Source organism: Rattus rattus, chromosome 3, assembly GCF_011064425.1.
Source record: "Rattus rattus isolate New Zealand chromosome 3, Rrattus_CSIRO_v1, whole genome shotgun sequence".
NCBI lineage: Eukaryota > Metazoa > Chordata > Mammalia > Rodentia > Muridae > Rattus > Rattus rattus.
The window spans coordinates 71,637,820-71,709,908 of record NC_046156.1 but is presented as its reverse complement, the minus strand read 5'-3'; the positions used below and the strand labels follow the sequence as shown (position 1 = coordinate 71,709,908).

At 39.4% G+C, this 72,089-nt stretch overlaps 1 non-coding gene and 1 pseudogene across 1 annotated transcript; one reads left to right on the top strand and one right to left on the bottom strand.

Annotated features, from left to right (window-relative positions):
* Window positions 1–19,527: 19,527 nt before the first annotated feature.
* LOC116895814 lies at window positions 19,528–60,676 on the bottom strand (annotated as a pseudogene).
* Window positions 28,412–28,543, top strand: LOC116897544. The gene has a single exon (XR_004387558.1). It is a non-coding gene; the product is annotated as a small nucleolar RNA SNORA17 (small nucleolar RNA).
* Window positions 60,677–72,089: the final 11,413 nt, after the last annotated feature.

The window sequence follows — 72,089 nt, the reverse complement described above, 5'->3', positions numbered from 1 at the left end:
CCATCTTTTGCAGACAACAGAAGTGCTTTTAAACTAGGCAGAAACAGTAATTAAGAAAAAAATTTGAATGTACTAAATACCATTCAATTGCAACCTTGAGATGATTAAACACCGTATGCATATTTTGCTTCAATAGAAATTATAAAATTCATAGTGGGAACAAGTTCATTAAATTAACAGGACATTCAGTAACCAATGCGTTTGCGTGCTCAGGCTCGGAGGGGCTGCCTTATAATTATAATCATAATAAATCAAAGCTTTCTTTCGCACTAACTGCTCCAACAAATGTGTTTTCTTCATAAACACTGTTCTCTCGTGCTTGTGGGTTTACACGCACTTCTGTTTTTAAGGTTTCATTTTGCTTGTTTGTGACCGACAATAAGCTTAGCAAAAATTCATATACTTAAGTTCAAGGAGTTCTCACTTTGTTCTACCCTTATGTTAGATCATAATTCACTGAAAAGGTGCAAGGGAACACAAACACTAGCTTACAGTGTTGCAGGTGTCATTTTTGTCTTCTTAGTGATGTATCTTAGGCCAACACAGCTTTATTTCTCTTTTCTAAACATAGCAAAACCATAGTTTCCCTGCCTCCCTTCAGACTTCCAACGAGCATGTTTTTGTAATAATTTTTAAATTACAAAAATAACCAAGAGTGTGTTTTCCCAGTTTGGTAAATCAAAAATGCTCACTAACATACCACAGCCTGTCAAATTATGCAAATTTAACAGGGGGCAATTACTTTTCGACAGATCCAAGGGCCTCTTCCAGCAAGACTAATGGAGATCTGCCCTTGGCAGTTTGATCGCTCTTCACTGAGGGATCTCAAATGCACTCGACCTGCATCAGTTCAACCTTACAAAACCAATTTTGATGATGCTCTGTCAAGGTTAAAGTTGTCCCAGCAGGGAAAGAATTCTTGACATGTTCATGAATTTTCGTCCCATTTAATTGGAAAACAGAGTAGTTGCTTTAGCCAACTGGTTATTTTTTTATTTTTATTTATTTATATTTTTTTTTGGAAAATCAGGCCAAGTTTTGTGGTGGATTAGTAGCCTGAAAACTATGCCTCCCTAAAACTGCTTATTCTTCATCTTCCCAGGGGCCCGCTTAGCAGATCTTTACCTTGAACCATCTTTTCTTGTCTTCTACTCTTTAAATTACAAACTGTGCTGTAAGTCCTTGCTCAGATCTGCACATCATCACATATCCCTTCACTGCCTGTTTACCCATCTCCATTCCAAGTACACATACTGGAGAGAGAGTTGTGGCCTCTGGCATTCCACTACCCGTGAGCATGCCCACATTGTCAAATGGCAATCCTATTTAGTGTCTCTTACATTTTGTATCCTTGAGAACTGACACAGTTACACAGTTACACAGTTACAGTGCACTGCATTTCATCTTTGCTTTCTTACTGTTCCCATTCAGAAATATATTCCTAATTGAAACGCTAAGCAATTAACTGGACAAATTTGGTGCGTGAGGTGATTATTATTATTTGGTTGCTGGAATTGAATCCAGTATCCTGGAGTAAGCAAGCAGTCTACTACTGCTCATCTATATCCTTAGCTACAGAACAGGACATGGAAGTGAACAAATAAAGATATAAAAGTATCTATAATCCTATTACTTGCAGATCACTAGTGGGAATAGTAGCAGACCACCAGGATGTAATATCTTCATGCAGGTGGAAAGTGCTGTTCTCATCTGTTCCCTATTTAGGATGCCTGCATGAGGCAAAGTCCACACGGAGCACAGGATGCTGAGATGAAACATGTTGCTCACCTTCAGGCTACCCAAAGTCCAGCCAGAGAATAGCGTGCGAGGCAAGATGTATGAGTTGCTTCGGCTAATGGCAGTTATGTCTAAATCTATAATCTCTAAGAGCTGGTATATGCAGTTGCATATGAGCTATGAACTCTGTATTTAGCAGTACTAAAATATCACTTCCATCTTGCCTTCTTATCTGCCTTTCTATCTGTCGTCTGTCTATCTATCTATCTATCTATCTATCTATTTATCTATCTATCTATCTATGTATCTATCCATATCTCCCTGGCCTGTAATTTGAAACATGAATGTCCCCAAAGGACCTTGGGTTGAAAAATTTGATGCAGTCGCAGTTCACCAAGCCTACTAAGAATTAGTAGACCTTTTAGGAAGTCACCTGCAAGGCAGATCATCAATATGCTTTAGAGAAGTTATGGAACATAGGCTTTTCTCTCCTTTATTTTCTGGCTGACATGAGGTGAGCCGTTTACTTGACTATATGTTTCAGACCTTCATGTACTGACTTCTGGACTGAAACAGTTAAATCTGAACCAAACTGAATGGTCACACTAAGTTGACAGTTTCTAAGTTGATTACCTGAGGTGCACACTGTGATAAAGGAATGGTTATAAATAGGTTCCATTAAGGACAGTTACAAATCTTAGTTGTAATTATTTTGCTGCCAATGTATAAAAACAAATAAACAAAAAGCCAGATTTTAGGAGAATCTATCATCTCATGGAAAAAAGCACTTTGTAAAGAAAAAAAAAACACAAGTAAAAAGCCAACTGAATTAAGGTGTGCCTTCTTTCTAGGTTGAAATAAAACTGCTAGATTTTATTCACAGCATGACCTATGCCATTGTTCACTCCATTCTCAGTATCCCTTTGGTAAATATTTTTTGTTTGTTTGTTTGTTTAGCATGGTGAACTTATGTTTACATAAGTCTCACAACAGTTTTCTCAAGCCTGCAAGTACAGGACCACAAAAACAGACTCGTTTCATTTAAGAGAAGTTATAGCTATGCTACAAGGAACTTGGGTGGCCTGGTAGACTGTCGCTTTTTATATTTATAAACCAATGGTAGGAGAAGATGTGGCTTCAAGGAACAACAGACTGTGAAAGAAGAGTGACATTGATGGATTTCTGTATATCAAACCATTCCTGCATCCCTGAGATGAAGCCTACTTGATCATGATGGATGATCCTTTTGATGTGTTCTTGGATTTGTTTGGCAAGAATTTTTTTCCTCCATCTTTATTAAATTGGGTATTTCTTATTTAAATTTCAATTGTTATTCCCTTTCCCGGTTTCCAGGCCAACATCCCCCTAATCTCTCCCCCTCTCCTTCTTTATGGGTGCTCTCCTCCCCATCCTCCCCCCATTACCGCCCTCCCCACAACAATCACATTCACTGGGGGTTCGGTCTTGGCAGGACCAAGGTCTCCCCCTTCCACTGGTGCTCTTACTAGGCTATTCAATGCTACCTATGAGGTTGGAGCCCAGGGTCAGTCCAAGTATAGTTTTTGGATAGTGGCTTAGTCCCTGGAAGTTCTGGTTAGTTGTCGTTGTTCATATAGGGTCTCAAGCCCCTTCAAGCTCTTTCAGTCCTTTCTCTGATTCCTTCAACGGGAGTCTCGTTCTCAGTCCAGTGGTTTGCTGCTGGCATTCGCCTATGTATTTGCTGTATTCTGGCTATGTCTCTCAGGAGAGATCTACATCTGGTTCCTGTCAGCCTACACTTCTTTGCTTCATCCATCTTATTTAGTTTGATGTATGGGCCACATGTGGGGCAGGCTCTGAATGGGCGTTCCTTCAGCCTCTGTTCTAAACTTTGCCTCCTTATTCCCTCCCAAGGGTATTCTTGTTCCCATTTTAAAGAAGGAATGAATTGGCAAGAATTTTGATGAGTGCTTTTGTGTCCATATTCATGAGGGAAATTGGTCTGAATTTCTATTTCTTTTGTCTTTTTGTGGTTTAGGTATAAGTGTAATTGTGGCTTCATAGAAGGAATTGGGTAGTGTTCCTTGTTTCTAATTTGTGGAATAGTTTGAAAAGTATTGGTATTAGGTCTTCTCTGAAGGTCTGATACAATTTTCCACTAAAGCTATTTGGTTCTGGGCATTTTTTGGTTGGGAGACTTTTAATGACTGCTTATATTTCTTTAGGGGTTATGAGACTGTTATGGGATCAGGTTTATCTGATCCTGATTTAACTTTGGTACCTGGTATCTGTCCATTTCATCCAGATTTTCCAGTTTTGTTTAGTATAGGATTTTGTAGTAGAATCTGATAATTTTTGAATTTCCTCAGCTTATGTTGTTATGTCTCCCTTTTCATTTCTACTTTTGTTAATTTGGATACTCTCTCTGTGCTCTTTGTTTAGTCTGGCTAAGGATTTATCTATCTTGTTGATTTTCTCAAAGAACCAGCTCCTGTTTTTTTTTTTTATTCTTTATATCGTTCTTTTTATTTCTTCTTGGTTAATTTCAGTCCTGAGGTTGATTATTTCCTGCTGTCTACGCCTCTTGGGTGCATTTGCTTCTTTTTTGTTCTTGAGCTTTCAAGTGTACTGTCAAGTTTCTCTGGTTTGCTCTCTCAAATTTCTTTTTGGAGGCACTCAGAGCTCTGAGTTTTCCTCTTAGAAAATAAAGGACTGAGGTAGCTGAGGAGATTTGCAACCCCATTGGGAAAACAACAATATCAGCCAACCAGACACCCCAGGGCTCCTAGGGACTAGACCACCAATCAAAGAGTACACATGGAGCAACCCAAGGCTCCCAGAGAATGGCCTTGTTGGGCATCAATGGAAGGGGAAGCCCTTGATTCTGTGAAGGCTCCATGCTCCACTGTAGAGTAATGTCAGAACTAGGAAGCTGAGGGGACACCCTCATCTATGCAGTGAATGAGGGTATGGGGTTTCCAGAGGGGAAACTCGAAGGGGGGATTTGAAATGCAGATAAAGAAAATGTCCAATTTTTAAAAAGAAGGAAAAGAAGAATTAGAAGTCACCAGGCATGGTAGCCAACCCCTGGGATATCAAATATCAGAAGCAGAGACAGAAAGATATTGAATTCTAGGCTATCCTGGGATACCCTATGAGAATCAATTTCTTTCTTTCTTTCTTTCTTGTGAATTTCATGTATTTTTTTTACTGTCTCAGATTTTTATATTAGCTTTTGTCTCAACATAATTTTGTATAGCATCAGGCATCTGGAGGCTGCTTCACTGACAAACACTGACTCTTCCTGTGGTGGTTTGAATAGACTTGGCCTATGGGAAGTGGCACTATTAGGAGGTGTGGCCTTATTAGAGGAGTTGTAGCCCTGTGAGAGGAAGTGGGTTACTGTGGAAGTGTGGTTTTGAAGTCTCATATATATGCTCAAATCTGGCTACTGTAATCTAGACCCTCTTCCTGGCTGTCTGCAGAAGACAGTCTCGTTCTGTCTGACTTTCGATCAAGATGTAGAATTCTCAGATAATTCTCCAGCCCAGCCCCATGTCTGCCTGTACTTTGTCATGCTTCGCACCAAGATGACAATGAACTAAAGATCTGAAACTATAAGCCAGAGCCAATTAAATGTTCACCTGTAAAAGTTGCCTCAGTCAAAGTATCTCTTCACAACAATAAAACCCTAATTAAGGGCCCTTTTTTGGGTCAAGGTATTGAAAAGCGGGAGAAATTGCTTTTATCTCTGCTTTTATCTGTGTGCCCTTCCTTGACTGAAACCTCACATTTATATAACTATCTTAAACCTATAGTCAGCTTGTATTCCTGGTATAACAAAGACATGAAGGACACACACACCAACCCCCAGGTGCAGGTAGTTATCCATGAAGGTGAGGGTGCATTCAATCCTGAAAAGGACCTTGTCTCTTTAAGCAATATGGACTTCATAGGGTTGCCTTGCAGAACCATACCTGAGACACAGAACAACGAGGCCATACCTAACAAGCATTGCTTAATTACACATACCTCTAGCACCTGTTCTCTCTCTATTTAATCAATCCTGAATATTGTGGCAGTAATTAAGGGTGGATGTGGTTTAATGAGTCTTTTTATTACTAAAATCTTGATTTTTCTGTAATTTGGTGATTTTGCTTCTTTAGAAGACAAAGACTTCATATGTACAGTGAAAGCACTGCGATTCTGAACATATAATGGTCTTATACCTGACCTGCGATGTTTCACACAGGCTGCCATTGCTCTGACATGATGACATGAAGATCATGTGATACAATATGGGCAAGTGCTTCCAGAAATATACTGAACCCATTATGCATTTTACCTTGAATTAGTTTGTGTCATAGTGCTACCAAAATTTGATGAGTCCCTTAGTGATCACCAGATGATAATGAGAAAATCTGAGTCCTATATTGGGGTTCTTAGTACCATTACAATGATAATTTAAGAAAGGATCAAAGAGAAGCATGAGGATAGTTATATTGTGTAAAATAAAAACGTCCAGAGCAGGTAAGTGGCAAATCTCAGCAGGTGCCTGAAAGAGACAAGGGGTTGGGGTAAAAGTCATGTCCTTTGAGTTACCAGCATAGTTGTGGTCAGCCACTTGGCAGAGAAGAGAGATTAGAGAAAGAGTTAAGGAAGCCCAAAGTACTGGAAAAAGTATACTTAGATTCTGGCAAGCCTCTAGGGGAAAAAGTAATAAACATAAGGGAAAAGTTGGGCACTCTCAACCCAACTCCAGTATGTCTCCTAAGGAGTGCGCTGGGAGAACAGGAGTTCTGGAAAGGAAAAGTAAAATATCTCATCAATGGAAGGTTTATTTCCCTAACTCTTTAGCATTACCTAAGATGAACCTGACTTCTTAGACATGGTCACTAGGACAGACAATTGGCCAGGCCTATGTAGTAAGTTACCTTTCCACCCAGGAGAGTGATGCTTTTATCTTGAGCAGTAGGATATTTCCCTTGATAACCCTTTACTATTTTGCTAGCAAACATTCAGAAAGTCTCAGTGTTGACTTATTGTCAAAGACTAGCCAAGCTCATAGTCAGTCTGTCCTGAAGTATAATCAAGGTAGACTGGGATAGGCATTTGGTTGGGTCACATAGCGCTTTTACCAGGGAAGATTTTCACAGTAGAGAACTGAAAATGCTACTCTTAGAGGATGCTAACATCACATTCTGAAAGTACCTTCTACCAAGGTATGAAAGGCTGGTAGACAGCTAGTCTGGCACCAGTCAATGGCCAAATCTGCCATATAGTATTCCCTTCTTTATCTTCTTGTGATGAGACAAACAACCCATTTACCTCATCTAATAAAAGATGAAGAATGTTGATCATTCCAGGATCTTGAAAAACATTGCCAATTATAAAAGTTCATGGTGTACACCATCTCTTGAAACTGCCAACAAGTGACTGACATATGACTTTCCTCATGCGATTGCTGTGAATAAGGGCAACTTAAAAGGAAAATGGTTTCACCAAGAAATGTCTGTCTGCTTTTATTGAATAGAGTCAGGTTTTCATGGGGGAGGGGAAGTCATTGAAATGGATTATAGGCAATGAAGGAGTTTATTAGATGACTTATTCGTGTAGATAAAATTTGTAAGTGATTTCTCACACAGAACATCAAAAGGCATTACAAATAGCTTCATAGGCACTAAAATGTGTTGGTATCACATTAGGGAAATAATATTCAATACTTTCTCTTGGAATAATATTACCAAGAGTCAGTCTAAGTTTGAGTTTTCTAGTTCTTCCCTTTCTGTATAGTTTGTGGTTTCAGGCTTGTTCACAGTCTGTCTCTTGTATCTATGCATCCTGTCTCTATTCCCTGTGTGTCTGTTCCTATGCTTGCCTGACATCTAAGTCCTTATTCCTGTTCTGAGTTACCCTATAATCATTTTGCTCTGTGTTTACAGAATAACACTAAAAGCATCATATGGGGAAAGAATTAGAATATTCTGTGGAAATATTCAACAGAGTTTTCCAAGGGAATACAGTTTTTATTTCAACTAACCTCAACTGACTTCAAAATACTCAATATTGCAAACAGATCATATGTATATAATAGTTTGCAACATTTATGATAGATACTTGTATAAGGTTGATTTTGACCTATTCACAATAAAAGTTATTACTGTAGCATATATGTACATGTATTGCTCTCTACATAGGGGGTATGAAATAATACATAGTCTATGATTAAAATATGCCTTATTTTAACAAAAGCTGATTACATGTAAAATCCAAGGCAAGTTTAGCTGTTATATTCTCTTAAAAGCAGTTAAAACAAATGATCCAAGCACACAGCAGAACATCAGGCTAAGTCTCAATATACACCAAGGTGTATTATTAATCAGTGAGGTCCAGGAAAAGTCCAGTCTCTTAGATGTAGGAGGTAACTTTATAAAGTGTATCACCACAGTCCTTAATGCCATGGATAACAGAGAGGCAAACACATGACGAGTTGAGGCTTCAGCCCCAGAAACTAACAGCATAGTGGGGATTCTGAAGGAAAGAACTGGAACCTAGTGAAAGTAGGAGCTTTTGAAGGTGTGAGATGCTTCATGGCGATATCTTGCAGCCATGACTCCCAGATATTACTCCTTTAACATTCCTCACTTCCCAGGTGAGAAACCATGGTCCCTGGGGGCTCTGTTAGCTAGGGACACAGATCTTAGCAGGGTACCAGTCATCATCTCTGAAAGAAGGTTGCCATGGATACTGTGGCCAGGAGAGTTGCTGGATTGAAATTGATTTGTACAAAAGGTAAGCATGTATGAGGAAAAGAGCTATAACTTTTCATATAACTTAGTATTATAAAGTAAAAACTGGCCAAACAGTTCCCATTAAATCCTACTCATTCATCAGCATGTCTGCGCATAATGTAGTTACCCCAACCTTCCCACAACATTGTGACATGGCCTGCTTTGCTTCTGAGAACACACAGTTCCATTTTTAAAAGATAAAACAATGCTCATCAAAAATTCTTTCATCCATGATACCAAAATCTTGAGCACAAAGAACACTGACCTTTGCAGTTCATTCTTTGCGACAGAGTCGTGATGCCTGTCTGGGCATGCACAGACCACCTGTGGCTCCACCCATCTTTACTTATACTTCAGACCACCTTTCCTTCTGTCTCATCAATATCCTTAGAGCCAAACTTCGCTTGGGGGCACCAATATCCTAAGGCTTATCTGCTTTGTGAGTTATACTGTGTATGCAAAAACTCTCTAGGGCCAGGGATTGGCTTTCTGTGTAGGAAGTGGAGGTAGTGGCACTATATTTGAAGGACATACTTAAAACTGATCACCAACTGGGAAGGACTCAATCATAAGGCTTAGGAGGATTAATGTTACTGTTAGGCCACACCTCCTAAGGTGTGGCTTCACAGATCAATTTATACTAAACTGAAATCTTCCCCCAAGGCCTGCTAAGGGAGTTGTCAGGGTATCGCCTGTAATATTTCCTTTGCTCTTGATGTGCAGGAATCAGAAGCAACATAACTACAGCAACAGCAAACGGCTTTGGACCACTTATTAACTATGTAAGTTGCCTTGTACCCACCCATTCCCTCAGAAACCTAGCTATAACTAATTGGACTGGGGGGTGTCACTTGAAGGAAAATTGACCTCTATGCCTCCCTGTTGAACCACTTCTCTTCTTCCTCCTGGTTTTATCATAAATCACAGTTCTAGTTCCGCTGACATGTATTTGCTATAATAAACTTATCTAAAACAAGAATACTTGCAAATTAACATTATTTAAAATTACTCTAGTCTTTATATTTTCTTGTTAATGGCTATTCTGACACCTGGATTTATGTCATCACTCACACATTTCTCTTCCCTTGTGTGCCCCGTCTTTGCCCAAATCTTATCCAAGTTCCTTTAGTGTAACTCATCTCTACTCTAACATCTTGGTGCAGTATTCCCAATAGGCAAATGCACTGTATAAATTAATCGAACCCTGACCCCACAAGCAATTGTTGCCTTACACTCTGCGAAGCTAAAACTGCCTTGTATCTCATGTACCTTTCTGAGGAGGATAAATGAAGGCCACACATCCACGTCCCTTTGTATGTGGTCCTGTGAAACCAATAGATACAACGATCTGTCTGACCTCTAGTTTTCATATGATCCCATCGGTCTGCACAGTGACATCCCTCCAGTGTAGTGAGAGTGGACAACTCCCAAGGAACAACTGGAAAGAATGAAAGAAGCAAGGCCCGAGTTCCTGGAAAATCTCATCTAACTCCAGCAAAATTGTGAGCATTCCTCCCCTTTCTTAGACCATCCCTTCTCCAAGATGCTTTGAGCATCTTGCTGTAACATTCATAGGATAAAGGGTTGAAAAACTGATGAGAAAGTTATCCTCCCACAATTCCTACTCTGGTTCAAGAATAAAAGCCTCCTTCACCTCTCAACCTCTCAACTGATGACATGTCTTGTCATTTGTACAAAAATTCTATGATGTAAAAAGGACCTTCTTTTGGGTGAACCACTACTATTTTATCCTAATAATATAGATTTGTAGGGGAGTTAAAGTTATTTTGCCCTTTCTTTTCAAACCTCTTCACTTAGAAGGTATAATCACAGAACAAGAGAAAAACAAACAGTAATGTCTCAATACCTTGTATGAGTCAAGGTTCTCTAAAGATGTGGAACTGATAGAATATACGTACACACATATGTATTCTAATAAATTGTGTGTGTGTGTGTGTGTGTGCGTGCGTGTGCATATGTTAGATTTATTAGAATAGTTAGAGTAAGGCTTTTAGGTTGTGGTCTAAGTAGGCAAATGGCTGTCAATGGACTGAAAGTCGGAGGATCTGATAATCCTGCAGCCCCTGAGAATGGAGGTGTCAGCACTCCTCATCTGGGCCCAGAGCACCAGGGGATTCCTAGAGAGTTGTTGGTCTTCAATAAACTTTGGAATCCAAAGGAAATTGACTCTTAAACCCAGCAACAAAATACATAAACCTCCAGCAAGAATGAAGGCAAGCAGACAAAAGCAGTTACTTCTGTCTGCCAGGTCTTTTGCATGTGTGCAGCCTTCAGAAGTTATGGCACAGGTATAGTGGGTCTTCTCACCTCGAATGTCCCAGATTTGAAGTGGGTTCTCTTAACTCAAGTGATCTGTTCAAGCAAACTCCCCACAGCTTCAATTTTAATTGATAACAGATGCGGTCAAGTTGTCAACCAAGATTAGCCATCACACAACTATTCTTCGTGTGTATGTGAGTGAGCAAAATGAGTGACTCTCAGAAAGAGTAAGAATTTAAGCTCAAACATGATTTTGAGTTAAAGGAAAATGCATGGCTATATAGGAGATCAATTAGTGGAAAATCAAGAAAAGTACAGGAAACGGAATGAAGTTTGCCAAGCAGGTCTAAGCTTGTCATTAAGCTAATGGTCATTGATAAGCACGTCAGAGAGTTAGCATTCTTCTGGAACAAAGCAGCACAACCTCACAGAGAGTATAGCTGTAGACGTCACCTAGAAAGATAGAAGTTTTTCTCTTTATTCTGTGCCTTGTTGCTTCTCAAAATAACCAGTTCAAAATTAACCTTATGCTAAGAAGAGCATATCTTGGGGTGATATAGTCTGGTCTCTTAAAGGACCTCTTGTAGTTTACTACTAGACAACCATCCTCAGGAAGAATGACTGAACAGATTTCTCAGTTACTCCAAAGAATATACAGCAAAGGGTGTAGGGAGTGAGTCCATACTAAATGTGTATCCTATGATGGTTTAATAAACAAAGCCATCTCTGCTTTGTTGGTATTTTCATATTTACAAGGTTTGCTTTGAATGCTGGCTTTTATTCACAAACAAAAGCATGATGACATGCTTTGCTTTTTAATATTCTACTCTTTATTCAAAATGGATGTTACGCTAGTGATTACCTCAAAGAATTACAATAGACTTAATGTCAGACTTCACACAATACTGACCTTTTCTTATGGGTTTGATCTCCACCATGGCACACGAAACTTTCTGTTAATAGAATAGATGTGTCTTGCCACACTTTCTTTAAGCATGTGTGTGTCTTTAAGACAGCCTCGGCACTAGAATAGCTCCTTGTAGAACTGTTAAAGATTCTCTCCTTTTCTTTCTCTCATTCTCTCAGCTTTTCTGTGAGACGAAGGTAGTGTTTCCCTGTTTACCCCAGGATTCTTACAAGAACAACACACAAAGTTGCAGAAAGTAGATCATAGGGAATTTTGTCTCAAGTTTAAGGGCACATCCTAGTCCTCATAAAATGAAGTGATTTTCACAGTGGAAAGAGCATTTGTCTTCTTTCTAAGGCTCTGTCTGCAACCTAATGTGGGGCTTTAGCAAAGCAGTCAATTATGTTATAATTTCACTTCAAGGACTCCTAACATGTAGCAAGGCAGCAAGGTCTATGGAATCCTAAAGAAGCTATTCTTTGAGCCTAGTGTTCTCTCGTCTCTTTTATGAGTTCACTTTGTACTAAAGAGGAGAAAATTCAAGGGAAATGCCAACATTCAAAGCAGGAAGCTTGAAACCCGAGCTTCCATACACTGAAAGGGAGCTAGTGACCACCACTCAAGGCTAATTTCTAACAGGCCACCACAACTCCTTGGGCACAATATTTGAAGTAACACAAGAACAGATTTGGTAAAATTTATTGATTTGCATGGTCAAAGCAATTAAATATTTACCCAACTACTTTATGTGAGTTTCAAATCAAAATGCCTTAAGTGTGATTTCTAACAGCATTAAACATCCATGTTCAATATATTTTATTTCACAATATTATTTTATCCTTTTCACATTGTGCAACAGACTAGTGAGAAAAAGATGTACAATTAATAAAATCGTGTCAGACTTCATATTTATCCACAGTGATTAATTGAACACCTATAGAAAAACTCTGATCGAGATCAATTCTTTTGAAACTACACTTCAATGAATTAATTTAGCCAATTACTTTTGAAGAACTTTCTCCTAATAAGTCATATAATTTATTGACGTTTACTATGGGAATAATCTCTACTTTCTATGACCATACCCATGGGCATTGGTATGAAAGTGATGTGATTCTGTTGGGGGTTATTCAATTTATCTTCCTAATTATCAAAGTGTCTTTCTGAAGATTAAATTACTCTGGACAATAAGTTTCTGGAGATTGATTTCAATTCTAGAAATCCCATGATTACTGTAATATTCTAATTAAGCGGTTCAATTTGTTGGCAATAACAATCTTATGAGGTTTTGAATGACCAAAGCTCAATTACTTATCCCATAGTCTGTACATCTATGGAGAACAAAAGCTCATGAGTATTCAGAATAGAAGTTTTTTGCCATCTATCTAGATACCAGTTTGAGAAAATTTCAGTTAAGCTACTAAGAATAAGCCTTGAGAAGGGCAAGCACGTAATTTGTTTTCATAAACCAGCCACTTTGAAACCGAAGGGGGTATTGTTAATAACTCTTTGAGGATAATGGGCAAAGGTGATTCCAGACATCCCAGGATTAACCAAAACTATGAAGTTTTTGAGCTAAAATCCATGTTAAAGAAAATAAATGATGTAAGAATTTTCTATGGCCAAGATAAATGACAAGGGATGAAACTTATTAATAAATCAATAAGAACAGCAAACTTAACTGTGACCCTCAGAATATTAAAAAACAGGAACTGAAGAATTGGCCCAACAACAGTCATTCATTGATCTTGCTGAAGACCAGGAATTACTTTCCAGAGTCTACATTGAGGTAATCACAACCACCCACAATTCCAGATCCAGGAAATCCAAGAATTCACATCTCCTGGGTCACACATCTGATTCATGAGTGCAGAGCACAGTGTTTGTATGAGTTTCCATAAACTCTTAGAAAACTTCTTGTTATTAATAATTTGTGAGAAAGAACAGACAATGTTTTTATGATGGAATGTGAAGTGCTGAGTTAAGATTGAAGGCCCACTGGATTTAATACTCTCTCAGGACATGGAGAAAGGCATGGCAGAAGAAGAAGTACATGAAAAACAACAGGAAACCCAGTGCTTTCATTGTAGGAAATATTTTAAAAGAACATATCAAGAACATTCTGCATATGTAAGCTTAGAAGGCAGTAAATTTGGGAGACTAGTAACTTTAGGTACTAGCTTGGTCTTTCTCTGGAGATTGTAAGCCTTCATTAGAAAGTGACAAGGTTTATTGTCACATAATTTACACAAAAGGTGATCAGGCAAATGCAATAAATTATGTTGTTTTAGACCCTAGTATGCATATATATTATATACTATATATTATATAGTATATATATTATATACTACATATATTATATATATATAAATTAGTCCTGTTACTTTTCCTTTCCTTTCCTCTCCTTTCCTCTCCTCCCCTCCCTTTCCCTTCTCTTCTCTTTTCTTCTTTGATTTTCCCTTGATCATTATTTTTGTTTGTTTTTTGCTTTTGTATTTCTGAGCATCAAGCCCAGGCCATGAAAAATCAAGTGCAAACTTTTTTGAACAACGCTCTTATCTTCTTACTCATTTTTACGCTGTAAACCAAAGCATTTGCCTTGGAAAGTCAACACAGAAACAAATCTGTGTGTGACATTGCCGTGCCTGCAATGTAAAAGGCGATTTTCAGAATAATGACTTGAGATTCCAGTCACATATTGTGGCTCCTCAATATGTGATGAAATTTTCTACTGCTAAATTGCAACTGAAATTTAATATATACTGAGAGACTCTATATAATGAATTTTGAATGTCAATTTTATGAGTCTTTCTGTAGTATATCACATGAATTTTTAAAGTGTCCTTTAGGTGGATCAAAAAATACCCACCCAAAAGATGCATCTTTCAAGATTAAAATTATATATCATGGACTCCACAGGTCATTCATCGTATTTTAAATGAGCTTTGATTTTTTAAGTCACAGGTATCACAAATTCCTAAATATTTAACAAAGGAATGGACACTGACCACAGGAAAACTGTGTTCCAATCAGTGACAAAGCTGTCATTTTAAAATATGGCTGAGCTGTTTTTACTATTTAATTAAAAATGACATTGCAGCTCAAGGGAAAATTCACATTACTTGTAAAATTGTACCTTGATAAATGCTTAGTTAAAGGAGGAGAGTTAAAATCATTATAATTTTATATAAATGTTTCAAAGTAATAAAAAAGCTTACATGAGATGATATGATATTAAGTTGGTTTTTTCAAATCATGACTGCTCAGTTTTTTTAAATCTAATTGCTCAGTTTGACTGACTGACTGACTGTCTGACTGACTGACTGACTGACTCACTCACTCACTCACTTATTTATTTATTTATTTATTTATTTATTTATTTATGTAAATAGATGAAGAAAGAAAGGCACTATGTGGCTGGCATAGCTGTGAATCTCTTTTAGTCCAAGTTCCATGTCCTATCAAAGGAGCAGCCTATGGTGCATGGTGTTCTGAGCTGAAAAGTAAGAAAACTTCAATTACTAAAATGCGAGGCTCCTATTCTGTTCTTGGAGCAAGTTCCTCTGGATAAGTCTTGTTTTTCTTTGCTTCCCCGCCCCCCACTTGCCTCCTCCCCCTGCCCAATCTCCCTTTTCATCTTCCCATCTCCTTTTATTTTATTTTATCCTTTTCTATTATTGGACTTACTTTCCCCTACCCCCCTGCCCCAATCTCCTCTTTCCTCTTCCTGTCCCTCCTTTTTATTCTTTTCTACTGATGGACAGGGATAATTTGGATCCACGTCAAGGAATCAGTCCTATGCTCAGAGTAAGAAGACACGGTTGTTCAATGTGAGGTCTTTCTGGTAGAGGAAGATGGCTTGTGTTGTTTTGACATTTTCTTTTGTGCCTCTGTAGTTCTTCCTTTTCACATTCCTCCCATGTCACCACATCACTACAACAGTGCTTTCTTTTTTCATCTATTTGATTTCCCAGAAAATAATAAATAAGTAAAATTCCTTTCAAACAACCGCTTCACAATTTTCAAGTCACCTGGACACTCCAGATGTTTTCCCTTCCAGTTAAAGCTATGATCTAATGATCTCAGACCAACCTTGAAGATTTTCATAATTTATAAAGAATATTTTCTCTCTTTACTTCTCTGTGTACTTTCTTGACTGTGTCTGTTATTCTCATCCCTCTCTTTTGCATATAATGAGGTCCAGAGTCAGCTACAGTGGATTCGGTGTTAATTTCCATATTTGTCAGAGTTCACTGCTGAATCTAGACTTACTTTTTTATTCCTATATTATCATATGAAAGCACATTCTTCTTTTCCTTTTATTTCTCACAAATAGTATTTATTTTGTTTGTTCAATTAGTAATATAAGATTACAAGTGAACTTGATTTATATATTTGAATTAAAGAAATATCACAAATTGATATTGTTATTTTCTTAATTTCACAGAGTTTAAACTACCTTGATAAATTCTAATTTCTTCCATGCTAAATGCCTTTTTGGAAAATAAATATATAACTTGAATATATATATATATATATATATATGTATATATATATATATATATATATATATACTTTCTTTTTCTGAATGCATGCCTAAAACAGGTTAATGAGAACAGTCCTTAAAATACATTTAAAATGGACCAAATCAAGATTCTCATAATATTGATTTTCCCTTGATGTAATTTAAAATGTGTAAACTGCCACTCAAACTAGGAGTGCAATACCTGACATTTACCCATTGGCAATATTTTAGACAATGGCTGAATTAATGCATCGCTGTTTGAATTGAAGCATCTCATTGCAGTAAATGTGAAACATGCTTTGTATGACACAACACTTCACAGCAAGCTAGTTGAATAATGCTTAGTTAAAAATTGTCAAAGTGACATGGAAACATGCTTACTGTACAAATAAAAGCACTTACACATTAAGAGTGTTCATTGCTCAGTGACTTGCAGCATCATGATGTGACTTCTGTTTTATATAATAGCTTCAGACTCTGCACGTTCGATGGTTCTGTTAATATTCCTTCAGGCTACTAAATATGTGGGCATGAATAAATAGGCAAAGGACAGTGTGTATAGATTATTCGTTGACCTATTCTTATAAAATTGACAGAGTGGGTTTGATAGCATGTTACATATTAATCAATGTCAGAGTGATTAGACATCATTTCCTTTCCAGGATCTTTGGAAGTAAAAACCGATTTTAAGTTTTCTGTATTTACAAAAGAGGTTGCACTTTTGTGGAGTTTTCTTTAAAAAATATTTTTAAAAATCATGGCGTTCTTTTTTAAATATTTAATTTGGTCTCCAGCTGAACTAATATTATATTTATTTGCATCAGAATTCAACTAGAATATATTCAATTAAAATATATGAAAATTCAGAAACTAAATTAACTTTGACATCTTAGACCAGGCAACTTAATGCAAAGAACCTGGTCACTACTTGAAATCTTTACAGAAAATTTCACCAGAAATGATGCTAATGGAGCAAGGAGGAAGAGGAGGAGGAGTGTAGGTTGGTGTCATTATGCAAGTGAAGGGAGACACAAGATAACACGAGGCCTGTCATTGGACGAGACGGAAGCGAGGCGGGAACAGAGGTTTTAGAAGGAGAGGAAGAAGCAGAAGAAGAGGAGATAACACGGAGGCAGACGTAAACGATCCATCGCCATGCAGCTCTACATAGATACAGGTTGTTATGAGTATTTCTTAAGGGTTGGATTTCTATAGGTCAATTTATCTTACCTAGGTGGCCAGTTTATATCTTTACCAATTGGTTGAGAGTTTATTGTGAGGATGTATTGTGGATTGAGAATTTAACGCATAAATCTGATTGTTAAATTACAGTTTATGGCGTCCTGATTTCACTGGGTTGTTGGTAATGTGAGCAGAGTCCGTGGCAGGGAGCCTCTATAGGCCAGCCCCATGCTGGGCTTCTAGAGCCCTGATTTTACCAGGTAGCTAGAACCGGAGAGTTCACGGCTAGAAGAGAGCCACCAAGAGAGATATTACCCAGAGATAAATTATGGTTAGCTCCATATAGCCTTCTGGTGCTGGAACTAACTCTAGGGACCAGCATGGTGCCATGTTGGAATGGCTCAAGGACCGCCTGGGTCTGAGATTACTTGGGGGTAGCATGGAGCCATTGGGATAAAGATACCCCACAGTGTGGGGCAGCAGACTGTGAAAAGTACCCTGATTCCTGCTCTAATCCCCAGAAACCCTAAAAGGGACAGCAGGTACATTCCTAGTCTTCGAGAAGATCAAGGCTCCATGTAGCTGCAGCCCCACACAGACCCCTGTAGAGAGATTTGAGACAGACCAGTCACACAGGATAATGCCCCAAGCCCCTCCTCCAGGGTTGTGGACCGTGACCACAGGTTATATAGGCTGAAGACAGATCAGTCATAGAGACAGGATCACGCCCCCAAATATGTAGATGAGATCTCCCCAAGCTCTCAGGCCAAACCAATGGGAAGAACCTGCTGTCAGACACTGACCCATCCAAAACCTGTACTTAAGAATCGTGTTCAGGATTAAAAGTGTGCAGGAATTATTCCATCATCTGAGAACGTCTGTTTTAAGAGCTGTAACACCACCGTGGGGAGCCCCAGGTGCCACAGCCCACACCGCAGTGCCATGTGGCCCTACAGGTGCTAGCATGGGATAAAAAGATTACCCATTTTTTAATTTTTATCGCAATGAAGGAAGAGGAGAAAAATATAAAAGAAAAAGGAAAAAATCAAAACACTTCTTAGTATACACACACACACATACACACACAGGAACACATAAGAACACAGGTTAGTCCATGCTACCTATCCAGCATAGAATTTCTGAACAGTTAAACAGTAACAGATTACTTGGCTTTCTTTAAACTGTTGCCATCAACTAAGAGTAGCTTTAACAGAACAAACAGGAGTGAATGGTGGCCCAAGTGAATGAATGCTGGCCTGTCACTAAAGTGTACCACTCCTAAAAACTGCTTGACTCAGAGACAGTGGACGTTTCAGGTTATCTGTGCATTCACAGATGAAAGGGAAAGGCATCATCCTTTGAAATTTTTAGTATGGACAAGGGTGTGCTAGTCTTGAATTTCTTCAAACAATGGCCACAAGGTAGGAGGTCCCCTGGTTTCTGTTCCACTGGGTTACATAGAAAGGTAAAACACAGCTAAACAAAAACAGAGAAGTTTAAAACAAACAAACAAACAAAAAAGAAAACCAACAGCGGGAGACAATAAAGCATATTGTAGAAAAATAAGAAATGCATTAAAATGGCGAAACCATACCTCCTAGTATAGGCTGACCGGCCCAAAGAAGGATAAAGGAAATCCCTCATTCCCGGGCCAAGAATATGTGCTATGTTCTCTGATGGTATAATCAAAACCCAAAGACAGCACAAAGTGCAGATGTCCCCTCTGACTGACTTCCAGAAACACCCACAGACAGGAACAAAATCAAAAGGATAACTTGTAGCTTTTAGATAATACAGAAGTTTAGTCTAGACTTTTGTTATTTGGCTTCATAGACAAGGTCACGTGACAACCTTCTGATATGCTTTATTGCTAAAGAACCAAAGCTCAGGTATGCTGGTATCAGCAACATTTAAAGAGAGCACGCATATATCTGCAGTGTCATAACTTTTCCAAAATTAATATATCCCAAATAAAAAGGTAATTGCATTGAACCAGGCTTTAAGGTTAAATAACAGAAAGGGGGAGCTTTCACAGGAAGGTATACAAAAAAGTTCCAAGAGCTTTTAATTTTAGGTAGTCCAGTCCTCTTTCAATGAAGCAGAAGCCTATCTCTGCCTTTGGAATGCTAGGCTTTCAAATTGTCATTGTGTCTTGCAAAACAAAAACAGAAACGAAAACAAAGAAAGAAAAGGCCCTCATACATGAAGTTCACAATCCCTTGTTGCAAGTGGTCTCTTCGCTAAAGAAATCTGTCAGGGCATGAAGCTTCACACAGCAGACAACATAGTCATCAAAGAAAATCCTGTCATTCTTGCTGTAGCGTCTAACAATTGCAGCTAATGCCTGCAGACTCAACCTGTAACCCATGAGAGCGATGGCCTGACGCATCTCATGACAGTCTACCGTGCCACTTCGATCTTGGTCAATGGTCATGAAGTTCTGCTTCCAGGCAATAAGAGCTGCCCAAAGCGCCTCAAATTCATTGAATCCCATTTTTCCTGTGTAGTCTCTATCCAACATGGCGATCATAATTTGACAGGTTTTCAAACTGAAAGGATCGTAAGTTCCACTAATTCCAGACTGTATCAAGCATCTGCAGTTCTTCAGCATCCACCTCACCATCCTGCCCAGCGACCACCGGGAAATAAGTCCACATGGAGTCATTGGAAGGGGAGGAGCTGTCAGAGTAGGCCACGTATCCAGGATAACCACCAGAGAACATATTGGGACCTGCCTCTGGCATTGGCTGGCCCATTTTCGTTTGCAACCCTGGAATCTGACCACTGAGGTTTTCAAATGCCCCTCCTTATACCAGGTAGGCTAGGACCAGACGACTGAATGTCACATGTCACCAATAAGTCAACTTCAACGCTGCTGCCTACGTTGGTTTTCTTATTGCACCAGGAATGCTTTCTCTATGTGATGTCCTGTGAAAGAGATTTTATCAAAATGAGATTTTTTTTCTGTTAGCTGATTTCTTTAACAAAATACACTATCTTTTTAGACCACAGAACCGCACCAAAACATAGAAACATAGAAATTCACACTTTTGTCATTGAACTATGGCCCCCAATTCCTAGATTTATCTTTCTGAATGACTTGAGAAAACTGCTGGATTTTATTTGAACATTTAACAGCACTCTATGTCCTGGTAAGTTTATTTATTCCTATTAACTTGTGATTTTAAAAGAATATGCCATGTGGCATACATTCTTTGAATTACAGAAATGATCTCTGAAAATTTCATCCCTCTCTATATATTACATTCTGCTGCAATGTACATTTGTAGTATTATGCTTCATGCTTTTATGCTTTGTAATGTTGTTTTATTCTTTTTAAAAATTTTATTTATTTAGTTTATATATGTGAGTACATTGTCACTGTCCTCAGACACGCCAAAAGAGGGCATCAGATCCCATTGCAGATGGCTGTGAGTCACCATGTGGTTGCTAGGAATTGAACTCAGGACCTCTGGAAGAGCAGTCAGTGCTCTTAACCACTGAGCCATCTCTCCAGCCACCATTGTTTTATTAAGACAGTTTTTGGTTCTCTCTCTTTGCCTCTTTAAATTTCTCAGTTTTGGAGCAAGGGGAGAAATCTCTCTATCTTGATATACTTTTCAAAAATAACATGTCACACTTTTATTGTACAGATAACTATGTCTTTCAGGTTAATTTTCAATCGGTTTCTCTTATAAACAGGTTAAAAAAAGGTTCTGCAGGGCAAGAGTGAATTTTAATTTTTCATTTCTGGTTTTTATTTAATTATATATTTATTGACCTATTTTAAGTTTCAAAATTTTTTTAGTCTGAATCACAAATGACTAACTACTTTTAAAAATTACTTAAAATATCTTATACTTCATTTTAAAGTATACTGGGCAACAATCATAGTTGGTTCAAGAGAAAAAATTTCTGAGTTAATTAAAATGTCAGAATTTATGTATGTAATTAAATTCATATATAAATGAATTATAAGAAATTTTAAGGAAACATCTTTTCTCATAACTAAAACTTAACCTATAAGACAAGCTTATAAAAGGATTACATAGAGTTTTCTCTGTCGTCTTTTCATGGCATTTTTCTTTTGTTCCTGATATTTGAGCATCTCAAACAGGAAACACAAAGAGGAGTTACAATCTAGACTAGCTCTGGAGGATAACTGAAAAAGAGACTCATAAACTAGACAAGTGGCAGCTATAAAACAAAATCACTGCTTCCCACATTCAAGACACTCAAAATCAACTTGTTTTGTTTCTCTTTTATACAGAGGCTCTGAAATGAAAGGCATAAACACACAAATAATATAATATACATAGATAGATAGATGTTGTGGAGGAAATAAAAAATAGGCATGACCAGTTCCCACCTGTCACTGCTCCACGCTGGGCCCCTGATACTCTGGACCCAGGGGTCATTCCCTGGTGTTAGTTCTGGCACTGTAAGGTCACATAGAACTAACATTAATTTATCTCAGCTGTGGCTGGTTTCAGTGTGGCACCATGCCATGTTAGCCTAGCTATCTTCTAGCCCCAGTAATCTATCCTGCTAGTCACCCTGGCCAGCCTGGCCAGATGGGAACTCTCTGGTTCCAGCCACCCACCTGGTAAAATCAAGACTCAACAAATTGTAACAGAACAATCAGATTTACATGTTAAATACTCAGTCCACAATACATGCCCAGAATAAATTTACTGCCAATTAATAAAGAAAGAAACCACCCACCTAGACAAGATAAAATTGATCTAGACCACCTGGAGCGGAATCATCTTCCTCTGTCATCTCCATTCTTCATTTTGATTCCTCTCTTTCCTAGACACCCCCTTCCTTCTCATCCAATGATAGGCTACACCTTATCAGAGACTCAACTTGCTGCATAATAACATCATCTTACAGATAGACAGATAGATAGATAGATAGATAGATAGATAGATAGATAGATAGATAGATAGATAGATAGATAGAAAGAAAGATAGAGGATGGATGGATAGGTAGGTAGGCAGGCAGACAGACAGACAGACAGGCAAGTAAGGGAGGCAGAGGGACAGGGAGAAAGATTTTTTTATTCATTAAGTTTATTAAATCTTCATTTCACATGGCCAAAACTTTCCATCGCTTATGCATCAGACACTAAGATTGATGAGTGAATTCCATCTCTGCCAATGTAAAAGACATTGTAAACATAAAAGACTATTTAAAAACCTTTCAATATATGAGAAGATAAATCTGATCACCCCCAGAAACAATTATTCTAAGGGTGTAAATGTTTCCGAACCATAGGCACTAACTACTTCCATGATTTTTAACCAGGATGCTAGTATGTTGATATGAAATTTTCTGACTGATAAGGAAAGCTCCCTACAGAGTGTGAAGATTGAGTTCAACATTAGGGAGAAGCAAACAGAAATAGTGCCTCTTACTTCAACATGATCATCGATGGCTTCTAGAGCACCATTAACAAAACCCACATTGCTACTCTGAATTTCACTGATCAATCTTATATGACCAGAACTCTCTGCTCTTTCCTCATTTAGCAAGGGAGGTCTGAGTAGGCACGACAATAGTCATTACCATGACATATTTCACCGTGTACCTTACCAAGAGAGAAAGTTTCAGACATCAGTTTGTAGAAGTATTGGGATGATTGTTTCCTCTTCTTTTTTTAAAAATAATTTTTCTTGGATATTTTATGTATTTACATTTCAAATGTTATCTTCCCTTATCCCCTCTCCCCTCCCCCTGTCAAGTCTTGTCTAGAGCATTAGAAGTCATGAAGGCTCAGTGTTACCTCCTGAACATACATCCCCCAAAAGGCACACCTAGAGGTGTTTTCCTTCCTATAGTCAGATTATGCTGCAGTTTCCTGAGGAAAGATGTATAGGTCAAAGGGAAGATTAACTTGCATTGGTTGCCCTTGAACTTAGGTTTGCCCTTGATAAAGCTTTACAAAACTTTTATGTAGCAACAGTACATCATTTTAAAAATAATTTATTGAAGGGGTTTGCAACACCACAGGAAGAACAAAAAAATCAAGCAACCAAACCCCACCAGAGCTCCCAGGGACTACTCTACCAACCAATGAGTACATATGGTGGGACCCATGACTCCAGCTGCATATGTGGCAGAGAATGACGTTGTCCAGAATCAATGGGAGGAAAAGCCCTTGGTCTTGTGAAGGCTCGGTTTCCCAATGTAGGGTAATGCCAAGGTGTTGAGATTGGAGAGGGTTGGTGGGAGTGGGAGCATCCTCATAGAAGCAGGGGGAGAGGAGAGACGGTATGGGGGAAGCGGATAACATTTGAAATGTAAATACATAAAATATCCAATAAAAATAGAATTATTTAAAAAAGAGGGAACAAAATACTCAAAGGAGTAAATACAGAGACAAAGTGTGGAGCTGAGACTGAAGGAAAGGCCATCCAGAGGCTGCCCCACCTGGGGATCCATCCCATATATAGACACCAAATCCACACACTACTGTGGATGCCAAGAAACATTTGTTGACAGGAGCCTGATATAGCTGTCTCCTGAGAGGCTCTGCAAGAGTATGACAAATACAGAGGCAGATGCTCATAGCCAACCATTGGGTTGAGAACGGAATCCACAATGGAGGAGTTAGAGAAGGGACTGCAGGAGCTGAAAGGGTTTGCAACCCATATGAAGAACAATATCAACCAACCAGACCCTTCAATGTCCCCAGGGACTAAACCACCAATCAAAGAGTACACATGAAGGGACCCATGGCTCCAGTCGCAAATGTAGCAGAGGATGACCTTGTCAGCTATCAATGGAAGGAGTGGCCCTTAGTCCTGAGAAGGCTGGATGTTTTAGTGTAGGGAAATGCCAGGGCAAGAGGTGGAAGTGGGTGGGTGAGCACCTTCATAGAAGCAGGGAGAGGAAGGATGGGATAGGGGTTTTCCAAAGGGGCAACCAGGAAAGAAGAGAACTTTGAAATGTAAATAAATAAAATATCCACTAAAAAAAGAATGTCATTCAGAGTCAAAAATAATCTATCATTTTCATCAAAAAAGTAAATAAACACTTGTAGCAAAATTTGATAATATATATCATAGTAGTCCTAGATCCTGAAGAAACCTGTTAAATAATTTAAGCACTTAAAAGTTAATAGTCTATTTTTTTTATATTTTAAAGTTCAATTTTAATGAATGATTCATTCTTATAAATAACATCACCAAAATTCTGCTTTCTATAGTCACAGTGTTATAATTTAACTTTCTGTAATGTTTTTTTTTTTTTTAACTTGAGTATTTCTTATTTACATTTCGAGTTTTATTCCCTTTCCCAGTTTCCGGGCAAACATCCCCCCCCCCCCCCCCCCTTCCTTTATGGGTGTTCCCCTCCCCCCCCCCCCCCCCTTGCCGCCCCCCCCCAACAGTCTAGTTCACTGGGGGGTTCAGTCTTAGCAGGACCCAGGGCTTCCCCTTCCACTGGTGCTCTTACTAGGATATTCATTGCTACCTATGAGGTCAGAGTCCAGGGTCAGTCCATGTATAGTCTTTAGGTAGTGGCTTAGTTCCTGGAAGCTCTGGTTGCTTGGCATTGTTGTACATATGGGGTCTCGAGCCCCTTCAAGCTCTTCCAGTTCTTTTCTCTGATTCCTTCAACGGGGGTCCTATTCTCAATTCAGTGGTTTGCTGCTGGCATATGCCTCTGTGTTTGCTGTATTCTGGCTGTGTCTCTCGGGAGAGATCTACATCCGGCTCCTGTCGGCCTGCACTTCTTTGCTTCATCCATCTTGTCTAATTGGATGGCTGTATATGCATGGGCCACATGTGGGGCAGGCTCTGAATGGGTGTTCCTTCTGTGTCTGTTTTAATCTTTGCCTATTTTTATTTTTGTTCTTTACAGGTCTATGAAGAAATTTATACACCCAAAGAGCTTTGAATCTCTACAGGATATTTAAATATAGTTTTAGTATTAAAACCATGGCTTTAATGGCTGAATGTTGTTTGTGGGGCTAATCTGAGCTCTGTGGGCTTACAACCATGATTATAAAGGATAACAACTCAAAACTATATAATTTATCCACAGCAGAAGTCTTCTGTTTAGATTACTTGGTAGTGTTGCTGTAATGTAGAGAAAATTTAAAATCCATATTATTAACAATATTTTGTGACACACACCTATAAATTCAACACTTGGGACTTAGGAGGCTGAGGTAAAATGAAATTGATTTCTAGGTCAACTTGGTCAAAATACTGAGAGCCTTTCTCAATAAAATGGATGTTAAAAATAAGTAATTGTCTAATGAGTGCTACAGGGAATGACCCTGTGATGGTTTGTTTATGCTTGGCCCTGGTAGTGGCTCTTATGGGAGACATAGCCTTGGTGGAGTAGATGTGTCACTGTGGGTGTGGGATTTAAGACACCCATCCTAGCTGCCTGGAAGGCAGTATTCTGCTAGCAGCCTTCAGGTGAACATGTAAAACTCTGAGCTCCTCTTATACTATGCCTACTTGGATGCTGCCATGTTCCCACCTTAATAATAATGAACAAAACTTCTGAACCGGTAAGCCAGCCCCAACTAAATGTTGTCCTTTATAAGACTTGCCTTAGTCACGGTGTCTGTTCACAACAGTAAAACTCTAAGACAGAAGTTGGTACTGGGAGTGGGGTATTACTGTGATAAGACTGACCATGCTTTTGTCTGGAAGAATACGAATTTGGGGACTTTGGATTGGGAAAGCAGTAGAATGCTTTAAATGGGGCTTAAGGGCTTATCCAAGTAAGAATATGAAAGATTTGTTGTTGAGATTTATTTGAACTGTGCAGACCTGGCCCTGGAGGATTAAGTGGAGAATTTCAGTATGTGGCCTAGAGACTGTTTTTGTGGTATTTTGGTGAAGAATGAGGCTGCTTTTTGCTGTTGTCTGTAGAGTCTACTTGAGTCTAAGGTAAAGAAATCTATATGAATTGCATTGACCAAGGAAGTCTCAGAAAAGCCCAGCAGAGACTTTGTTCTCTGATTAAGTCTCATGAAGAGTGTTTTGAACAAGCATAGCAAGCCAGTAAGCAGCACCCCTCTGTGGCCTCTGCATCAGCTCCTGCTTACAAATTCCTGCCCTGTGTGGGTTCCTGTCCTGACCTCCTTTGGTGATGAACAGAAATGTGAAAGTGTAAGCTGAGCAAACCCTCCCTTCCCCAACTTACTTCTTGATCATGATGTTTTGTGCAAGAATTCAAACCCTAAGACAAATTGATACCAGAAATGAGGTACTCCTGTGACAATCTGACCATGTTTTGGTGAGGAATATGGAAGGATTTGGAACTTTGAATATTAAGACATCTCTTGGCTGTTCTATAGAAGCTTGGAAGATAAGTGCAAACAATGGAGGTTTGGCTTGTGAAATTTCAGAGGGAAGATTAAAGACTTATCAGGTCCCTTGCTGTTTTGATGGTGAAGATTCTGTAGTTTTGGTTAGCTGCAGCTGAAGAATCAGCTGTGATTAACAAGATACCAGAACGACCAAAGCAAATCCTTTGCTTTACTGGGACTATTAATTGCTGGTGAGCTGGAGCTAAGAAATTAGTAGTGATTAAGAAGAAGTCAGCATCATTGAGGTGAAACATTCTGGGAAGTATTTTCTGAGCGTACAACAAAGCTGTGTTCCAGAGATTGCCAAGGTTCTACTTCATGCAGAAGTTGTACTTGATAATGTATAAGAATCACCCAGTGGTACTGGTTTGAAGGCATGAAGGGGTCATGAAAAGCAGCTGAGGATTGGCACTGTGAGAGGCCATGGAAGGCCATAGGTGAAGGTGCAGCCTCAGTTGGACTTGATGGCTAAGGACTGAAGGGGTCATATAAAGGAGTTGAGACTTGGCAACATGAAGAGAGCCTATGAGAGACTATTGGTAAGGCCTAGTTACAGCAGAAGACCCCATTATATTGGAGATGCCAGTACTATGGGGATGATCACCAAAAACAGCAGCCGCGGTGAATCAGCCTGACTTAGAGTGCTATGGAGGGCAGAGCTAGAGAAGTGATGTCAGCCCTTTAGAGGAGCCCAGAAGATCATGTGTAGATCCTAGACACTTGAACAAGAAGCTGTGAAGTTGAAGATGCTAAAGATGCTAGAGCTGTGGCACACCAGCAGAGGAAAGCTGCTAACAGGGAGTGAATCCAGTCCACGAGGAAGAAGTTTGTTGTAGTCAACAAAGATGAAAAGGGAGTAGGAGATCTCAAGACCACTTTAGCATCAGAAATGGAGATGCAAAAGGTGTTTACCCAGCTGGTTTCCTGTCTTGCTTTGGAGATCACAGTTAAGTGATTGGATGAATCTCAGAAGAAACCTTGAACTTTGAACATTTAACATCGTTGAGACTGCTATAGACCATGGGGTCTTGGGAAGTTGGACTAAATGTATTTTGCATTATGTTATGCTTAGGAGTGGCCCCCATAGACTCATATGTTTGAACAAGCCTATGGGGCCAGGGAGTAGAATGTGATGGTTTGTATATACTTGGCCATGGGAATGGCAGCATTGGGAGGTATTCTGCTAGCAGCCTTCAGATGAAGATGTAGAACTCTCAGCTCCTCCTGTACTTGCATACCTGTATACTTGGATGCTACCTTGACAAAACTTGACTGAACCTCTGAACCTATAACTAACACCAATTAGATGTTGTGCTTTATAAGACTTGGTCATGCTGTCTGTTCACAGCAGTAAAACCCTAAGTAAGACAGACACCCTGTGTACTCAGGTGAAACCACTGAACTACACCATTCCTTATGTAGAAAAATAGTTTATTGGGGGACAATCGTTCAGGCTGCCTCAAAATGTAGACAACAACAGCTCTAAAACAAGTCAATTTTGTTTAAGAGTAAGCAGAATTGAGTCTTTGGACAGATGCAGGTTGTTTGGGTTAATTACAACCCGGATGCCTATTGGGGTGGAGAAAAGAAGTGGTGGAGTTCCTTACAAACAGAAACTTCACAGAGAGCAGGTTTCTGAGGAATGCTGAGGTAGTTTCTTTTGACCCATTCAGACTGCCTCTAGAGGCATTGCAGATGTGACTGCTGTGTCACATGTACATCAGTAGGTGGCAGAAAGGAGAGAGGCCATGTCTATGCTCAGTGTTCTGACCTGTTAACATCTGAATGCTTAGTAGCCTGAGATGACCACCAGTCTGTCTTCAGGGGTCCCTTCTCTCCTCCCCCACCTTACCCTCACAGGGAGATAGCCTGAGTAAACCAGGCACCTCTCAGATCTGAATGAGCTCCCACAGCTGTCAGGAAAGACCATGCTGAGATGACCTCTGCTGGGAGCCATAATGCATGAGCAGGGCATAGTACTCCTGAGAGCATTCTTGAAACAACCCAGACACTCAGAGACCCAAGGTATCACTAAGAGCAGCAAGTATGAGGTTTAGAAATGGAAGAGAAGGAGAAACAGAAGGATGTGGGTACAGTGAAGAGAGACAGAACTGGATACTTGAGGGTAGTGAGGAACAGCCTGATGTGAGTAGCCAGAGATGCCATATAGGACCATCTTTGGGTCCTGGCCTTTGCTGCCTCTGGGGGAAGGGGCACATTTAGGTCCATGCCCCTATAGCAGCAGTGTTCTATTGTGGCAAAGGTCAGGTGGATGTCCCTGGTCTGGACTGCCACCCAGGGACATGTTGATGTCTGAGGGCTGAGCAGAATTGGCCCCACTCCTTGACTGGACACGATGAGGGAGCTGGCCCTGGGGATGTAAGAGCAGGAGATCTGTGCTCACCCCTAGACAGCTCTAGTACTCTGGAGAGTGGAACCTGAACCTTGCCTGAGCATCATAGTAGAGCTGGTCCTAGTTCTGGGTGTCACCAGTAAGCGATCCTGGAGACCATGAGAGTGGGAGAGATAGTTCTGCCCCTTGCTGGTGGTGGCCTTGGATGGGCCAGCTTGGACAAGGCAGGAGAGGTGGCAAGTGGTAGGAGTATAGGATAGCTGGCAGGCTGACCAGCTCAGATACCACTCAGACCCAAATCCAGGGCTTTGAATTGGTCCACTCCAACATCTACCTCATTGATGAACTGCTGGAGTTCACGAAGGGTCCTATCCTACAGATTCAAAACTATAGGATCTCTGTGACATAGGGCAATGATGAGATACCTGAGAGGAGTCTGGGTGAGGTGGCAGTATTGCTGGTGTAGCAGGAGCCAGAGGCCTTTTACAAGACCAATGACAGATTGCAATGAACATTTGCAAGTATAGAAGAGTGGACAAAACGGTATAATGTGGGATACACTGTGACACTACAGCTTCCAACAAGAGATTTTTAAAAGTTCTGTTGGGTGGGGTTGCAAGTGTGGAGGGCAGGTATGAGGGGAGATGAGTTGAGTAGGATTGGAATGCATGATGTGAAATTCACACATACAAAAACAATAAAAAGTTTTTAAAAGATTATTTATAGTAGAAGAAAAAGGAGAAGAGAAAAAGAAGAAAATGAGGAAGAGGAAGAGGAGGAGAAAGAAAAGGAGGAGGAGGAGAAGGAGAAGGAGAAGAGGAAGAAGAAGAGGAAGAGAAGGAAGGGGAAGGGGAGGGGAAGAAGGAAGGAAGGAAGGAAGGAAGGAGGGAGGAAGGAAGGAAGGAAGGAAGGAAGGAAGGAAGGGAGGAAGGGAGAAATTACTGTTTGTCTAATAAGGATCTGACCAGGGCCAGGGTAGGCTCAGGTCATTGTCTTGCGACATTATCAGAAGCACTGCCATTTGGCCTAGTTTGTGACCTAACACTAACAGGTAAAGTTAAAAATAACATATTTCACCCTTATTTTCCTACTTTTGTAGTACTAAGAATTCTCTCAGTCAGTCTTTTTGCATGATAAACAAGTATTCAACCTATGAATTGTCTATGGTGATGGAGTTCATCACTAGGCTCATGGCCTTGTGTGTGCTTACCATATGCTCTGTCTCTGAGCTATACTCCCAGGCCACAAGTAAAGTGAAAACTTCCAGACACTGTAAACTTTTCCCTAATACATGTCTATCATTTAGAAATATATTAAATTATCATATTGTATCAGTTTCTAAATCCCCTTTATTTTGTGATCCCAAGTCATAATAGTTTGTTTTGTGTCAACTTGGCAAAAGCTAAAGTTATCTGAGAAGAGAGAACCACCGTTGAAGATATGCTTTCCTATTATTCAACATTAGGAACATTTGTAGCTTTTTGTCTTTGTTAATGATTGATGTGAGAGGTTCCATATCTCACAGAGGAAGGTCCTGAGGTCTATAAGGAAACAGGCTCGGCCAGTCCTGGGGAGCAAGCCAGTAAACAGTACTTCTCCCTGACATCTGTTCCAGTTCCTGCCACCAGGTTCCTGCTTGCAGCTCCTACCTCAACTCGCTTTGACATTAGATTATAATATGAAAGTGTAACTTCCTTCCCCAAGTTGCTTGGGATCACGGTTTTAATCATAGCAATAGACAGTAATTGAAATCTCATGATGTTGCTACTGCAATGTATTTATTCGGACAGTAAGAATAATGGGAGCCCAACATGTAAAAACAGTGAATAGCAATTATTCATATTTACACTCACATTGTCATTCTTTTTAGAAAAAAAAATGAGTTAAAATACTGTTGTTTTTAGCATCATTTCTTATTAACAAAAAGTAAATTAAATACATTTTCTTACTGTTTATATGTCAACATGAAATGGCTTTGAATGCACAGAAGTTCCATCTGCCTTGTATCCCAGTCATGAGTATGTATTTTAGTAGATAATATCTGACCACCCTAGAGTAATGCTTATTCTATAGGGATGATCATCTGAAGAAACAAAACAAAAGTCTCTATATATTTAAAGATGTTGAAATACAGAATATTACATTCCAAGATCTACAAAGTCCTCAAAGATCAAGGTAAATAGAAATCTGTATGTCTTTCTCACCGTCAGAAAGCTAATAACTGGACGATGAAACACTTGCGGTAAGTACACAATAGCATACAATAGAAGTTTCTTCTAAAGCATTATGGCTACATTTGTGTGAAAAGCTCTTTTTAGCAAACCTTCCAGAAAATTCGCCCAGTACTTTTCAGCCTTCGGAAAAAACTTGTTCTTCCTACAGCTCACCCCGGAGACTCATCAATTCAGCAGTCAGGCTGAATCATTTATTAGATTAGTGGCCTAGAGAGAAATGCCCAGTGTGAGTCAGAGAGAACTGTAAGTTGCCTGCAGGTTCTTTGAAGCTGAGCTCTGGCCAAGTAGGAGGGCCAGGACAAAGGGGACAGAAGCAGAGGGCAAAGTTAAATTCCTCAATTCATTACACTTTTAATGTTAAGGACCGGAGAACCACTCTCTTGCTTTTTTCATTAGTGTTAGGGCTCATCTGAAGTGATATTTCTGTCTGCCACTTAGGCTATGGGTCCCAAGTAAAGGAATTAACTCAGTAGATGACTGGAACAACTTCTCAACTCCTCCAGGTGGATCTACCCTAGGACAAGAGTAAGGTTCTCTCTGGTTTCACCTGTTTTCTCATAACTCCAGGGTAAAATTTATACTATGTTTAATGAATGCTTACCTGGATCTATATTTTCAATTTTTTTAATCTGAGAATTAGAATCTCTTCCTGAAAGTGACCTCAGAATTAATTAGTTTTTTATTGAGCCAATACAAAGTACAATGGAAAAAACACGTGATAGACAATAGAGAATCCAGAATTGAAATGACTCAGAAATTATGTATTTGAAAGCACTTAAAAGATGTCCATTTCCCAGATTGAAAGAGAAAAGCAAAGGATGGTACAATTTTGACAAAATGTCCTTTTATTTAATAGATGGGAAATATATGTGGAAATCACATTCTACAGGCAATTTTTAAAAATTAATAAAGTGGCCTCTCTTTTAGGCTTTATATGGACATGGATTCTATCTGTCAAGAAAAGAAGGTAAAATTTCGTTTTCTAGATTCAGCCTTCTACCCTACTACCATGTATTACTAACTGGTGAGTTTATCTGTTTCATTTTTTGTTTTTTATTTGCTTGTTTGTTTTTGTTTTGTTTAAAGCACATTTTATAGTGGAATTTCCTTTTGAAGAAACACAGAGATTAAATTTGAATAAATTTAATCAGGACTTACAGATCCATTCCCAAATGCAGAGAGGTTTTTGTGGTATTTTGAAATTATTTGCTAGTGATTTTAATTATGTATTTTAGTTATTTGTGTGAATGAAAAGCTCATCATTCAACTCCCAGATGCTTTCTGCATCCTTTAAAAGAGAGCATGAGAGCATCATCTCTAAATAGGAGTTATCTTTAGCTACCTGAGATTGATAGCTCTCACCCCACCAAACCACATGCCCGGATGGTGCTTCCTTGTTGGTTCCCCACCCACACACACACACATACACATGAGATGGTGCATCCTCAGTACCATTCCCCTTAGTTTCCTCTAAGGTCCATGTATGGTCAGTCCAGCCTAAAGCTTGGATCCACTTTTCCAAGGTGTTTATCTTTGTTCTGTAGACTTGTTTAGCATTCACACTACATTGACTACACCACTAGTTGTCAAAAACCGGCACTGTGCCCCAACACCTTTGACTGTATTAAAATCAGCAGAGACAGAATAGATGTAAAAAGGTTTAGCAATCCGCTGCCCCCGTAACCTCACCCAGTTCAATAAGACTAGAGGTTTTACTGTAGAACAGTAATACCTTTACATGAAATGAGGACTGAGTTCCCTCTTATCAGTCAGATTCGTTTATTCGACATCTGGAGAACATTATTCATGTAAACTCCAAGCCAGTTTATGGGAGTGACTACTGGGAACAGTGGTTCACTTTTCCTGAGGGATTTTGGTTGCTAACATGGTCTTTGGAATGTGTCAGATAGGAAAGTTGAATTTTCAGAACCATGGATGCTATACTTGAGGAATGAGATCATTCCTCTGCTACCACAAATTTCAAAATGCTTATGATATCTGATAGTGTACATAGTTTAAAATCTCAGTATGATATTGGAAGCGATGGAGCCATCTGCAATGACTGTGCAAATGCAGGAGGAGAGTCAAGGAAATTATGAGTGTGACCTTGATCCCAGAGTTGTGGGCCTGGATAAATATTCGGTTGTACCTAATCACCAATGGGCTGGTGATTCTCCTTCCACCACACTGTCTAGAGCATTGAGATATTGCTTTTATTCATACCATACGTTGGCTCTTTCTAAAACTGAGCTTTGCGAAGGCTAAAAATGCTATGTAAAGATACTTCATTTAGACTAAGCCAGTAAAGAATGTCTTTCTAGGTCAAGACTGACAATAAAGACTATTTTCCGTGTTGTGGATGACTATTTTGTTATACAATTTACTTTTCTCCAAACTCAACAGCAGAAATGCATACCCGAGGGAATGCAAAATGAGTTGTACAAGTGGCAGCAGCTACCCCCTCCTTTCTTGACTGAATAACTTCTCTTGGTTCTGTGATCTTGAAATTATGTAGAGATGGAACTACATTAAAATGATTTCTTTATCTTTTCTTAAGACACATGTGCTATGTGTGTGTGTGTGTTTGTGTTTGTGTTTGTATATGTGTATGTGTGTGTGTTTGTGTTTGTGTATGTGTGTGTGTTTGTGTTTGTGTGTGTGTTTGCGTGTGTGCGTGTGAGCACGTGCACACATGTGTTCACTGAGGATTTATAGCACAAGTCTCATTGCAACAGGAAATACAGACAAATATAACTAGAAGCCATAATCAAGTATTTCCTCAAGCAAAAGTTCATCACTTAGTCAGTTAAGATATTTTTCTTTAATTAAAAGAAAACTGATCTTTTCCTAAAGAGATCTCAGATAAGATATGTGGTAGACATTCTGTTTGATGGGAGGCTGTTGACAGCCATTCATATCTGAGGACCCCAGTGTTCTGCTCTGTCATGACATTTTATAGAAAGCTCTAGAGTTACTGAAAGTAAGTACAGATGTTCTCAGTTTTCTTGCTTTACCCTTAAAAGGTTCCCCGTGGCCACAACATCAGACACATTTTTGTATAATAGCCTAATGAAATAAGAAAACTTTTACAGCAGGGTTAGTGATGAGAAGACAAAGGTTTTAGTCACTAGTGTTGCTTTGGCTTAAATCATGAACCATTTAAGAACATGATGGAATCTGTCTTAGAGTTTAAACATTTATGTTCTTTTTTAAATACAACAAATACCTAGAGAAAAATACCTATGCTACTACATCATAAAAAGTATTACTGGCTTTCTTGTCATTGTTAAATATAAATGACAGGAGAAAGAGAGCAAAAACAATCATCTAATTATGATGTGCCGTTAACCAATGGATGTGTGTCACATAAGCAATCTGTGTCATTTGATATCAAATCAAGAGCTCTTCAAAGTGGCCATCACTGCAGATCAGAGTCAGAGATGGCTCTGAACGGCCTGCTTTCTTATAGATAATCTCATTACACACTAGTCTGACCCAGCCTGAGTCTCTACTGCTCATTTGTATGTAGAGTTCTTCACAATGTAATTGGGTGGTTCCTGAGTTAATGAACCAAGATTGCATTGTGACTGTAAACATTCATATTAAGGATTGCAATACTCTTGGCAGCAGAAAAAATAGTTTTATGTTAGTAAAATGTGTGGGATTCTCTGTGAGGCAACAGAAGAAGTCCAGTTAGATGATTTGAGACTACAGAAATTTTCCATTCAGAAAAATAAGGCAACTCCTATAACCTAAAACATTATTATGACTAGTTTTACCATTTCTACGTATGCCAAATATTACCTCTGTGTCAACAGCACAAATAATAAATTCTGACTGAAACAAATGACGACAACAACAACAAAAAAGGCCTGTGCTATAAAACCTATTTACCCTATTAGAAGTTACAATTGATGAACAGTCTTACTAGCCGCTCTCAGTGTAGTAGAGTAACCTCAAGTAAATTTCAAAGTATTATGGTGAAGTGAAGAGGTCAGTCATTAGGTCTTTGTTTTTAGTTTCAATATAAAAAGCATATATAAAGAAATATAGGAAAGAACAGCATGACAATGGCTACGAGGGGTTTGGATAGAAGAAAAAGTCTAAGGGAAAGGAAAGGGAGGGGAAGGGAGAGGAGGGATGAGAAGAAGAAAAGGGAGATGAGGGGAAGGAAGAGAAGGGAAGGGAAGAACAGAGGGAGGGGGAAGGAGAGGAAGGAGAGGGTAGTGGAGGAAAGAGAGAAGGAAAAAGAGAGAATGAGAGAGAGGTGGGAGGAGGAAGTAAGAGAGAGAGGGAGGACAGGGGGTGGTGTAGGTTGACCCTATGACTTCCTTATCTTTAAAAAAATCCAAAATCAAGTATTGTCAGAGTGTATTCAAGGTGTGGCCATTGGAGGCAGGTATCACATTAGAGTTCAGGAGCCAACGGCTAATGTCCATCCGACACGGAGCTCTGGGTAATTTCTGCACTATTGACTGAGAGCTAGTTTCATACACTTGATTATTATTTTTTTATGAATTTCAATTTCCTCGCACATTCAAAGGAGCTACTAAGTAGTCTAATAAGCTTAAGGGGCAATAAAATAATGCACATAAAGTAATTTAAGAATACTGTATTTCAAATAAAGGGTATTTTCACTGCCTGCCTAGCTACAGCTAGAAACAAGCAAAGAGACAGCAAAATGGCAAAAATCCATCTCAGCAGTAAAGCTATTTAAAGCCGTATTTTAGCATTATAGTTTCAATGATATTAGCCACATGGACAGGGAGGTAACCTTTTCCCCCAATACCTCAACATATGGAAACAAACCAAAAACGAGGACTGACCACTAGATTGGATGGAGTTGAGCAATGTGAAACTCCGTGTCGATATTCAGCATGACCTGAGAACCTTTCCCTCTATGGAGGGTTTCATGTTTAAAACATAAGAACAAAATAAGACATATCGCAGCCTCACCGCAGAGATTCGCGCCAGATACGCTTTCCTTCAGATTTCTCTTTTATTGAGCGAGAGGGGAAGAAAGGAGGTCCAAACCGTGAAGAATGGGACCACAATATTATTCCGTCTTGTAACTGAAAAGAAAAACCCAAATATACAATAGAGAAATGGGGTTAAAAGCCTAGAGTTATTTATTCTAACAAGTATATGTTAATGATTACCAGCTGGAAAGGGGAAAAGGAAACATTCTTACTCTGACTGTCAAAAGAGAAGGATAGCATGTGGAATGGCTCAGAAATGATGCCCCTTGTTATGAAGCAACTTTTCCCTGGGAATGGTCCTCCTGACAGCCGAGCTGTGCAGGTGCTGAATGCGAAGCATTTTCTGCCAGCTCGCTGATGATTTGCATCTTCGCAGCGTATCCTTAAACAACAGCAGAATGGCTTACATTGCCAGTATAACAGGTTTGCAGAGATGTAACTCATGGCTTTTTATGCATGTGTGTAGAACTTTCCAGGAATCCCTCATGTCCTGATGACATCATTATCACTCACTGCGTGACTTTGTTTTTCATTAAGTTACTTATTTATCCATTTTACACCAAAATTGCTGCCCCTACCCCCTTCACACAATCGCTCCTCCCGTCCCCAATTCCCTTCTGCCCTGAGAGGGTTGGGAACCCGCTGGGTATCCTCCCAGCCTGGCACATCAAATCTCCACAAGGTTAGATGCATTCTCTCCCACTGAGGTCAGGAGAAGGCAATCCAGTTAGAAGAACTGTTTCCACAGACCTGCAAAAGCTTTAGGGATAGCCCCCTGCTCCAGTTGTTTGGGGGACTTCAATACCCCAAGCTCACCAATGGACAAAAACTAAACAATGAAGCAATGACACTAAAAGATGGTACAAACCAAGTAGACCTAACAGATAGCTACAGAACCTGAGAATAGACTTTCTCAGCACCTCATGCAACCTTCTTCAAAACTGACCATATAATCAGTCACAAAGCAAGCCTCAACGGTTACTAGATTGAGAAAAAAAAAAAAACCCACATGAATCTTACCAGATCACCATGGATGAACTTCAACAACAAAAGAAAAGAAGAGAGCCCACATACTCATGGAAACTGAACAACTCTCCACTCAATGATTACTTGGTCAAGAAAGAAGAAATTATTTTCTGGAATTTAATGAAAATGAAGACACAACATACCCAAACTTGTGGGACACAATGAAAGCAGTGCTGAGAGGAAAATTCACAGCACTGAGTGCCTTCATTAAAAAGTTGGAGAAATCGAATATTAGCAACTTAACAGCAGCCCTAAAATGTCAATTAGAAACAAAGAGAACAACACACACACACACACACACACACACACACACACACACACACAAACACACAAGGTCAACAAAACCAAAAGCTGGTTCTTTGAGAAAATCAACAAAGATAATCAACAAGATAGATAAACCCTTAGCCAAATTAACTAAAAGGCAGAGAAAGAGAAACAGTATCCAAATTAACAAAATCAGGACCTGAGAAAATTTTAAAAATTCATTAGGTCTTACTTCAAAAACCTGTATCCCCTGCCAAACTGGAAAATCTAAATGAAATAGATGATTTTCTGGACAAATAACACTTACCAAAATTAAATCAAGATCAGGCAAACTATCTAAACAGTGCTATAACCTTTAAGAATTAGAACAATCATTAAAATTTTCCCAACCAAAAAAAAAATCCAGGACCAGATTGGTTTTTGACAAAATCCAGTACTTCTTCATTTCAAAAGTCTTGGAGATAGCATATACCTAAACATAATAAAAGCAATATACAACAAGCCAATAGCCAACAAAAAAATTAAATGAAGAGAAAATTGAAGGAATCCCACTAAAATCAGGGACAAAACAAGGCTGCCATTCTCTCCTATCTATTCAAAATAATACTTGACATTCTAGGCAGAGCAGTAAGACAACAAAAGGAGATCAAGGAGATATAAATAGGAAAGGAAGAAATGATAGTTTACATCAGTGACCCCCCCAAAAAAAAGTCTACAGCTAGTAACTTCAGCAAAGTGTCTGGATACAAAATTAACTCAAAGAAATCAGTACCCCCCCCTTTCATACAAAGAAATTATGGAAACAACACCCTTCACAATAGCCACAAATAATAAAAATATCTCGGTGTATCATTAATCAAGTGAAAGATTTGTATGACAAGAACTTCAAGTCCCTGAAGAAAGAATGACAAAGATATCAGAACATAGAAAGATCTCTCATGCTCATGGAATTAATGTAGTGAACATGGCCACCTTACCAAAGCAATCTAAAGATTCAATGCAGTTCCCATCAACACTCCAACACAATTTTTACAGACCTTAAAAGAGCAAATCCTGAACTTCATATGGAACAAAAATTCAGGATAGCTAAAACAATAGAAGAACTTCTGTAGGAATCACCATTCCTGTCTCAAGCTGTATTACAGAGCAATCGTGATAAAAAACTGTCTGGCATTGGTATAAAAGGCATTTTAAATGCTGAAAGTTAAACTGGAAGGCTTAGATATGGTGTTTATTAATATTTTGAATTTCACATTTAAAATGGAGATAAATGTCAAAATTCTGACAATATTTAATTGTTCTGAAACAACTTTGAGCAACTTTCAGCAAATGTAATTTTCTTAGGAAATGTCTAATCGCTCTGTACAAAGCTGCAAAAATTTCTGCTCAGTTTTCTTCCAGAAAGCTATCCTTTGATTCTGGGAATAGCCAATTTTTTTCTATATTTAACATTCTGGTCATTATTTGTTAATATGAAATATTTTCTATTTTTTGTTCATGTCTTTCTTCAGTTTTTCTTCATTTTAAGAAAATTATACATGCAACTATGTTCTTGTGTCTGATAAAACAAAGACAGGTTATAGCTTAATGTGGAAGGAACATTATAAATTAGCTCTTAGGTATTAAAAAGTTATTTATTATAAGATCCAGACTAGCATCTATCCATTGTATTACTTGATGGAGAAACCAGCAGTTGTTTTATGAAATATACATTTTCATACACTTCCTGCAGAACCATGATGTATTTAATAAACATCATTTAGATTTGCCCAATTTTCATTCTTATTGTCATGAAATTATTTCAGCACCTGTAGTGCTTTCTACATATGGGATCAGACCACAGCTTCAATTTCCTTTGCCAGTGTTACTGAAAACTCACTATTCACGATGCGAAATTTCCTTTCTGAAGACAAAATTCAGGGGATTCTTGTCCTGTCCCCTGAAGGCAAACAAGCCCATGTGGTGTAAATTTATAACACGGTATCTGTTTCTGTTGTGTTGCGAGTGTCCTACAATGGAAGGTTGATCTAATAAAGACACAATACAGACTGTGCAATTTTATTTTTCCTAGTAGGAAATAACGTCAGGAAATAGTTGTGCTGTGTGTGTGAAGGATGCAGAGTCAGAGCCAGAAGGATCTGTGGCCAGAAGTGTTATATATTGAAAAAATCGAAAGATGCAAACACAGCAATTTAGTAACATTGTAGTTTCACAATAGAAATATGAGGAGCAGGAAGCATGGCGTGATCCTTAGCTGTGCAGGGTGTTTAGAAGTCTACAGAATACTTGACATCACGCTATAACTCACTGTTTGCAGAGTGCCTCCAGATATGTGACAAAATTATCTGTCTTCTCCATATCCACACACTCCTGAATACCCCCAAAGGACTACTGCCATATTCCCATCCACACACATAGCCAAACTTTCCCATGGTACCATTGTAACTCCATCTTGTGCTTTATTAATGCCTTTAAAGTAGCCATCTTGTGCTTTATTAATGCCTTTAAAATATGCTTTAAAGCTAACTCAAGTTTGAACTTCAGCTGTGCTGTGTTTATTTCTTTAGATTTCTTTCAATATATAAATCTGTAAACATTCTTGATACAATTTTCATTTACATAGATGAAATGAAAGTTTTTAAGAATATAACAAGGTTTATTGTAAATACATGTACTGTGTAACTATTCCATTATTAAGGCAAGTCTCTGATATCAATAACCTGAAATATTGATGACAGTAGTTGTGTGTATCATCATGTGGGCTTTGAGTCATTCTTCTGTTAACTGACAAGACAGAGCCTGACGTTACAGCACTGAAGAAGCAAGAAGGGTGTCAATTCCTGTTGCAAGCTGCAATCCAAGGAGGTCAGTAAATGAAAACATTAGATGTCCTTCCTGGAAAAGTACAGGTGTGGTGCTAATAACAAAGTAAAATAACCAGAAAAAAGTCAGGAAATTGTAGCTCAAAAAGACTGTCAATTCTGCCAACCTTTATAGATACAAAGTCACAGAACTCCTTTGATGTACACACGGGCTGTAGCACATGACTTCTAGAATTACCTTTATTTGGAGAAGGATCTTCAGCTATTATTGAAGATAATGTTCCAACGCATTTGGTGTATATCTTTAATAGGACCACTTAGACATATAAAAGTGGTGGGAGAGTACATTTCTGGTCCTGGGGCCCTGGAAGGATGCTCAAAGCTAAGCTCTCCATAACACCGAAGGAGCACTTCCTGTGTTGAGGGTTTCAGAATCACGGGATGCTGGATGCAAAATTATAAACTACCATCTGAAATGAGGGCCTTTGATTTTTTTAACATTCCATATCTTGTCTCATATTTAGCTTTTGTTGTTTTTTATTTGTGGAGATTCTTCACTACTGCTAGTCTTTTTCTTTCTTTTCCTTTAGTTTCCTTGGTAGTGTTTTGAGTGATAGGCAAGGCTTGACATATTTTGGGCAAATGCTCTGTTGCTTTGCTTTGTGCTCATCCACTGCCTGACACTGAAATCTTTAGGAGGTAGAACCAGGTGGGAGATACACAGGTATAATGCCCGGAGGCAGATTGTCAGTTTTGGGCATGAAATGATTGGTTTTATCTCCACATGAACTCCCACCCAATTATACAACCTCAGAAACCCGAGCTCAAAGCTGCTGTGTTTGAGAAGTCCTAGACTTTGTGTTTCAAGAGTGCAGCCAACACATTACTTCCTGTATACATGGCATATTTTGTGTGTTTGTTACAGAAACTAAAATCCAGCAGTTAGCTGAGGAGAAAACTTGAGAGTGTCTATCCATGAATCCCTAGGGAAATCCTTGAGAAGAGAGGAACATTCTAGATCTTGACTGTATCACTCTCAATTTCTTGATATTGAGATTGTTATCCTTGGAGAAAAGAAAACCTTTATCTAATATCTGTGTTTGTCCTAGCCTGCCAGGGTTCGGTGGGGACCTAAGGGGGGGGCAAAAAATGGGGGACAGGAGACACGAAGTAGAAGAGCAAGTCGTAGTCTGATCAAGCTCTCAGACTTTATTTCAGGGTAGTGGCTTATAAAGACAAGCAAGCACAAAGGCCACACAGGGTCCAAGACCAATTCATCACCGTCACCACCATCCCATTGTTTTTTTGGTTCCTGAAATTGCAGGTGTACTGATAAGAAGAGATAATTGGCTAGGTTTTCCAGAAACAAAGGCTATATAAGTGGGCTTGGAACATTCCTGAGAACATTCCTGAAACAGAGGGTGTATGGCCAAGTGGGCTTGGCTCCTGGCATGTGTTCTTTATTATATGTACCTATGAATCAACAGTTTTCCAAAGAAAAAGATTAATTCTAAACGAAATACTTAGTTAACTTAGGAAAAATTCTCATACCAAAATGAATATCAAGGAACTAAATACATTCTGTGTAGAGAGCTTATGTAATAGAATAGCTTCATTAATTCAGTCAATTAATTTTCAAATGATCAGGTGCTTATAAGTGTTATATAATGAACATCAATGGTAACTGAGTTTCTTCTGTTTTTGCCGCAATAGACTACAGTAAAGCTTTGTCCTAATTCTAATCACCAGGTAAATTGTTCAAATGGAAGCACATCGAGGCTACTTTTGTAAATGACTTTTTAATGTATGGAAATTTCCTCAACTTGCTATCATTGATTGCTTGTCATTCGGATAATTAGCTCCAGCAGATGACATTGCAAAACCGAGCCTCAACACTGAAACATTTTATCAGAAACCTTCTGTGTTCTCTGCCATGTAGCTGAGGGCACTCATCTAGTGCCATGTCATTCGCCCGCCATGAATAAATTCAGCTTAGCTACCCTCAGACCCCAGGACTCACCAGTGTCTGATTCCCAAAAAGTGAAGAAGAAGAAGAACCAAGGGAGAAAAAGAGTAGAAGAAAAGAAAAAAATCCTGAAGTTGGAATTGGACAATCCAAGATGGCGAGAGGAATTCCCCTCTGAACTGTCTTCTCCTGACAGACAGTAATGAATTGGATGAATGCATAAGCAAGAACAAGCATTAAGAACTTTGGATGCAGAGAGTGGCCTCCCCCAGCACACTGGCAGAGTCTAGCAGATAATCCAATACTAACTCATGTTAGTTTATTTGTTTTGGTTTCGGTTGTCTATGAATACCATCTTGGTTTGTATAAATTATGCAGACATCATATAATTGTTCAGGAATTAAACGGACTGTCAATTCTATAATATTGTATCAGTTCTGTGAACTATTTCTAAGGCTCCAGTTGAGAAGAGAATGCTAATTGTTAGACATGTAAAGAAGAAGCTTCCATGGCCTACAAGGACAGAGCTGACTGACTCTCATTGCCCAGAGAAAGTCCAAAGAATGCCTAGTTACTATGGTGCATAGTAAGCCTGCACCATTATCACAAACACCTGAAATCAATCACCTTATAAGGAAAAAAAAGGTTTATTTCAACCCAGCTTGGAAGAGTTTAGCCTGTGATTGGCTGGCGCTGTTGCTTTAAATCATGGAAAGACACATATCATGACAAAGAGCAGGTAGCAGACCAAAGTCACTCAGCTGCCCTCAGGGATGAAACCACAGAGGATGAAGAAGGGCTAAAAGCTCTCTTTCTCCTGCTGCATTCCAGTACTCCGGCCTCCGTCATTCTTCAGGTCAAGCCTTTACCTGACAGACCTTCAGGGGATTTTTATGATCAAACTTTATGTCACCACAAGCAGAGTACTGACAGTGGCTTAGTGAATATGTCTCCCTGTGTTACACAAAAGACATCAGATCACCCGCATTAAAGGTTGTATGGATGTTGGATAACTACCAGTTTAAGAGACCACCATACTAGATATTTCTTTACTTGCCTACTCTACTCTGAGGAGCCTCTGGAACCGAGCCTTGGAATTCATACTCTCCACTGTATTCCATTGGTGGGGGAATGAGCAGGAACTCAGTAATTTTTCTTGAATGAATGATCTCACTTTATTCAGTCAACATATAACAATATGAATAAGACACTGCTGGACTCACTTCATGAATGACGTAAATTAGATTTACCAAGATTGAATCATTAATCAAAATTTCCAGGTAGAACTAGCCTGTCTCCAAGACCCCAAATGGTTAAAGCAACTTTGAAACTTTTGAGAAGAAAGTAAAGAAAATAATGATTTGTGAATAAATGTTATGTTGTTCTAAGTACACAACTCCTTATCCTTTCTATGTGTCATATGTTGCTATGGTTTCTTTTACCAACTCACCCATCAGTAGGAAATTAGCCATCGACTTAGCAGCTGTATTAATAATGTGTTTGTTATACTCAAGTAAATTATAATTTGATAATAATCTACTTATACCTCCAGTTATATTTTTTATATAAATTTAAATTTTTTTAATTTAGCAGCAGGATCTCACTATGCATTACTGGCTGGCCTGGAACTCTCTATGTAGACCAGGCTGGTCTTGAACTCATAGAGAGTTGCCTGTCTCAGACTCTTATGTGCATGGATTAAAGGGGTATGCCACAACACCTGGAGAGTTCTATTTCTTCACTGCCATCAATTTTGATAGGCAAAAGTGAGAATTAATATATACCTCACATAGTACAGTCACTATATCACAAAACTGGGAGTTGAACATAATGGAATGTTAGACACCAGAAGAAACGTGAATTAATGAACTCCAACTCTGATTGCCATTTGGGAAAGTTGTGATCCAAAGAGCTTTATATTCTAGAGCAAGCCAACGACAGAAAGGAGGATCTGCTATATCTATTAAAATAAATAACAAAACACAAACAAAGAGCTTGGAGCCTCTCAGTTCACCTTGAAGCTCAGTGGTGTGATGGGACATGAACTTCCAATATGCTAGTTAAAAAGCAATATAAATACAAGCATACTTTTTAGCAATGATCGGGTAGTTATGTTTTGATTTATTCCATATATGCAAACTGTCGTTTTTATATTTGACTTAGCTTCTATATTTTAAAAATAGCTTTCTGTTAATGAAAAAAATATTTTTCTCATTTGTGTGATTAAATGGATGAAAACTCTATTTTTCTCGTTTGTGTGATTAAATGGATGAAAACTCTATTTTTCTCATTTGTGTGATTAAGTGGATTTCCTTTCCCCAACCTCCAGTCCCCACAGGCACAAGGACAGGTACAGAGCAGAGTCATTATGAATTCCTCAGTGACAAATGTGAGCACAAGGCTCTTTGATCTTTCCACACCAGCCCCGTGACTGACTATTAGTTAATATAGTTGAAGAAAATAAAGTAAATCAAAGAAAAGCATTTTTAATTAGTGCTTTAACTATGTGATTCATTGTGCCTTCTTAAAGAAAAGTGCTCCCACCAGTAAATGAAAAACTCATTATTTCTAAAAGCTGTTTACTTCTACTTAATGATTTCTTCTAATAGGCAGATAAATTGAACGACAACCTTTGAAACCTATTAGCCTGAACAATTTCACAGGAACCAAAGTTAATGTTGGGCTGTGAGTTGTTGATCAACTAATCTGAAAGTAATGAAATATCAGCCTGCAAAATCTTCCGTTAAAGGGCACACAGCTAGCCTTGAAACAACCGCACAGCCCAGATGAATCTGACTCACATAACAAAGTAACCAATGTATGTTACAAATGAGATCAAGTTAGCCTTCGAGGAAACCTTTCTTAACTCGCATCTATTATTTGTGGTGCTTACAACATTAGTTACATGAGCACAAAGAATATTTGCCAGGAAAATTGGCAGAATTATCATAAACTCTCTGATCATTATTTCTTAATCTGGGAGCCTAACGCGAAGACCTCTTAGCAAAGAGAGGCTGGCTCTTCATTCAAGCACACAATCCCAAGAGCTGGCCACCGACAGAAATACGTTTCTATACACTTAGCAGTGTCAAAGATCCATGTCCTTAATGGCCCTTAAACATGGTAGAGCTTCAGTTGGTTGACACGTAGATTGGAGGTAGTAATTTGACCTGTCTCAAAGGTCTATGGGACATGTACAGTGACACAGGTCAAGCATGGGGATAGTTTATTATGTTTAGTAACCATTGTTGCTATTGTACTTTAGTCCAATAAGATGGAATAAATTTAAAAATCACCAATTGATTTTAATTAAGCATGCCATAATAGGAGATGGACAAGCACAGTGTTCTTGGTATTTAGAGAACCTGGCCCGATTCTTCCTGTGGTTCAGCATGAATAAATTTTGAAAATGAAGTAGAAATATGACTGTCACCTTCAATTTTTCTCCAGCACCCACAAATCATCCAGATATTGAGTCAGATGAGGGCTAATGTATTATGGCTTAAATTTAATTTTCTGAGAGTGCTAGGGTGTTTGTTTATATAAGGCAAAGGGTATTTACTGCATGTGTCTGAATATGCCTTCAATAGCTAGTTTTCCATCACACTTAATTATTCTGAGTCTGCAAAATATGCAAAGCTCTCAAATCCTTTCTCCACATGGACTGGAAGTCTTCTGGTCTTTTAGTACACAAGTGTTCATTTCTTTCATAAGGATTTATGTTGATGCAAAATGAAATGAGGTTGTTCTTTCTGCTCTGGTAAAACAATGAATATATATTGTCCCTCTATACTTGGGACATTCCTCTCCTTCTGCCCCATGATCCAATTTCTTCCTGGGCAGATCCATCATTTGAAATGGTGTCATGTGCATGTCAAACATTTTAGAGTTACAGGGCAATCGCTCACCTCCCCTTGAATCAGTAATTCTGGAGCTCATACCCTTGCTTTCACCATGGTTCTTATCTGAGTCTATCTGGAGGCTCTTTTTCTGGCTTACTCTGAGCCTGCCCTCCATGTTCTAATTCTATTCCATTCTCACTGGCTCCTGTGAGAATCTGTCTCGGAATGTACTCTCAAACCGGCCAAACTATCTTTGTCTCTGTTAGACTGTAACAGTGGCTAGAGAACTATATTTATTTATCTGTGGATATGTGTGTGGATATGTGTACATGCATGTAGATGCACATAGAAACTAGAAGAAGATGTATAATACATCTGGAGTTAAAAGGAACTGGGAGGCTTCTGGCATGGATGTTGGGAACCAAATCGGGACGTTGGCAAGGACAGTGCATGCTCTTAACTGCAGAACCATCCTTCCAGTCACCACTCTCCCAGTCATTGTTGACTCACATGCCCACTAGATCATCCAGTGATCATTTAAAATAGGTCAAAATTTTCAAAACACGATAACTACATGATCAATAGATATACAAAAGTCTATTCAACATAACTAATCATCATGACGACAAAATTTAAAGCTACAAAGATATCAGTCAACTCCAAAAAGAAAACTATGACAAAATGATTAAAGATACAATCAATGACAGGACAGAAGATAGAGGGGAAGATTTCTCCAGTGTCGCTGTTAGTGCGCATTATAGGACTGTCATCATGAACATTAGTATGAATGTTCAGCACAAAAATAAAAGAATAAGACTATCACATGAGGCAATAATCCATTACAAATTCATATTCGAAGAAAATGTAATCAGCATGTTCAAGATCATGCAAATCTAGTTACCCATAGTTACTAATTAATGGAAATAACCCAAATGTCTATAAGACAATGAATTATAACACACAGCATATGTACACAGTGGAATATTATACAGGAATGAAAAGGAATGGAGTCAGCCTTTGGAGCATGAGAGCTTTATAAAATAAGTCAGACCCAGATAAACACCCTGATTTCAGTGAAGCTGAATCTCACAAAATGTAAACTGACTTCATAGAATTTGTAAGTGAAATGGGTGCTTTACAAAATGATGTGAAGTTAGGCACTAATTTCCTGTTAGACAAGAGCAACAAGTTCCTATGAACTTCTGGTATAGGATGATTAGAGTTGACACTAATTTGTTGTATATTTCAAAAAGCTAGAAATAGGATTGTGAAAGATTTACCATAAAGAAGAGTTGAATATTTGAGGACATAGTTATATTTAACCTAATTTATATATTGCACAATAAAGAAGTGTATAGAATCATGACAGTACTCAATTATTTTTAACAATTTTTATGAATCACTTAAAATAAATTTTGCCTTAAAAAAATGAAGGAATGTGGTGGCAGCGTCCTGTACTTCAGAAGAGTTTCTGATCTCCACATAAACACATAGAGAAAAGCACAAGGTTGTTAAGAAAAAGAAAATCTCATGGGGTTGGGGATTTAACTCAGTGGTAGAGCGCTTGCCTAGCAAGTGCAAGTCCCTGGGTTCGGTCCCCAGTTCCGAAAAAAAAAAAAAGAAAAGAAAAAGAAAAAGAAAATCTCATCACTAGACTGAACCAAGGAGTAAACAAAGGCCAAGTGGAACGATTAGTTTTGACTGTCAACACGACAGTATTTAGAATTATCTAGAGCATAATTCTCTATACACTGTATGTATGTCTCTGAAGATGTTCTAGAAAAGGAAGTGGAACGTGGGTGGCATCATCCTATGCACTGCTATTCCTTTTCTCTTCCTGGCCAGGCATGCAGTATACGCAGCTGCCTCTTGCTCCCGACTCCCCAACAAGTGCAGCTCTCAAAACAGTACCTCCTGCACCGTGGATCGTAGTTTGGAAATGTTAGCCAATCGATACAACCCTTCTGTCTTGCACTGGTCATTGTTAGATATCTCATCACCACAAACAGGAAGGCAACTAATCCACAAAACTTATATAAGAAATGGAGTTGTTGCTGTGAACAGCTCTACTATGTGATTTGCCCAAGGCCCATTAATGGAGAGAAATACGTTCTCTTATAGGAAAGAGCTGCAGGTATTTGAGAAGAGGGACAGAGTCGCAAAATGTCAACAAGCTCTTTTGAAATCTGACACCTTAAGTCTAGACATTAAATATTTTGCCACCTTTTGTCTACACTCAATAGATTCACAAATAATTTCCATTTTAATTGCGCTTCTCTTTCTTTGGAAAATTAATCAATGGTTTGAAAGCCCTTCTGGAAGCTGTTTGTATTAAGAAGGATTCTTTGAGGGAATATAATCAATAGACTGCATATATTAGCATTAATAGATTGGCTTATAGGCTAGGGGCTAGGAAGTCTAGCAGATTGTGCTCTTGCTGGAGAAGTTGAGAAGCTCATAAGTGCTCAGTCGGAGGACTGAAGGCCTCAGTAGTTTCAATCTTGTGTCAGAGGCCTGGGCTGTACATAGAGAGCTGTTTGTCTTCAGTTGCATTGTTAGGCTGAAGAGGCAGGAGTCTGCCTGGAAGGATGATTACAGCAATATCAGGAAGGTGTCTGTAAAGGTGGATAGCACGGTTTCTTCCTCAAACCTCTTGACATTCCGGCCACCTGTTGGAAGTCACCACAGGGGCTGGTCTCCCCTCTCCTTTAACTATATGGAAAATTGCCTCACAGACACACACAGAGGTGCTTCTTTTCGTTGATTCCATTGACAACCTATAGAAATCACCACTTTCATTTATCTTAAGATTTCCTTCTGTTTTATATGTATCTATTCTAAATGACATCATTTGGCGTGATTATGCTCACCAGTTCCCTTGGCTACTCTCAGGGTAAAGAAAACCAAGCTTTTATTGCTTATACTTTTATGATGTTTTTAGGTTTATTTTATTTGATGTATATGAATGTTTTACCTGCATGTGTGTCTCCCTGCATGTCTGGTGGATACAAAGAACAGAAGAGGATGTTATGTCCCCATGGAAACCCACTTCTTTGCAAAAGTGACAGTTACTTTCAAACACTAAACCTGTTGTCCAAATCACATCCTTACATTTTTATTGTTCAAATTGGTTTAATAAAAATTCAATAATTAAGCTTTCAATTATATCCCTAAAAAGCACAGATATCTAAAAAACGATCTGAATCATCTTCATTTGTAACTTTTGCATATCTTTGTTGTTTTCCCATTGCGTTGAACATATTGAACCTTTATTTATCATTACTAATCTCTCTAATCTCTCTCTTTCTGTCTCTCTGTCTCTGTCTCTGTCTCTGTCCCCCTTTCATTGTCTCATGGCAGATATTCCTCTTAATCATAGCTCCTTTCTGAGTCTTAAGATGTTTCTTTCTTAATACAAGTCATTTATTAGTTTATCGGAACTACATGAGCATTAAGAGTAATCTCTGTGACATTATTTTACTCTCGCTATTGAGCCATACTTTGGGCTGATGATCCTTTTCTCTCAGCATCTTTACGATAAGTTTTTCTACAATACGTTTTTCTAATGCACTTTGCTGTCGATGCATTTTTCTGTGACTAATTGCCTATGATTTGTTATTTAGCACTATTTCTTTTATGACTTCCTATTTATCTTTGTTGTTTCATCTATTATATATCATGATATATTTTGATTTAGATTTACCCTATGGAATTTATGTATTTATAAGAAAATGAGTATGCTTGCTATTCATCCTGATATCGATGGCTTTCTATGTATCGTTGATCTTCCTGTTCAGATATGGTACATCTCTTCAGCCTATCCTTTATTTTTTAGATGTCACATCATATCTATCTGTCTGTCTACCTATCTTCTATCTATCATCTATCTATATCTATCATATCTCAATATCTATCATTAATCTATTTACCCTCTGTCTCTGTCTCTGTCTCTGCCTCTTTCCCTCTCTCTAAGTCTGTCTCTATCTTTTTTGAGACAGAATTTCCCTTTATACTTTGTACAGCACCCAAACTCATAGCATCATCCTCCCCAAGCACCAGGTCTCTGGGATGCAAGAATTCGCTGCCATTTCCAGCACAAACTTCCTATATCTTCCCTTCCTTTTCTTCACTTCCTGCTAACTAACACTGGAAGAACAGATTTTGAAACATCATACAGAACAATTTAATGTATAATATAAGTAAGTATAGTTAAATAAGCCAAACTAGTATATGAAGGACAAACTAATCCATAGCTGTGTAGGTAATAACTATAACTAAAATACATTTTACTGGTTAATATCAATGTTTGGAAATATGTTATATAGAAGCCACTTTTGGTATAAAACAGATAATGCTCCTTTTCTTAATTAAAATTTAAAAGTCCATCCAGATGTGATGGCACATACCTGTAATCCCAGCATTCATAAGGCTGAGGAAGGGGGATCAGGATTTGGAGGCCACTCTGGGATACATAGAAAGATCTCTTAACAAACAACATAAAAATGTGTATTGCATGTGATTATTTTTAGTTTGGCCAACAATATACTATCTGCAATAGTTGAGTTTAATTTGGATGATTATTCTAAAATTAGACAATGGACATTTATAAAATGTGTTAATTTCTTCATTTTTTTGCAACTTCCTGAAGATATAAATCATTAAATCAAAATTAAGACATGGATAGTTTTGAAAGTGTACATTCTCTTTTTTTTTCCATTTTTTTTAATCGGATATTTTCTTTATATACATTTCAAATGTTATCCCTTCCTAGTTTCCCCTCTGGAACCACCCTATCCTATCTCCCCACCCTGCCTCTGTGAGGTACTCCCTCTCCCTCCTGCCTCCCTGCCCTGGCATTCCCCTACATTGGGGCATCTGATGCCCGACAAGGCCCATCCTCTGCTACATATGCAGCTGGAGCCAGGGGTTCCCCCACATGTACTCATTGGTTGGTGATTTCATCCCCGGGAGTTCTGGTGGGCTCTGGTTGGTTGATATTGTTGTTCTTCCTAGGAGGTTGCAAACCACTTACCGTCCTACCTAACACCATGAACCCAAGTGCTGAGATTCCAGCTGAACTTACTCTTGTCCTCTGTTACACTCACAAAGGTCCATCCCTGTTCTATTCAGAGAACTCAGATAGTGCAGTAAGAGCTGCATGAGAGCAAGATTGATTCCTGGGTAATGACCAATGGAGAACGGGAGCCAATTTAAACCTTAGGCTTTAGGGCTGAAAAGCCCCAAAACGTGAGTTTTATTCCTTGATCTAAAGAGATAGGGAACATTAATGGTTAATGCTAAATGTGAGGGGTGGAAACAGTCACCAAAAGGAAGTTTAACTTGAAAAATTCATTTCGGCTAAAAGCGAACAGAGGTCAGGATATTTTATGTGGGTGGATAAGTAACATTGGCAGCTGTAAAGGATTTTCTACTTCATGTGGATAGTCTCTTAGCAATGTCTTAATGCATACTGTAAGAAACACATTAGCAAGCCTTCCACTCATCAATTAATTCCCTTCCTCAATTTTACTGAAAAGTCCAACAAGCAGTTACTGAGAATCCTTTGGGATTAAACTAGAAATATCCTTTAAAAAAGAAAAAAGACAACACCCCCCCCCCACACACACACACCAGATTACAGTTTATATATTTTATGAAAAATGCCATGAACCAAAATTTGCTCACTTATTTAAGATATAAAAAAATAGATATTTTCATGGAAAATGACCTTCAGTGCTAGTAAGTGATCTATTTACTCAAGATTGGACATCAAGATACCCTACTTTCATTTAGATTGTTTTTGTTCTGCAGACTTGGGGCACAGACGCGTCATTGCTTCATGAAAAGACTATAAACATCTCTCACAGTCACAGTGCATGGAAACACTGTTATTCCTTTCCTGACTATTTGCATGCTCAGTCCTTTCTTGCTTAGGCTGATATAGACGTTACTCTCCAATTCCACCTCAATACCTCTGTGGATGAACTGCCAAGTGCCTTCCACGGCAGTTAGGATTGATTCCAGCTAATCACATCCTGGGATCGCAGACAAATCAGAAACAAAGGAAGAGCCGCTGCCTCAGTCTCTCGGTCCTGTCTCGCTAAAGCGAAGTGAGTTTTCCTGCTCTCGGAGCTTCTTCTGTTCCCTATTCATTCTGACAGCCTTGCTGAGAAGAAATTTGGAACGCCATCTCCGCTCTCAAGTCTCTCTAATAAACTGCAAATTTTATGGAAATGAATAAAGCAAGAAGCCCATTCTGTGGTCTCAGCCATCATAAGCCACAGTGTGCAGGCAGGAGCAAAATGAGATCTCAATACTTTAATAGCCCTTCACTTAGGGGGAAAAACTATCCTGGGTTAGCTCTATTCAAAACTGCTCAATTACACTAATACGGGAATTTAAGAGAAACAAAAACATTAGTGCTGATTAGAGCATCACTCGGATATGTAACAAATTGTACACTGAGGTTCTCCTTAAGAATACCATCTCTCTCATGGCTGCCGACAGGACTGTAAAATAGCTTTGGCATTTTAATGCTAGCGCATTATAAAGTTCCAGATGACAGCTGCACAGCCAACACTTTAAAGCCATCAGAAAATTCAGGCTGCACAATGGTCACAGCTGGACCCATCGATCAAACTGTTTTTGCTCGAATGAGATTCAGTGGTTGTTGGATAATTAAGCACGGCGTGTTCTGGACTTTAGAATTTTAATCATGGGAGCTAGATTTGGAGGAAAATGAAACACAAAGCTCTTACCCTTGCCTTAGCCTGGGATGAAGGTATTTTGAGTCATACAAGAATCTAGGGTATTGAGGCCTGCCCATGGCAGAATCAGATGCAATATTTGCTATTAGCCCTTCTGGCCATGAAATTTGAGAACATGTAAATGTCAAGGATTAAAACCAAATAGTCATATACATCCTGGTAACAGCAGAGTGCTCAATGTTTCTCCTTTCTTGCTAGGCAGGCATTATTCAGAATTTTATTAGAAAAGAAACTCACAGCTCCAGGGTTTCCAATATAGTAGATGTTATAGTTACATCATTCTCATGCATCACAAGGTAAGCCAGGAGTGCCTTTTCCAGAGGACATATGAAATTATGAATCTAGTGGCATCATTGAGGTCAGCATTACAAAGCACAAGGTTCCAGGTTCAGACAAGTTCTGATGCCCTGCTTCTGTCTTGGGTCTGCTTTCAGGGTACAGTGTTTGGTTTCCGGCTAACACTAGAATGGAGCCAGTCACAGCTAAATGCTTCAAATGTGCTTTAAAGACATGCATACTTCAAACAAATGTCACAGCATTTCTTGCTACTTCATTCTCACAGATGAGGGACTTTAAAGTAAATACTAACACATCTTATTTCTAATATTTTGCAAAATACACATTATTATCACCCCATTGAAAAATAATGGAAACAAAGGAGAGATTTGAAAATAATCACCTTGGCAAGTGCTGAGTGCACACTTGCAAAACACCACCAAACTACTCACTCCAAAACCCATATTTTTATCCCTTAAGCCACTCAAGATCCTTGTCTCAAGATAGAACTGCATCAATGAGAATTCTCTAAGGACACAATGTGTCTTCTTTGTGTCTAAGGGCAAAGGAATTCAGCCCCTTGTTTTCATCTCACAGAGTAAGATCGTTGCCATTAGACCCTCAAAGGCCCACCAATTCCTCTTGTGGCAGAGTTCTGACACTCAGACCCTGTTAATCCTTAGGTCAATGACTCAGGACCTCTGTGATGTTCCATATGCAGCCAGGCTGCCCTGAAGCATATCAGGGAAGGAAAACAAGGGCTGTTGATTCTCTCTCTCTCTCTCTCTCTCTCTCTCTCTCTCTCTCTCTCTCTCTCTCTTTCTCTCACAAACACACACACACAGACACACAGACACACACACACACACACACACACACATGGTACAGCAGACACAATCCATGATGTCTGTATAGATGGATGAAATACTGGGTGCAGAAAACCAAATATTCCTTAACCTCTGTACCGTCCATTCAGCATTTCAAACCATGAAGATTTATGGCAGACCAGCATCAGAAAAGAACAATGCCCTAAGAAGTCTCATCAACCCCTTGAATATTTATCACACAAGAAATTTATTTTTATTGGTCAGAGTTTTGACTGTAGGATCTCTCACCTGATGTCCTGTTTTTCTGCTGGAGATGGGCTCTACAAGTTCCCTCTCCCCACTGTAGGGCTTTTTATCTAGGGTCCTTCCCTTTGAGTCCTGAGAGTCTCTCACCTCCCAGGTCTCTGGTACATTCTGAAGGGTCCCCCCCAACCTCCTACCTACTGCAGGGATGGGAATGGAGAAGAGCCTGAGGAAAAGAAGGTATTAGGGGTGGGGGGAAGGACTGAAGCCCTGAGGGCCAGCAGGCAACCTAAGGATGAAGGAGATTGGGAGGATGATCTAGAATGTACCAGAGACCTGGAAAAAAGATACGCTCGGGACTCAAGAGTTGGGTGAGAGGCGTAGATGAAATGCTCTTCAGTAGGGAAAGGGAACTTGTTGAGCCCACCTCCAGCAGAAAGACAGGGCATCAAGTGAGGGATGGGGTTGCTATACCACAGTCAAAGCTCTGACCTATTCTTCCTGTCTAAAAGAAATTCGGGGATGGAAATGAAGAAGAGCCTGAGGAAAAGAAGGTCCAGTGACAGACATAAAGTGGGATCCTGCTCAAGGGGAGACCCCAAGACCTGACACCATTACTGAGGCTATGGAGTGCTCACAAAAAGGGACCCATCATGACTGCCCTCCAAAAGACCCAACAAGCAGCTGAAAGAGTCAGGTGCAGGTGTGTGCACTCAACCAATGAACAGAAGCTGCAGACCTCTGTGTTGAATTAGGGGAAATCTGGAAGAAGCTGAGGAGGAGAGAGACCCTGTAGGAGGACCAGCAGTCTCAATTAACCTGGTCTCCTGAGATCTCTCAGACACTGGATCACCAACCAGGCAGCATACACCAGCTGATATGAACCTCCCAACACATATCCAGCAGAAGACTGTTGGGTCTGGATTCAGATACACCTAAAGAGAGTGGAGGCACCAGGGAGTTTAGAGGTCTGGTGGGGGGGTGTTGAGGGGGTATAGGGACATCCTTGTGGAGACCTGGGGGGTGGAGGGGTCAGGGAGGAGGTATGGGATGTGGAACAGTGAGGGGGTGGGCCATGAGGGAAATAAAATCTGGAGTGTAAAAAAAAATTAAAAATAAAAATGAAATTTATTTTCCCTTTTATGTATGTTTCTGGAAACTTTCTGATATATTATAGTACTGGAAACATGGTGGCAAATAAAGATATGTAATTATACTTTAAAAAACTTCACCTCTATTCTAGCATGTGAGCAAACACAGTGATTTTAGAGGGAGCAAGAGAGTAAAGGGACTGGGCAGTCGGAGTCTGATTGGCTTGAAGAGATAAGATTGGATAAAGGCATAAATGATGTGAAAGAAAAAGATGATTGGCAATGTTGGGCAGGCTTCATGGCACTAGCGACCAACTACATCAGTTCAAATTCTAGCCCTGCCATCTACATGTATATTTCATCAGTGTTTTATGTGTTGGGTTCCTTCTATAAAATAAAGACCACCCACAGCTTATAGGAGCATTAATTAAGTTTCACTAGTCACAGGCATGTGTTATCTAATACGCCACAGATCCTGGGAGAATGCTGTCAATAGCAACCACTGGATCCATACGCAAAAACAGCACTCAGGAATGGATGCTACCAAGGTACCTGTTTGGGAAGACAAAAATCACTGGGGCAGGGGCAGGAGAGGGGAGGACAGTGGGCAGGTGCGAGAAGCTAAATGAACACGGAGAACGAGAACGCAGTAGGCAATAACTCCCAGCATGAAGGTGCAGCTCTATAGCTAGGGGACCTTTGGATGACTAAGCCAAAGAGCCCCTGGGGGTGAAGCTTGAGTATCTGACTCTGAAAGGCAGGCATTAGATTCTGACAGTTGACCAAAAAGAAAAAAACACTGATGTAGGCCTGTGGTAAAGGAACAAGTTTGAATTTGATTCTAAGAGAAAAGCCAAACCCTCGGAATGTTGGTGGCATCCTGCCCACTTCCTACCTCCGCCACACTTGTGTATATCGGATTCTTAACTATCTTGAGATGTGTCACATTCTCTTAGAGTGGAAGAGTCCCGTGAGAGACTCTTCTTTCCTGGGCCCTCCCACTCTGTTTCTTACATCTCCAGAGAGCCATGCTTGTTGGATTATGTACCTGGATGTGCCATTCAAGAAAATAAGTCAATTTTGCAAAGAATACATCTTCAAACTGTCTTAGATATTAGGTCACAGGCTTTTCTTAGGAACAAGCAAACCATAAACTGATTTTACAGCAAAGCCCCATTGCTTTAGTAATCCGGCCACTACAATGTACCCCCAAATGCTGGGTGCTAAAGCATGAAGAGAGCAGGGATGATTTAGTTGGGGTACAGAGCTTCATTTGAACTGGAAAGGAAGACACCAAATGTCAAGATGTCCAGTTATATTCCTTTCAGCACTTCAAATGATGTGACCCAAACATAATCAGAGTTCTAAGGTTTATACTCATAATATAAGTAATATCTTATAATGATGGATTTAATTTTGGAACAGTTTTAAAAAGCATCAAAAAGTCATAGACAAAAATTATGCCCTCCCTTGAAACTGATCTAAGGCAGGTCTCGAATGTGCATTCTATTACACAGCTCGAGCTGTACCTAGATTTATGTGCATAATTTATGTTTATGGATAAGTATCTGATTTGGTGGTCATAGTAGACACCTGACATGTTATAAATTTACAAAAGACTGAGTATTAAAATAAAAGGAAGATAAGATTATTGGAGAGGGGGCTCCTGAAATACTTTCCAAGTAACAAATACTGAATAAAAGGTTATTTATCAAATAAGCAATGTTGATTGTCCATAGGATAAAGGCAGTCATTGTATATCTGAGTTTTCCTAGCATCTCAGCCTGCAAACAAAAATAGAAATTAAAAATTGCTTTGTGCATTCAGTCCAGGAGAGGATTTAAATGGCTGGCCAACTCTAGTTCACATGGTGATATATAGTTCTCCTCGGTATGGACTGTCAAAGTGAGTTAGTGACAATGAAAGAAAATGGGAGATGGGCTTTCAGATGTCCTCATCCAGCTAAAGAGAGAAGTACAGTTCAAAGCATTTTTACCCACTGAGCTTTTCAAATAACCATCCAGCACGATGGATGTATTGCTTTGGAGCGAAAGCTCAGAGGAATACTAAAAGAAACTAATAGATTACGTTTTAACAGTGACTCCGGGGAACTGTATCTGTCCTTCCACCTCTAAAGAGCAAACATATGGCAGTCAGCCTGTTCACAGGGCTACTTCACTGGCTATGTGAAGGTGGAATGTGTGTGCTTCCATACAGCCAGCTCTCTTCTGTGACTGACCCATAGTCTCAGAGCAACTAACCAATGACAGCCCTTGTCTCTAGACCACTGACCATCTTTCTTCTTTAGGAAGAAAGTTAGGAAAGATACCAAATGGACCTATGACCCAAATAGCAGCATCAGCCAAGACAATCTGGATGTAATCTTTATACATTTTTTTAAATACACATCAAAGTGTTGTTTACATGTGCTGAAATGTAAATGTAAAACATAAAATGTTTCTTCGGTTCAGCTTTTATACATGTTATCACCATGTCTATTATTCACTGGCAGCCATGACTTTGCCTTCCTTTAGTGAGATTTGGACATTCATACAGCATCTAAAAACTAAATATGTTGAGCTCCTTCTTTGCATGGCCTCTGATCAATAAATTTATCAGAAATATCATCACCTTTGTCAATAAAGCAAGGTCTGTATTGTTGTTTGGGTGTTTTAGCGTTTATGAAGACAATGTGGAAGACAACAAAAAGAGCTAATGCTTGATATAGGAATCCAAACCTCAACAGAATTGGGTAGCATGAAGCTGGCCATTGAACTCCATATATCCACTCACGGACTTGGTCTCCAGTTAGCTAAGCACAAACCCACCTAGGATCCTATGATACACTAGAAATATACTTTGAATAATTGTGCCTTAAAATTTCAAGGGAGATTAGATATTCTGTTTTCATTTTCCCCTTTTAAAGGGGTCTCAGGAACAAAATGTGCTTGAACCAAACCTCTCGATTTCTATGACATCATGAATAATAGTCTCTACGGGTCCTTCCTTTTGTCCTATTACTATTTTCTCCTCTGCTAAGAAATAACTTCCAATGTGTGGATAAGAGAGTAGTGCTTGGCCTGTGCTTTCAGCTGTGTAGTGACGCCAATCAAGCTCAAGTTATTTTATAGTTTCTGTCTGTTTGCTTGATTGTGATCTTATAAAAAGGACTCAGTTGATAGCCTAAGCTATTCTGAAACCTACTGTAAGCTTAATGATAAAACAAAGAGTTTTAAGCAGATGCAGGGAAAACAAGGATAGACCAGGGGCTGGAGAGAGCTCAGTGGTTAAGAGCACTGACTGCTCTTCTAGAGGTCCTGAGTTCAAATCCCAGCAACCACATGGTGACTCACAACCATCTGCAATGGGATCTGATGCTATCCTCTGGTGTGTCTGAAGACAGCTACAGTATACCTATATATAATAAATAAATACATCTTTTTTTAAATAGTAGACCAGGAAGATTCAACCAAATGTTAGGTACACATCAAGTATTTACTCTCAAGACTCACTGAATCTCAAAGCTTAGGAGGTTTGGAGTATAGATATGTATCAGATATCTGTAATCTGTGTTTTTGGATTCTAGAATACTAATAATGAGAAAATCTTAATAAAGCTCCCAGCTAATGCTTGTTTTCAGAGTTCTGCCAGTATCTACAAAATTAAAAAAATAAAATAAATCTAAGGTCACTTTCTCTGTCTGATCCTTAATTCTGCTTCTGCCTTCTCTTGTCATTTACTCTTCCAAATGAAAGTGGACAGAGACACTGGAAAATCTGAACAGAAGCTCATAAAGGGGAAGTGAGTCACTTGGTGAACATGTGTCAAGAAAGAAAGCCTGCATGGGTCCAGATGGCAGGGTGCCACCCAAGGCTAACACAACTCTTCATCTTGGGCATAGCAAGAACAGGCAATGTTTGTAATGGCGTGCTCACATCAGTCTGCAGACACAGTCTCCATGGCACCCAAGCACATCACCCAAACAAAAGAAAGCCATGGGGATGCCAGGACTGCACCATCTTTCTAACTTTTGAAATAAAGGGTGAGGATTTGAACTGACAGGGAATGATTGCAGACATTTGACATGTCTGTTTAGAGTCACCACATTGAACGGATGCCCTCATATCCCTTGAGCTACAATAAACAAAGCAGACACTCAGTGTGAAGCATTTCTGACTGGACACCGCTGTTGGTGGCAGTGGAGGCTCAGTAGAATAAGGGCTGGCTTGGACATGCTATTTACCTAAGTTTTTCCCACATCCATCACGTATTAGCTGTTCATCTCTGGGTAAGTTATTTAACACCCATTGGGTACAGCATGCTGTGTAAATAAAGAGGAAAATGTCCTATTTATTAAAAGACTTCAGGGTGACTAGATCTAGAGCTGAGACAAATTGTGCATATATTTATTAGTAAATGCAAGTTTTCTTTGTGCCTTCCTTAGCAATTATCTCATATCGCTTTTATCAAGCTTCATGCTAGTCACTAGAAGTAGTTTCTTGCTGCTATGAAAATAAAACAACTTTACATTTTTCCAGTCACTATTTTCAGACACATTCATTTGCATGCTCTTCGCCGACCACTGGATGTCATCTTGCAAGATTTCATGAGGTATGAATATTTATTGCTATTAAAATGCAATCCTGTGCAATTTGAAATTGCAGTCTCATACCTAATTCAGTCTGTCCCTCCTGACTGTGTTTAATATGCTCATGAAATTGTCTAATGAGAGACCTAGGTCTCCCAGTCATTGCCTCCTCCACACGCCTAAACCTTATGCCCTTACCTGACAGTGACCAGCATACAGGCAGGGAATGGAGACATCTGTCCCTGTGCAATAGAAATCAGCTACTGTACCACGGGAGGTACTGATGTTCATGTGTCTGAGGCAGACCTGCTGTGAAGTGACATTGGTGCTGTCACTGGCATAAGCACATGTAAGAGGTGTTCAGTAGATTCCTCTGTAATGATAGCAGGGAATGGCTCCATCTGAACCCTTCCATAACTTGAGACCATGCCCTAGGGTTCCCTGGTGGTACAGAAGCTTAAATCGACCTCTGGAGAGCTCCACTGTGCTAGGGAAAGGTATTTATTCTTCTTACACCCACGTGACCAGTTTCTCATCTTCTATGTCCTGCATCTGCCTCGTGTAGAAAGCAGAAGGCAAACGGGCAGCTGTGCTGGTGACTGGGGATTCAAACGCAGCTCCGAATGCTAGGCTTCCCTGTTGACTCTCCGTCCTTTCCATGGTTTATAGTCTTAATGTTTGCCCTGGCTGCTCTCAGTAAACTGAAGATCTTAGTGCTGCAATCTCTGTTGGAGCTGGTATGACTCAGGGCTGCCTTCCCCGAAGGCTAAGATTTCCTTCGTCCTCTCCTCCTCCACATCCCTCCTCAGACAGTCCCCAGGCACAGGGCTCTTATTTTCCTGGTCTGGTTCTGAGGATGTCTGGCCGCAATGATTCATGGTGCTCTTTAATATGTGGCTGGAAGCTATTGTGAGTTTTCAGACATGGATACAGACACCTACAATCCATGCAATAGCAGGGAAAGTCCTCAGCCGCATTTGATCATACTATTTGCAGTATGTAGAATGAGAACAGAAATCCTATGAAACATTAGAGTTGAATAAATATCAAAAGTACAGATATTTGCCTGCAAGTGGTCTTGTTTACCTTCCACAGTACAAGCCCCATCCAACTGAACCTTAGTAATGGAGCTGGCTTGCTCCAAAAGCTCACTCAGAAGGATTAAGGAAAGTGTGGTCTCCTCTTCCTACTGTCATCTCGTCTTGCTGATGCTTACTGAACAGTGCTGGCTGTGAGTTCAAGGTCACTCAAGGGAACCCGAGGAAGCATCATCTAAAGTGTCTGAAGTTCATTCAGGCTGCCTGAGGTCCAGTCCATCTTAGCTCGAATGACCAGCCTGAGAGTTCTTGGGTCCCATAAATCCCCACGCTCTGTCTCTTGGCTGAATTGCAGCCGGTTGTTAGATACGTAACACTGCTTATGCTGCCTAGGATCAGCTACCTCTCCCTGATGACTAAGCCCTTCCCTGGCATGTTGGCAGCTAATGTCGTCATACTCTCCAACATAGCCTCTAACCTCGATTGCCTTTGAGACAAGTTGACCCCACCTCCACCTTGAAGAGAGCCACAGCAGACAGACAGGTCCTCAACACAGAATCTAGAAAATGTGTGAATTTTTTGGAGACACAAAATACCAAGGAGAGCTATGTTACCTGTCTCTCTTCTGGGCCTCTGCATGATAAGGACTCTCTGTCCTCCGTAAATGGTCCAAATGTGCTTTCTCTATACCAGTCAGTTTTCTTTGGAAATGTTTAATCACCAGTGAACTGAGACTCTAAGCCACCACCATGAGCGATCCCAGAGTTCATCACTTTCAAAGTCACTGTCAGAAGAAGGGAGCCATTGCTACTTCAGGGCCATTTTTTTTTTGATAGTTAACTTTGATAGACTAGCATGACTTACTGCTTCAATTTAATGCAAACAAAACCTGGTAGTATGATTGTACCCATTAAAGATGGAAAAGTAGAAAAAATTCCAAATCTTTACAAATTTGCTGATTTTTATTTTTACTATTGTGTTGGTATATGCTATGGGGTTTTGCTGAACAAAGATTACAAATGGCAACTAGCAGTAACTCAAGTCATATGACAAATATCTCCACAGCTTACACTGCTTGTTCCCTATGGGAAATCATACATGCATTTCATTTAGCTCTTCTAAATATGGGGTCTCTAACCTCATACTTGAGTATACAGTTATCTTTAATACATAGGAAATGCCACTGCAGAGGAAAAAATGATCCCATTCAGCAATCATATCTCATTCATCATATAAGTTACTCATTAAACACCATTGCTATCAACCTCTGAGGTTGGTGATACTGAATATAACATGATTTAGCTTCACAGTCTCAAAACCAATACTCCTAAGTATAGAATGTGAAAGTATTTCTATCTGAAGCTATCTTTGAAAATATTCTTATGCTTAGGTTTGTTTAACTGACTTATTTGCAATAATAGTAACAATTTTGTTTCTGTTGGTTGTGCAATGTGATAGAAATAAGAGTTATTAATGTGATTGTGTGTGTGTGTGTGTGTGTGTGTGTGTGTGTGTGTTAGGTTTTCACATGAAATTTTCTCCTGGGTTGGATTTCCTGAATATTTGGAAAATAAAAATAATTTGGCCTTTAATTCAGATCTCAGGATTGTGTGTGGTGATGCACGTATCTGCTAGAACTTTTCTTCCAAGTGTGATCTATAATTGCTGCTTGCTTTTAGCAGCGATGTTCATCCCTTCCAAAAGATCGATTAGTATCTGAAAACAAAGATGGAATTCATTGCAACAAGGAGTCCTTTGCCAGCTCTGCAGTAGCAATATGAAGTGTAGAGCAGAGGCAATTAGCAACAATTACCGAACACTCAAACCTTCACAAACATTACTCTGTCTGCCAGTAACGTTAAAGAGAGCAACATTCTCCTCACAGGGCTGAAAACTGAAGAGGAAAACTCGAGAGCCTTCAGTCCACTCAAATGCCCTGGTAGCATTTTTTTTAAAACAGACAAATGAGCAGGCAATGCTTTAATCTTTAGCACACATCCTGCGGAGAAGAGGGCGTTCCCACAATCCCCCCTTGTTTGAATGGCCACTGTATAATAAAGAACTGAACGCTAAGTAATACAAGATTTTTCTCTAATAATGCAGAGGAATTATGGCAGGCCTGCCACGTTAGAAGAATCAACACGTGCATATGAAACTCTAAACGTGACACACGGTTTACTTAAACTCTTCCACAAGCTCACTGGGAAGATCCACTGGGCAGGTACTACTGTCTCTTTGTACAGTTTCCCATCAGGAGTACTTTCTGGCATGAAGAAAGGATACAGCACCTCACAGGCAAGAGTGGCTCCTGTCCAGCTACTTGCTTTTAGATATTGACATTGGAAAATATTTTTCATGATGGAAATAAAACAAGTATTTTTCCGCTACTTTTTCTCCTTAATAAATTTGCTAGGTTTTAGCAGTGCTTTACCAGTGTTACAGGAATGTTATGTAGCAGACACCCCTGCCAAGTTTCAATGGACTGTGGAAACCATCGTTTTTCCCTCCATGGTTAGGTTGGTGAACAGTCTGTGGATTAGCCGATGTCATCAGCACTTGCCTAGGCTTTCCTGAACTGGAATGAGCTATGTCAGGTCTTCATCTCAGTGTCCAGGCTGAAGGATGCTCCTGAAGATATGTCTTTCTCATGGCAAACAGCATGGGCTCCAAGAACGTAACCTGATGTAATTCAATGTGCCAATCGAGGTTTCAGCTTGTAACTCATACTCGATCATTTCTAGGTACCGTTTCGTCGGAAGAAGAATGCATCATCTGGCTGTCAATCAAGAGACCTGGTGTTTAAAGTAAGTGAGGATGAAAAAAAGTGTTGTCCATAGAGAATTTATGGAGGCACAGGAGAAAGGTAAAGATTAATGCCAAATAGCACAACTGAGCCAGTCAGGCAAGTAAAAGATGGATACTAAAGGCCACTGTCTGGTGCTGTGGTACAAACACAAGGGTTGAATATCACATTACTCAAAGCTGTACCTCTGTGCCGTCATTTCCTCCTGTTCTGTTGCAAATGCTTCCCCAGGTTTGGTACACAGCACGGCCTTGGCTCTCATTTGTCCCATTTGCCTCATGGTTTTGGTAATGTTTTGCCAAGCAGCATTTGCTTTTTTATTTAGCTCTGGTCTCTGCATAGACAATGTCGTCAAGTCTTTATTGTCGCATATTCAAATATTGAGGCACTGCAAATATTCAATCACCCACCGTAGATGAGACCCAAGGTTCATCATTAGAGTTTGGCAGACTCTAACTGCCAATCTCTGCTTCCTACCATTAAATAATTCAGTTTCCTTAAAAGAACAGTAATTATCTCTCAGATATAGAAAATTATAAATCAATGTAACTCTGCAATGAACTTAGACTATTTAATAGACTTTAAACCTCTTTAGGTTTTATAGATTGCATTTTTATTTTAAACAAACAAACAAGAAACCCCACTTAAATATCAGCGAGCTCATGAAATACAGTAAGGCAGGACAGCTCCTGCTTTCATCCTGACCTCTGTCACTAAGATTTATAGGTTCTGAACACAGAATACATGCCCTCCTTTTGATCTCCTGTTAACCTCATTCAGACATGAGCTTTGAGCTTTGAAGTTTTGCGGAATCCTGATTGGTTGATCCTAAGCAATAGCAACAATATCCCAGAATTTTTTTATCTTAATTTAAGACATACAAGCACTTTTATTCATATTGATCATAATATCATGCACATTATGAAGTTCAGAAATTCTATACAGCTTTGATTCTAATAGAAAACACTAAAAAACAATATCCAAAGTTTTATTTTAACATTTTGTCCTAAACTAGAGATTTAGGTCCGAATACAACTTTAATTCTCATGAAATGAATTTAAATTTTTATTGTAATTTATTTCTAAGGGAATTTATCGACCCTTTGCTTTGGATAAAGCATTGGACACGCCATAAAATACATCAGTCAACAATACCAGCAAGATTTCGCTGTAACCAGTTTCCTGGTGTCATATGGTAGGGACACAGATAAGTGAGCCAAACAAATTCAAAGGTAAATTTTAGTTTTGCTGTAATTTTTCATGAAAAAAAAATAGCTCCGAGTATGTGTGTTGCTTGAGAGAGTACAGTTGGGGGAGGAAAAGAATCAAATGACTGAAATGAGCCAGCAATATTCTGTTGTGAAAGAGAGCAAATGTCCTCTGTGGATGAGTATATGTCCTTCAACATTCACAGGAAGGGAAAGAGAGGAAGGGAGAAGATGGAGACGCGGTGCAGTGGACAGGGTTCCGGTCACTGAGAAGTTCTGGCAAAGATAACCATGGTGTTCAGGAACAGTGTGTGCCGACTACCCACAGTGGCCAGCTCCCCTTAGAAGAATAAAAATCACTGGCTCTCTGCTCAGCATGCAGACTTGGAAACTAAGTCATTCTTGCGGGCTTCCTTTGTAGGAGTAGCGCCATATTGAAGGCTGGATTTTCAACGTACTTACATATGTTAAAAGAGTGAATTAAACAAAAACCGTGAGTTAACACAGTGACTAAAAATGAGAATGGATATTAAGACTCCTCACGGTAGGTTGAACACATTAGGAATCTGCTATGCCCCTCCATACCCCATATGGTTTGGAACCTTGGCCTCAGGAGGGGCTATGAGTGAAGGAATGAAGACAGGTGAGATGCTAAGGAAATTACAGCTATGGACACAGAAGATCTGAGGTCAGTGGAATGTGCACACTGCAAGGAGTGGTACCAACTCTTCAGAAACCCAGCACCTCAGCTGGTTTATTACATACAGCACCGTGGGACGTAGTTGTGTAGGTAAGTAGGCGGGGTCTGTATGAGCGGTCTCAGACTGTTAGACAACCAGGAGGAGGAAGCTGCGGTTACTCACTTTTGCACGTCCTGCTGATACACGCACACAGAGCAGAGTAAGGCTTTGGTGTTCCTGACCTTGCCCCTTATGGGGAAGACTTTATCAGTTTCTCATGAGTCGGAGGCACTGGTCCTTGACATCGCCCAGACCTGGTCAGATAAAACACTCACCCGGGACTTCGTTTGCTCTTTACACATTTACTCAAAGCTTCCTAAGCTCACATGGGCCTTTCAGAGGAAATTATAAGATACATAGCTTTGTAGCTGAACCAAGTAGTATCCTAGCAACAAAATGCTAAGCACTTTCTTCACAGCAAACTAATAATTTTAATATTCTTATACACGGAGGGAAGGAAAAACACTGGTGCTCTGATAGAAATGAAAATTCTTCCAATAGAATTGATAGAATCTGTGTGTCCATGCATCCTGCACATGCCTATTAAATGCCTACTAAGAGCCAAATACAGGATGCCTTGGGACTCACATGTCATCGTCAACGTGAGATCAAGATTCTTATTTAACACATTATGCACTGAACTCATTCATAGTATCAGCTTACAAATTACTGTCAAATTGCTCTCTGCTTTTAACTGAAAATACATTAAGGAAAATATGAGTTTCAATTACCAGAGCACTTCAGAGAAACACAACCAACCCTGTATATACACAGAGAGACGCTTATTACAGAGATTGTTTCATTCAGTTAGGGAAGGTGGCAAGTCCCTGGATCTGCAAGGTTAAGTCAAGAGGCAGGAAGCTTGAAGATCAAGACTAGCCCCAGTTCCAAAGTTCAGTGAACCAGAAAAGCTGATGGGAAATTCTGGTTCAAAGACCTGAAAGCATGCATCATGGGAAAGCTAAGGCACCCATTTGTGTCTGAGAGCAGGAAACAGCCAGTATCTAATGTTAAAGGCAACCATGTGCAGAGAAATCTGATGCCCAGAGAGACCAATCTGTTATTCAGACTGACCGCTGACTGATGCCAGCTCCTGTCCCCCTACAACTACAGACAGCAAATGTCTTTACTAGCTCTGTCACTGCAAACACTTTATCCATGAATGGCCTTACAAAAACATTTAGGATCATGTTTGATCAAATAACAGCGCCCTCCCTGACTTGGCAGGTTGATGCATACACTACCCACCATACCGTCCATTCTGCAAGGTTGTTGGAATGCAGCTGTGGTGAGCAACAATAGCACCAGGGAAAGAAAAGAACCTGGGACAACAGGTAAAGACCTGCAGGAGGCAGGGGGTGGGAAGATTTCAGCTGTATACAAAGGTTTTTCCATTTGTCTACATTTTCCAGTCAATCTTGAACTTACCTGAGAAGTTTGGAGAGGGGGAGTTCCTGAGGCAGACGGAAGCATCCCCGCCCCCGTGTGTCAGCCATGATGCGACTGGTGGAGAGCAGGCCTTTCAGAAGTCTCACTGGATTTGCATGTCGTTGTGTGTTATGTAACGATTCTCACTAAATGAACATGTAGTTGCATGTTATGTAACAAGGTGTGGGTGGGGAGACATAAAAATGAGAAATGTAGCACTGTCATGCCCTGTTCCCGAGGTGGTTGTTCTTTCTCGAAGACAGTGCTGCGGTGCTGAGAGAACTCACGAATGCATGATTGTGAAGAAAGTAATAATGGATACCCTAAGAAGGACACGCTTCACGTTTCTGCTTCCAAGTTTATCCTAAAGTCCTTTGGAAATGTTATTCTATCATTTTATTTGTCTAGTTCTGCAGAAAGGAAGATTTCTGAGGCTAATTCCTTATTAGTAATATTCAATTCCAGCCGAAATGTTTTCACACATAACAGCACAGTATAATAAGAAGTCTCTTAAAATATCGAGGTGCTTGGTTAATGTAATTATTATTACGTGTTTTAATGTCAAATGGTTCTCGTCTGTCTACCTTCAAAGACATCAATTATGTGAGGGGACTTGTTAATTGGTCGCCTTGGACCTCAATTCCTTCGGCTGGAAAGTGAAAATTTGAATAAAAATACCATTATTCAGTCCTTTAGCTTTAATCTTATATTCATGATTTTTACATGCTCTTTATACCAGATTCCAACCAATGTATGGTCTTAAGAGATACTATGCTGCCCTCATGTGGTCAGACATGAAGATACACACAAATCAGTAAATGTTTTTAGCCAGTTTTGTCTTCAAGTTTATGAATTCTCAATAACATAATTAATTTGGAACATATATCGCCCAAATTCTAATACATCGACAAACAATAAAGATTTGAATTTTCATACAGCAAAATAATATGAATACACTAGTGCTACTTTAAATTAACCCACTAGGTAACATAAATATACATGCCACATACTTTTCTCAAATCTGTAATGTTCAGATGAATACTACAATTAATGATTGAATTAATAATGAATATTGAATTAATGATTCAAAATTAGTAGTTGTGCCATGTTCTCAGAGGCAATGATAGATATTGTCTGATTCCATAACTCAAAATATTTTAACACTGCATCACCTTTCAACTACCTTAAATATGAAACATCCTACTTTCTCATATTCTTTTGTTTCTAGGAGACATTTCTGAGGAAGCGGGCATAAAATGTTTAAAAATCTGGCCAGATCAGATCGCTCCTGAGAGACACAGCCAGAATACAGCAAATACAGGGGCGTATGCCAGCAGGAAAGCACTGAACTGAGAACAGGACCCCTATTGAAGGAATCAGAGAAAGAACTGGAAGAGCTTGAAGGAGCTCGAGACCCCATATGTACAGCAATGCCAACCAACCAGATTCCAGGACAAGCCACTACCCAAAGACTATACATGGACTGGACTTCCTGACCTGACCTCGTAGGTTGCAAATGAATATCCCAGTAAGAGCACCAGTGGAAGGGAAGCCCTGGGTCCTGCTAAGACTGAACCCCTAGTGAACTAGACTGTTGGGGAGAGGGCAGCAATGGGGGAGGGGTTGGGAGGGGAACACCCATAAGGAAGGGGAGGGGAGGGGATGTTTGTCGGAAACCGGGAAAAGGAATAACACTCGAAATGTATATAAGAAATACTCAAGTTAATAAAAAAAAAAAAAAAAAAACACGTAAAAAAAAAAAATTTCTTTATCTGAAACCTTAATATAGATAAAAGCAAGACATAGATAGATGTATTCATCAGCTGAAATGCTTGATTACTTAGTTGATATGAGCTTAATGAAGACAGAACATGGAAAGTAAATAGTAAGTTCTGATGGGCTCAAAGCTGCACAGGTTGTACAGAAATATAAAAGCCTCTACAACTATTAGCTACCCATATTATTTTTCTTAATAATATACTACATGAGAGTAGTGTGAATTTTCTTAATTTGCTCATTATTTTTGAGACACCTAAATCACAGAAAGGTAAAGAAAACAGAACATGAAGATAAAACCATTGCAATAAAGTGTAATTCCAACTTGAAAAAAAAAAAATCTGGCCAGATAATAGGTGGAAACACTATTAACATAATAGCCGTCCTGAAATTAAAGTGCAAAGGGTGTTACTATTTATTTATTTATTTATTTATTTATTTATTTATTTATTTATCATATTATGAGCAATATCCATGCTTTAAGGTGATGAGAATTTGATAGAGGTCAATGCTCTTAGGCCTCTAATAAATGGCACTCTTTTTTATCAATTCACAGAAGGGTAAACCTATCAACAGAAGCTACACGTGATCACTTCATGAAACAGGTGAGCAGAGGCTGTGATCTAAAAAAAAAAAAGGCAATGGTTTTAAAAGCCCAATGTCTTAGAGAAACTAAGAACAGAATGAAACTAAGAATTAGATACCAGGGGAGGCTGTGCTGCTGCGAGCACTGCAGGTTGCCTGACACGCTCTTCATCTGCCTGGGAAACGCATCATCTGGCAAGCAAATACCACAGCTGCAAGACGGACTCAGAAAGCCCTGGTCAGAGGCTGTGCGCTTCAGGAAGCTCTTGAACCTTCTGTGATTGTGTGGCTTCCGCTTTCAGACCCAGAATAACAACTTTCTCTTCCCCACTGTAACACAGGGTGTTGGTACCTGCCATCAGACCTTCTCAGCAGGGCACACAGGCAATTTCATATCCTCTCTCCCCACCTTCCAGGACTAAATAACAGTTCCTTCAATCCTATTCCTTCTGTTTTCCTTCCTTCCTTCCTTCCTTCCTTCCTTCCTTCCCTCCTCCTCCTCCTCCCTCCCCTCCTCCCTCCCTCCCTCCCTCCCTCCCTCTCCTCCCTCTCTCTCTCTCTCTCTCCTTTCCCCTAAATGCCCAAATCTTCTGTCCATAATAATGAACAAAACCTTTCAATATTCTCTGGGTCAATGCAAATATTCAAGAGGAAAGTGATTAGGGAGGAATTAGTGTACTTATAAAAGATAAAGTCATCAGGAATCATATTCCCAGCGTTTACACTAAGGGACTGTGACAATTCCACCTGAGAATGTTTTATCCCTGTTGATACATTTCTTTCCTATGTAAACCTACCTTTATTCACCTATCTCCTTCTGAATAATGTGATATTTGCACAGGGAGTGGGAGTCAAAAGCATGATACTTGCAGGGTCTATTTAACCTGTGGGAAACGCACACCTACTAGATCACAATACAGCATTAATGTAGCTGACAACCATGAGATTAAAAAAAAAAATACCAGCATTATTTCTGTAGACAACGAAAATGATGCTTGCTTGCTATGAGAGAGAGAGAGAGAGAGAGAGAGAGAGAGAGAGAGAGTTGATACTGCTGTAGTAGATAATAAAGCTAAGATCATGCCTTTCGAGCACCAACTCCACCCTGCATACACACAGCAGCCTACAGCTTTCACCTCTGCACATTTACTCGAACGCTTTCGGAACAAAAACCAGACTGAGGTTACCATAGAAACCGCTCATGGTTTCAGGTGTTTTTCAGGGGCATTTTGTTTCATTAGTGTGGAGAGATTAAAGTATGCATCATGGCTTCTCATTAACCCCATTCTCTGTCCTTGTTAGAGGTTGACTTCAGGAATCCCATGTTCTCCTGGGCTGCCCTGCATAGCCAGCATCTTGTCTCACTGCTATTCACTGTGCCGGAGTAACACAGAGACACTCTTGAAGGTTAATGACTCCTGCCTATCTCTGGAGTCCATCACATAGCATTTTCTTCCCTTCTGATCAGCAAGAAAGTGTGAACGTCACTTCATGTTGTGCTTTCCTCTTCAGACTTTTTACCATCTGGAAAGTTAGCAGTATAAGATATGAAAAACAACTGCAATGATTGTGGAAACCCAACTAACACCACCAACAGCAAAGATTAAGATGGGGGTCTATCTCGGTGTGATGCTAGCATTAACTGTCACCCATGTGCTTGTGAGCATGCCTATGGAGGAGTCTCCTCACTAATATCGTGGGATCTGGGAAGACCTGTCCTCTAGTATCTCTGGACTGAAAGACTAGACGGTACCCAAGGAGGAAAGGAGCTGGAGGGCAGAATACATCACTGCTCTCTGCTCCTGATGAGATGGAATGTCACCAACTACTTCAAGCTTCTGCTGTCCTCACACTCCTCCCAACTCCCTTATTGACAAAAACCCTGGAGCTGTGAGCCAATCCAAATGCTTTCTCCTTTAAGCTGCCATTTTCTTTTTCAGGGCATTTACTCAAAGCTGTTAGAAAAGGAACTAAGATACCGGGAGTAAACAGAAAATGCAGATGCAAAATATAAAAAATAATCACCTTTGCGTTGGGTTAGCATGCAGTCTCGATGCTCTAAAAGATGAGTACGAAAGATCATGAATCCGGCTTGGACTATATAGTGAGTTCCGAGGCAGCGTTAGGCTACAACATGAAACTGGGTCTGAGAAAAAGTAATAAATTAGCAGGGGTAAAAAAGGATAAAAATGAGGTCTTTCACACAGGCTCTCCTCATAATGTATGTTGACAAGGTAAACATTAAGAAAACAATTCAATGGATGGCGAATGCATTTATTTACATGCATTATCAAATGCCAGCTTTTCCCCTAAGTGATGTGCAAACACGTGAAGCTCTCACCGTTCTGTAGAAGTGTGAACGCCCCCAGATCCATCCTGTCTCACTGTGATCGTCAAACTATTAAGTTACGTCACAAGTGACACTGAGGACCCGAGAAGGTGGTGTGAGAGGGATTAGTGTCATGTCCACAGATTCCAGTCTTAGACTCACGTGACT